At 44.7% G+C, this 72,089-nt stretch overlaps 2 non-coding genes and 3 pseudogenes across 2 annotated transcripts; all 5 read left to right on the top strand.

The window, feature by feature from the left end:
• The first annotated feature begins 29,861 nt into the window (after positions 1-29,861).
• On the top strand, positions 29,862-30,037 carry LOC139531073 (U2 spliceosomal RNA; annotated as a pseudogene).
• Positions 30,038-36,932: 6,895 nt separating this feature from the next.
• Positions 36,933-37,109, top strand: LOC139531068 (U2 spliceosomal RNA; annotated as a pseudogene).
• A 311-nt stretch (positions 37,110-37,420) lies between these two features.
• Positions 37,421-37,537, top strand: LOC139531091 (U5 spliceosomal RNA). The gene has a single exon (XR_011666200.1). It is a non-coding gene; the product is annotated as a U5 spliceosomal RNA (small nuclear RNA).
• A 6,023-nt stretch (positions 37,538-43,560) lies between these two features.
• LOC139531066 (U2 spliceosomal RNA) lies at positions 43,561-43,762 on the top strand (annotated as a pseudogene).
• Positions 43,763-44,098: 336 nt separating this feature from the next.
• Positions 44,099-44,215, top strand: LOC139531160 (U5 spliceosomal RNA). The gene has a single exon (XR_011666267.1). It is a non-coding gene; the product is annotated as a U5 spliceosomal RNA (small nuclear RNA).
• Positions 44,216-72,089: the final 27,874 nt, after the last annotated feature.

Here is a 72,089-nt window from a genome sequence, read left to right on the forward strand (position 1 = left end):
TTGTTCTGTAAAACACATCAACACATTTTCCAAATTGTTAGTAATACAATGGTTGTTCACTGTTTTTAATTTCATTGAATTTAAGTGTGTACCTCAGCTTTGTTAACCCATCTGTGCAGAGTTGGATCCCAGACAATCTGAGGAAGAAGATATTAGCAATGTGAAGCAAGCCACAATTATTATTTTTTTATCCACTCAATTGTCTCTACATAGAATATAGTGTTGAAAACCAACAATATAGGAAAGCATCTGGTGGCAAAATAGCCAAAAACATAAAATTATGAATTCATTCAAGGTTTACAAATATGCCCAATCAATAGAACCTTATGTCAGAAAACAATAGTCTAAACCCAATGTCTTTACCATATATGGTTGAAAAGTTACCGACGATTTACTCTGAGAATTTAACCTCACAACACCAAATATGGAACACATACAACCAAGTGCGGTGCAGTCTAAACTAGTAATGGTCACAGCAAATGATCGTTATTACTTCATCAACACTGTCAAGTACAAGTATAGGAATGTTAAAATATTGTAGAGAAAAAGCTAATGATTAATTCTATGTAATTTCTAATGACATCAGGCAAAGAAAACAGCGTTTGGACAGGAATTTCGTAGCTCCCTTTTGAATTGACCCTTTTTCTCTCTACATTGTATAGCAAGTAAGTGAATATATAAAATACATATGTCATTCATCAGACGCTTTTATCCAAACCGACTTACAATAAAACCTGCTGTCGTTTATGTATGGGTGGTGACGGGAATCGAACCCACTACCCTTGCGTTGCAAGCGTCATGCTCTATCATGGTCATGGGTGCACGTCAGCCACGCTCAAGGTCCTAAACGATATCTTAACCGCCATCGATAAGAAACAATACTGTGCAGCCGTATTCATTGACCTGGCCAAGGCTTTCGACTCTGTCAATCACCACATCCTTATCGACAGACTCAACAGCCTTGGTTTCTCAAATGATTGCCTCGCCTGGTTCACCAACTACTTCTCCGATAGTTCAGTATGTAAAATCGTCTTCCTGTAGTCCGGGCCTCTGGCAGTCTCTATGGGGGTGCCACAGGGTTCAAATCTTGGGCCGACTCTCTTCTCTGTATACATCAATGATGTTGCTCTTGCTGCTGGTGAGTCTCTGATCCACCTCTACGCAGATGACACCATTCTGTATACTTCTGGCCCTTCTTTGGACACTGTGTTAACTACCCTCCAAACGAGTTTCAATGCCATACAACTCTCCTTCCGTGGCCTCCAACTGCTCTTAAATACAAGTAAAACTAAATGCATGCTCTTCAACCGATCACTGCCTGCACCTGCCCTCACTTTCAGCATCACTACTCTGGTGTCACGCCCAGACCATAGAGAGCTGTTTATTCTCTATGTTGGTTGGGGCGTGATAGTGACTAGGGCGGGTCATCTAGGTGATTAATGATTTATGTTGGCCTGGTATGGTTCCCAATCAGAGACAGCTGTTTATCGTTGTCTCTGATTGGGGATCATATTTAGTCAGCCATTTCCTCATTGTGCTTTGTGGGATCTTGACTATGGATAGTTGCCTGTTAACTATTGTTAGCTTCCCGTTTAGTTTTTCTTCTGTTTTTTTGGGGGTGAGTTTATTATTTATTAAACATGTGGAATTCTATACACGCTGCGCCTTGGTCCAATCATTATGACGAACGTGACATCTGGACGGTTCTGACTTAGAATATGTGGACAAATACCTAGGTGTCTGGTTAGACTGTAAACTGTCTTTCCAGACTCACATCAAACATCTCCAATCCAAAGTTAAATCTAGAATTGGCTTCCTATTTCGCAACAAAGCTCCCTTTACTCATGCTGCCAAACATACCCTCGTAAAACTGACCATCCTACCGATCCTCAACTTCGACGATGTAATTTACAAAATTGCCTCCAACACCCTACTTAACAAATTAAATGTCACAGGGCCATCCGTTTTGTCACCAAAGCCCCATATACTACCCACCACTGCGATCTGTACGCTCTCGTTGGCTGGCCCTCGCTTCATACTCGTCGACAAACCCACTGGATCCAGGTCATCTACAAGACCCTGCTAGGTAAAGTCCCGCCTTATCTCAGCTCGCTGGTCACCATAGCAGCACTCACCCGTAGCACACGCTCCAGCAGGTATATCTCACTGGTCACCCCCGAAGCCAATTTCTCCTTTGGCCGCCTCTCCTTCCAGTTCTCTGCTGCCAATGACTGGAACGAACTACAAAAATCTCTGAATTTGGAGACACTTATCTCCCTCACTAGCTTTAAGCACCAGCTGTCAGAGCAGCTCACAGATCACTGCACCTGTACATACACCATCTATAAATAGCCCAAACAACTACCTCATCCCCTACTGTATTTTATTTATTTATTTATCTTGCTCCTTTGCACCCCAGTATTTCTACTTTGCACATTCATCAACTGCAAATCTACCATTCCAGTGTTTTTAATTGCTATACTGTATTTACTTCGCCACCATGGCCTATTTATTGCCCTACCTCCCTTATCTCACCTAATTTGCTCACATTGTATATAGACTTGTTTTTCTACTGTATTATTGACTGTATGTTTGTTTACTCCATGTGTAACTCTGTGTTGTTGTATGTGTCGAACTGCTTTGCTTAGTCTTGGCCAGGTCGCAGTTGTAAATGAGAGCTTGTTCTCAACTTGCCTACCTGGTTAAAAACTTCTTGTCAATAGGGGGGCGCTATTTCCACTTTGTAAAAAATCGTGCACAATTTAAACGGCCTCGTACTCTATTCTAGATCGTACAATATGCATATTATGATCCAGTTTGGTGAACTCCAAGGCAGCGGAATTCATTTAAACAATATTTCTTTATTTCCCATGGGCTTCACCAGAGTCCCCCCTAGTGGCTAGAATACAACTGTATTAAGCCCCTTACAACATCCCACTTCAAAAACGAAATGTTGTCCCAGTTGCAGTCTAGTATCCAAACTGATATACCATTTTTAATTTAAAAATAAACAGCGTTTATAATTTGCGATTCCTGGCTACTGTAGTGCTGTGGTTTCTTGCAGGTAACCTGCTGTTCCTGGCTGTGGTCAGCCATTTTGGGGTGAAGCTGCACCAGCCCAGGCTCATTGCTATGGGCTGTTTGATCCTTCCTCACAGGCCTGCCACACTTCTTCATGGGACAGTAAAACAACTGAAATACTGGTTAAACTTGTGCTTGTAGAGATACTCCAATACGGAGGATAGTTTCACTTTAGAAATAAAGAAATGTATCCAGTTGTTGATTCATCTCAGTTAACTTAGAACTAAAGTCTTGCGTAATTGGTCAGCTGCTTGATTATGTTTTTGGGCCATACATGTTAATAGAAGGGATTGAGAGATGCTATAACTGTGATGTGGTAAAGTTGGACCCAGGTGCAGAGAAGAGACCAGAAGATGAAGCAGTGGTTCCAACCAGTGTCTGCACCCCTCAAGGGCCTACTTAACTGCCAAGAGCTCCCGGTTGCCTACTTCGTAGTTGCCTTCCGCTGGCGAGAACCGCTTGGAGAGAAAGGTGTATTGGTTGAAGTTTCTTGTCCTCCTCATTCCGCTGTGAAAGTACCGCACCAGCTTCGGTGTCCGAGGCGTCCACCTTTACCACAAAGGGGCGAGTAGGATCAAGATAAACGGGGATGGGTCGGGAGTTGAAACGTCCCTTGAGCTCTATGAATGCCCTGTCATGCCCTGTCGGGATTCCTGCAAAAACCTGCTTCAGTGAGGTGGGACAGGGCTGTATGTGTTCCGGAAGGGTTTTTGGAGAAGATCAGGATGTCGTCAAGGTAAACAAAGACGAACCAATTCAACAAAACCCGAAGAGTGTCATTGATCAATGCTTGAAAGACTGCCGGTGAGTTCGATATTCCGAAGGTCATGACTAAATACTCAGTGACCACTAGGGGTGTTAAAGGCAGTTTGCCACTCATCTCCCTCCCTGATTCTCACCAGATGTTAAGCGTTGCGGAGATCCAGTTTGGTGAAGAATTGGGCTCCTAGGGCCAACTCCAAGGCAGCGGACTTTGGGTAGGGGGTAACGATTCTGGATCATAATCCTTTTTAGCCCTCTGTAATCGAGGACTGAAGGACTGAAGTTTGAGTCAGACACAGAGAGACAAGGGATGCGTTTAGACAGGCAGCCCAATTCTGATATTTTTTCCTCTAATTGGTCTTTTGATACAAATTACTCAAAAAAATTACTGAATTGGGCTGCCTGTCTTAATGAAGCCATAGAAACCTGGACATGCTCCAACTGAAATGTTCCATCCTGTCAGTATTGATGTTGAATGGCATTAAATACAATTTTTTTGTTCTCTCCCATCCCCTATAGGTTTGTTGAACATGAGTGGAAATGAATCTCCAGCACACTGGTAGCACTAAAGACGTGTGAGTATACCTTTTCCAGGTGAGTTGAACCTGCCTGTGGGTGCGGTGGGGATATTCCTGCGGGGTCTACTGATGAAGAGGTATAAGCTTGGCTACCTCCTCCTCCCTCTGCAGTCTGGCACTAAGTGTGACAGTGTTCAGGTGGCTGGTCTGACCATGTCCTACAACGAGTAAAAATGACATCTGATTGGTTGGTTGGTGGGTTGATAAAAACAAAAGTTTTGATCAGTGGAATATGAGGGAGAGTTAGACCAAAACCCACATGTGCTTGTGCCGGGGCTCCCTCTTGTGGGAATATACAGTATGCTTGTTACTGAGCCAGGATTCCTGGCTGTTTTGTCCCTGTGCCTATGTCAATGATAGTTCAGCAACAATTATTTAAACATTATTTCCAGCCATTTTCTCTGTCCCCCAGGTCCCCTGGTGTACGATGGCTATTGTCAGAGAGTAACAGAGACTGCTCCTGCTTGGCTGGGAAGTGGGACCCTGTGTGTTCAGACAACGGCATCACCTACACCTCCCCTTGCCTCGCAGGCTGCTCCAGCTTTACAGGTTACGGCAAGAACACGGTACCAATACTATTAATGTACTGAGTCTACAAAACATTCACAGGGATGCTGGCCCATGACTCCAATGCTTCCCACAGTTGTGTCAAGTTGGCTGTATGCCTTTTGAGTGGTGGACCATTCTTGATAAACACGGGAAACTGTTGAGCGTAAAAAACCCAGCAGCGTTGCAGTTCTTGACACAAACTGGTACCCCTGGCACCTACTACAATGCCCCGTTGAAAGGCACGTAAATATTTTGTTTTGCCCATTCACCCTCTGAATGGCACCCATACACAATCCATGTTTCAATTGTCTCAAGCCGTACAATATCTTTTTTAAACCTGATTCCTCCTCTTTATCTACACTGATTTAAGTGGATTTAACTAGTGACATCCATAAGGGATTATAGCTTTAACCTGGATTCACCTGGTCAGCATATGTCATGGAAAGAGCAGGTGTTCTTAATATTTATGCACTCAGTGTAACTCATTGGCACTGAAATACGTTATTTTCAACCATTAACTGGGGCCTTGTTGAGGCCTTATCTAAGTAAGTAATTGCTGATTGACAATAAAGTATTTTTTTGACATATGGAAAAAATATGGTATGCAATTCCTATGTAGAGGAGGTTCTCTCTGGTAGTTGTTCAATATGACTTCAAGTTTTACAGGGCACTCTTGTAAAATAGATGTTTAAATAAAATAGAAATAAAATGTAAAAAACATCAACACAAACACAGGATATGGGGTACACATTACATAGTAGGCCTTACTGCACCTGCATTCCAGCACCATTCCAGCATCTAGAATTGACTCAACATTTTTGAGGTGGGGGATCAATACATGTGGGGGAAGAGGTGGCTGTCGAATGTATGATTCTGATATATACAGGTAAGTTCATTGTGTGTGTGGGGGGGGTGTCCATGTTTGTGTCCGTACTCTGAGGTGTGTTTGAATATGAATGAGCAGCAGTGATGTGTCCTATCCCGTCCTTGCAGAGTGATCTTCCTTGGCCTCATCACATGTCTCAGTGGCTCCTCCTTAAGAGGGAGGGGGACACCACCACGGGACAGCCCCCACACTCATCGCTAGAGATCGAAGTTCAGACTCCCTCCAAAACCACTGAACCCCTTAACACACCATTCAAAAGGCACTCGCACATCTGAGCAATCTTATTTGCAGGTGCATGGCAACAATTGAACAAGATGAAGGAAAAAGGAAACCGCACACTGCTCTTGGTAGTATCACCGATATTTAATAAGCTTACGAATCGGCCTCACGGCCTTCGTCAGAGCTTTTGTGATTTAAAAAAATGTTGCACCCTTATGTAGACCTGGCCCCATCCACATCTGTTCTACACATCGAAGGGGGTTGGAGGCAAAGGAAAAACAAATAAGTGCTACCAAATATAACAATATGCATTTCATAAATATTACAAATGTGTATCAATAAGGCGTATTGAACACGTCTGTAAAACCTCAATGAGGACATTAAACATTTTCATTAGTCATTGGGTACATCGTACGAAAAACGTCAGAGTAATCTACAATAGGCACATATTTCATGTTCAAATTCACAACATAACATACATAGGCATTTCATCATTAAGTCCTTTCGGAAATAATGTGTGTGAAAATCCCAAAACATTCTCTTTTACTCAGAGTATTATTAATATCTCCTCCCCTGTCTGATATCTTAACTTTCTCTATGCCACAAAATCTAAAAGTGGAAATGTCACGCTTCAGGTGATTGAAATGTACAGCGACTGGATAATCCCTGTCGTTTCTCCTGATTTAACTTTTATGTTCACTAATTCTCTGTTTGAGAGAGCCGGTGGTTTTACCGACATAAGAGCTCACATGAACATTTAATAATGTAAATTACATGGGTGGTGGAACACGTAATAATGTCATTTATTTGGAACCGTTTTCCTGTGTGTGGGTGGCAGAAATATTCACACTTCATCATATTGTTGCACTGTGCGCATCCTCTGCATTTATAGCTACCATTTGGTAGAGGGCGTAAGAGAGCTTGGCTGAATCTGTTGTGGCTGGCAGTTGGCATGAACCAATTTATCGAGCAAATTGCGACCTCTCCTATACACAATAAGTGGTGGATATTTAAATTCAGCCGGCAAAGCTGGGTCCGATGATAAAATATGCCACTGTTTCTTGACCACACCTCCCACTTTTCGCGAATTCAAAGTATATGTAGTTGTGAACATTACGGAGTGTTCTTTAGCGGGTCTTTTTTGTAGCAGTTCATCTAGTGTTTTTTCCAATGCCAAATTATGAGCTTCATCCACACATTGTGACGAATAGCCTCTTCTTAGAAACCTCATGCGCATCTCCGCTGCTTTTTCTAGATAATCCTCTGTGGAGTGGCATATACGGCGCTGTCTAAAAAATTGGCTTCTTGGAAGTCCTCTTTTTAATGGCTCAGGTTGGAAGCTGTCACCCTGTAATAGAGTATTTCTGTCCGTTTCTTTTCTATACAGAGTTGTAAACAGGGTTCCATTTGATTTCTCAATCCACATATCGAGATAATGAACACGTTGAGTGTCATGTTCAATTGTGAATTTGAGATTAGGGTCAATGTCATTGAGTATTGCCATAAAATCTGACAGTTCTTCTTCAGTTTCTTCCCATATACAAAAAATGTCGTCAATATATTGATACCACTTAAGGACTTTATTCAAAAATGGATTCTCGTTTTCATTATTAACAAAACGTTCTTCAAAAAGACCCATATAGAGGTTAGCAAAGCTCGGAGCAAATGTAGAGCCCTTCGATGTTCCATTCGTTTGGAGGTAGTATTCATCATCAAACCTGAAATAGTTATACGTGAAAACCTATTCAGCCAGCTCTAGAATTAAGTTTGTTGGTGGATATTCATTAGTACCTCTGGCTGAAGCCACAGGGCCAGGAGGAGCCTGGGCACCACCTCCACCACCACCTGAGATGGGCTAAGCAGGTTGCTACGGGGCTCATTGGACTGCTCACCCAGAATGCTCCTCACAGCTCTCCACGGTGCTGTGGACTGAAATCAACAAAAAGACAAAGCTAAACAATGTGCAATGTGCTCACAGAGAACACTGTCTTAGTCTGTTTCTGCGTAGTTACAGATGTGTAGATAAATGGATAAAGTAATATGCAGGGCAGTACATGGAACTCACATGTCAGCTGGCGAGGTGGAGTGCATGGAGCTTGCATGAAGCCTCGTGCTCTATGTCCATCATTTTTAGGCAAGTGTTTACTTCCCAGGCCTGTAGTATGAAACAGGAAGTCCCATTAGTGTAATTTCACAACAGCTTCTTCTGCAAGATGAGGTAAGGTGTGAGACCGTGCCACGAAATACCATATCATGTGCTTTCAGAAGGGACTCACGCAACATTTCTTCACTGCTCATGCCTCACAATTTGCAAGTGATATTAAGAACTCTTATGACCACGTTCTCTAAACTGTCTTGAAATACAACTCTCTTTCTGTTGTTTATGTTTTTGTGGGATGAATCTTACCTGTTTATTGTAATATGTTTCCTCCCAGCAGGCCTGCAGAGTCTGAAAATAAAGGCTGCTTCTACAGAATTCCTTTGAAGATAATGAAAATAATTATGCTTTGTTATGCACATTATGTACAGGCATTTACAGTATGCTAAAATTAATTTCTCCTAAGAATACCTTTGTGGGACCATAAGTGAACTCCGGAATGCACAAAGCCCTATCCGTGATAAGTTGGTGAAGAAATGCAGCGCTATAGATATACGGGATGCTCTAGAGATAACAGGAATGACTTAAAGTCACGAATGATCAATGACTGTGGAGTCGTCCAATATGCTGCACTTAGAATTGAGTTGTAGGCGATGTTTGGCGCAAAATAGAATGTTTACATTCTATTGCCATGGAGAAATGGAATGTGTAGAACCTGTATAAATGGGTATGCTTCTATGTCTTTATTTCATGAAAGATTAAGCTCTTTATTATGTCATAATGTGTTTATGAGGACGTAGGAGCCCGTCCCGAATCATGACGCGATTATCCAGGTGCATGTTGCTTAAACCTACTAATCCAACCTTGGTTTACAAGTTAAATACATTGTTTATATATGCCTATACAAATCTATCGACCACATCCATTTAAAGCAATGATTGTCAATTGAAAATGTGGTTGTTGTGTTATCCTGTTGTGCGCCTTGAGTGTCAGTCCCCTTAAGCACATTATTCCAATATTTCCAAGCTCTGAATTGACACAATGAACACTTTTGCAAAGATATTCGGTTGAGAATAAGAGTATGAATGACAATAAACGTATGACTTGGATTGTATGCATAATAGTGTAGTAAACAATGTCGCTCAGCGTCGGAACTTTTGGTGTTAGGAAAGTATCCGTTATAAGTCTCCATGGCACATATCACTTTGTTGTCTTGTTGGAAATAGTAAAAATGCATGACAGTCCGCATTGTATTGGTCTAACAGGTGTTTTTCATTTAGTTTCTCACATTAAACAGACATTTGAGAACTGAATTGCTTACAGTTGTACCTATGACGCACAGACACACTAAAGCTGTACAGTGTAGTTTGAATAGTCAGTTTCAATTATTTGCTGATGTATTCCCTATTATTTACAAATCAAAACATGTAACATTTGAAATGAATGTGGCAGAACAGTTTAGCATAGAGTTCCTGTGGGAGTCTTCTCCTTCAGTCTTTTTGCCTCCTAGGCCTCGTTTCTCATTACATGGGATTTCCCCAGTGACAACTTCACATGAGATGGCCGCTGTCTACTGTCATGTGGGGCTGGATGACAGATATCGCTATGCCGATATCGCTGCTGTCCACGGTCCTGAAATATACAATCTTGGCTATTTGCATATGTACGACCGTCCAAACTTGACCCCCCACACATACACACACATTAATGCTAATCTCTCACACACTTTTGAACATTGCACAACCTGCAACAAGACACAGAAAGAGTATTTTATTCCAAGTGTGTTTGTGTTTGAATAAAGACCAGAAGAATGAAATCAATGTGTGGATGTTGATTGGATAATGTTTGTGCTTTGCTACCCCCGCCTTTGTGCAAGGAGGAACACTGCCAGAGCCCTGCAAAATGACCTCCAGCAGGCCACAAATGTGCATAAACTGTGTTTCCTGGCCCGTCTAACCTCCATTTAAAGGGGTATCAACCAGATTCCTTTTCCAATGGCTTCCTCAGGCTGTGACCAGGCTTTAGACATAGTTTCAGGCTTTTATTTTGGAAAATGAGCGAGTTTTTTCAAAAGTAGTCAGGGTCCTCTGAATATTTCCTGCGTGCGAGAGAGGGACACCCCATTTTCCTTTTGTCTCTTAATGAATAGGTTATAGTCCGGGTGAAATATTATTATTGATGTTTTTTAAAAACAACCTGAGGATTGATTATAAAAAACAGTTGACATGTTTCTACGACCATTACGGATACTTTTTGGAATTTGTCGAACGGAACACGGCTTTGGTTTTCTAAACATACTGCGCAACCCAAATCGCGTTTTTTTGTGATAAAAGTTATATTTATCGAACAAAAATAAAATTTGTTGTGTAACTGGGAGTCTCGTGAGTGGAAACATCCGAAGATTATCAAAGGTAATCGATTAATTTGATTGCTTTTCTGACTTTCGTGACCAAGCTAACCAAGCTAATATAAGGCTAACTGTTGTAGCATTTATTGCTACACTCACAAAAGTATATTTTCAAAATCTGACACGATAGGTGGATTAACAACAAGCTAAGCTGTGTTTTGGTACATTTCACTTGTGATTGCATGATTATAAATACTTTTAGTAATATTTTTTAATCTGATACGTTTGGGATTTTTCATCTTCCTTTCAGGACCGGAACGAGTCTGTAGTTTTCTCAGCATAACGCGCAACCCAAATGGCATTTTTTTGTGATATTAATATTTATCGAACAAAATTAACATTTGTGTGTAACTGGGAGTCTCGTGAGTGCAAACATTCGAAGATGATCTAAGGTAATCGATTAATTTTATTGCTTTTCTGACTTTCGTGACCATGCTAATTTGGGGCTAACTGTTGTAGCATTGAAAGCTACACTCACAAAAGCTTGGATTTCTTTCGCTGTAAAATATTATTTTCATAATCTGACACGATAGGTGGATTAACAACAAGCTAAGCTGTGTTTTGGTATATTTCACTTGTGATTGCATGATTATAAATATTTGTAGTAATATTTGGCGCCCTGCAATTCTAGCGGTGGTTTAGGAAAGTGATCCCGTAAAAGGGATCCGTAGCGCAGATAAGTTAAGGCAAGGGCTGATTTCAAGGTTTTACTGCTAACATACAAAGCATTACATGGCCTTGCTCCTACCTATCTTTCCGATTTGGTCCTGCCGTACATACCTACACGTACGCTACGGTCACAAGACGCAGGCCTCCTAATATTCCCTAGAATTTCTAAGCAAACAGCAGGAGGCAGGGCTTTCTCCTATAGAGCTCCATTTTTATGGAATGGTCTGCCTACCCATGTGAGAGACACAGACTCGGTCTCATCCTTTAAGTCTTTATTGAAGACTCATCTCTTCAGTAGGTACTATGATTGAGTCTAGTCTGGCCCAGGAGTGTGAAGGTGAACGGAAAGGCACTGGAGCAACGAACCGCCTTTGCTGTCTCTGCCTGGCCGGTTCCCCTCTCTCCACTGGGATTTTCTGCCTCTAACCCTATTACAGGGGCTGAGTCACTGGCTTACTGGTGCTCTTCCATGCCATTCCTAGGAGAGGTGTGTCACTTGAGTGGGTTGAGTCACTGACGTGGTCTTCCTGTCTGGGTTGGCGCCCCATCTTGGGTTGTGCCGTGGCGGAGATCTTCGTGGGCTATACTCGGCCTTGTCTCAGGGTAGTAAGTTGGTGTTTGAAGATATCCCTCTCGTGGCGTGGAGGCTGTGCTTTGGCAAAGTGGTTGGGCTTATATCCTGCCTGGTTGGCCCTGTCCTGGGGTATCGTCGGACGGGATCACAGTGTCTCCCGACCCCTCCTCTCTCAGCCTCCAGTAATTATGCTGCAATAGTTTGTGTTGGGGGGCTAGGGTCAGTCTGTTATATCTAGAATATTTCTCCTGTCTTATTCGGTGTCCTTTGTGAATTTAATAATAAAAAATTGGATGTAATAAATGTATCACTAGTCATTTTAAACAAAGACACTTTATTAAATGTTTACATACCCTACATTACTCATCTCATATGTATATACTGTACTCTCTATACCATCTACTGCCTATGCCGTTTGGCCATCGCTCATCCATATATGTATATGTACATATTCTTATTCATTCCTTTACACGTGTGTGTATAAGGTAGTTGTTATGAAATTGTTAGATATTACAGCATGGTCGGAACGAGAAGCACAAGCATTTCGCTACACTTGCATTAACATCTGCTAACTATGTGTATGTGACCAATACAATTTGATTTGAGCTTTGATGCACCTGTACTGCCTTGTAGGTGGTAGCGAGTGAACAGGCCATGGTTCGGGTGGCTGTGGTTTTTGATGATCTTCTTTGCCTCCCTGTGACACTGGGTGCTGTAGATGTCAGGCAGTGTATTGCGTTGGGCTGACCGCACCACCCTCTGAGAACCCTGAGGTTGCAGGCAGTGCAGTTGCCATACCAGGTGGTGACACAGCCAGACAGAATGCTCTGTCGGGGTCTTAAGGGCCAAGCAGTATTTATTTAGCCTACTGACGTTGAAGGGGCACTGTTGCGCCTTTTTTACCACACTGTAGGTATGGAGGGACCGTTTCCGGTGCCTAGTGATGTGCACGTCGAGGAACTTTTGACCCTCTCAACTGCGGCCAGGTCAATATGGATGGGGGCATGCTCTCTCTGCTGTCTCTTGTAGTCCACGATCAGCTTCTTTTTTTGTTGACGTTGAGGGAAAGGTTGTTTTCCTGGAACCACTCCACCAGGACCGTCAAATTACAGCACACAACCATATAATGGTGGCATACATGTTTGAAGTGGACAAAACTAGGAAGATGACACAACCTCATTTAAAAACCTCATATATTCAAGTCATGTTAAACAAATGCAATTCAGCCCATCTCCAGCAGAGGGTGATGGTTGACAGCTGTACATGTAGGCCTACTCCATGAGCTGTTAGTCAAGCTGAAGAAAGCAGAGGGAGATTCAGATGTAATTTTTAAACTAAAATCAGGGCCAGCGTGAGCGATTTATTAATAAGAGGCCTGCCACTTCGGCAAAATGAATAGCAGCAAATAGGACTGGACTTTGAATCGCAGAGTGATGCTTGAGATTGTGTAAATGTGCTCCTCGCAGTCATAGCCTTTGACGTCTGTCTGTCACTCGTCGTGTCCTTGGCTTGTGTTCTTATCAGCGTGGCAGGACAGACGATGCTGCTCGGATGGCTGCGACACAGACAAAACATCATGTTCTCTGCTGTTGTACACCAAAGGGCTGCTTACTGCCACTGGCAGCCCATTGGAAGCCATTCTGTTTACCGCCACTGGAAGAAGTATAAAAAGAGACCTTGAGACAATGATACAAGCATGTGAAAGCAGTGCAAAATCAGCAGTCAGGAAACAGATTTAGTGTGTGTGGGAGACTGTACATAGCTGTGTGTGTGTGTGGGACTGTACATAGCTGTGGGTGGTGTGTGTGGGACTGTACAACATTCTGTGGGTGTGTGTGGGACTGTACATAGCTGTTGGTGTGTGTGCCTGTCTTTGTATGCCTTTGTATCTTTGTATGCCAACATAGCTGTTGGTGTCTGTGTTTGCATGCACCTTTGTGTAGGCTTGTCTTTGTGAATGTGCGCACACACACACACACACACACACACACACACACACACACACACACACACACACACACACACACACACAGAGACCTGCACGTGTGCACGTCTATGTGTGGGTGCATGCCATGCGTTCCTAGAGAGTTTACAAAGGAGCTGATGGGCTAACAGGCTGCCGAGATCAAACACCAGAGACGGGGAGGCAAATTAGTTGACTTTTTCCCCTGACGAGAATGACTGATGACATTTGCTCAGAGCCCAAGCCCCCACAACACACACAAATACATAAACACTAACACAATACCCTAAATTAAGTGAAGTTGTACATGGTTTGCCTCAAACATTTGAGTACAGTATACAGTACTGCCATCCACATCGTATAAGTCTATAGTGAATCCTATTCCCAAATCTTTAAAAATAGACTGCAGGAAAATAAGCTTACTTTTGCATGTTTCATTGATTTCCTGAAAGCTTTTGATTTTGTAAATAGGAATCTTTAGGCTATAGTTTCATAAAGAGGGATTGATGGGAAATTGTATCACGCAATCGGGTCTCTCTGCAAAGCACCAACTACCTATGTGCGTGTTAATGAATATTGTAAAGATTGTTTTACACACAAGGGTGTGGGAAACCAATGAGACCTTATCACCTACTATTTATGTTTATTAATGATTTGACAAAATAAATTAAACAGTTAAATATTGGAGAAAGATATGATGATGAAATGCTAAGTATACTATTATAGGCTGATGATATTATTTTGATGGCAGAAACTGAACAAGACCTGCAGAAAATGTTATGCACAATCAATTGGTGCAAAAGATGTAGACTCATGGTAAATCAGAAAAAAAACATATAACATATTTTAGAAAACCAGGTACTAAGAGTTTCCTTGCAATTACAAATATTTGGGTCATTATGTTGTTGAAGATATGGCCTTTCTAGAAGGCACATCTGCCCTGGCCGACTCAGCAAGTAGAGCTCTTGGGGGAGTTACAGGAAAAAACAGAACACGCAAAGATATTAGTTATGCCACATATTCCAAACTGTATCAGACATGGGTTTGTGAAAGTCAGTTCGTGAAATTTCTGGACTGCTAGAGCTGCCCCGGTCAACTGTAAGTGCTGTTATTGTGAAGCAAAAATGTCTAGGAGCAACAACGGCTCAGCCACGAAGTGGTAGGCCATACCCGTTCTGTGAGCTTGACGACCAAGTGCTGAAGCTCGTAGCGCCTAGAAATGGTCTTTCCTCGGTTGCAACACTCACTACCGAGTTCCAAACTGCTTCTGGAAGCAACGTCAGAACCTGGGTTTGACGGATGCCAGGAGAACGCTACCTAACCCAAAGCATAGTGCCAACTGTAAAGTTTGGTGGAGGAGGAATAATGGTCTGGGGCTATTCATAGTTCGGACTGTGCCCCTTAGTTTCAGTGAAGGGAAATCTTAACGCTACAGCAAACAATGACATTCTAGATGATTCTTGAAACAGGTCGGTATTGTGGTGAAATGGAAGAGGTAAGTGTATGTAACTATTGGGATCTCGAAGAGAGAGAGAATTCAATACATTTCATACTCTAAAAACACTCCTTACCTCAGGATACTTCAACTGGTGACAATCCGTGAGAATAAAAAAAAAGAAGCACTCTGTTGCTAATCGATTTGATGGGACAAGCAAACAATAGGCTTACGTTTCAGCATGGATTGCCTTCATCACAGCATTGAGGATGAAGAAATGTGTGCTATCTACATTACCAGGCCAAAGTTTGGACACCTACTCATTCAATGGTTTTTCTTTATTTGTACTATTTTCTACATTGTAGAATAATAGAGAAGACATCAAAACTATGAAATAACACATATGGAATCATGTAGTAACCAAAAAAGTGTTAAACAAATTAACATATATTTTATATTTGAGATTCTACAAAGTAGCAATCCTTCTCCTTGCCAAGAGTGTGCAAAGCTGTCATCAATCTCGTCACCAGCATCACGAGGAAGTCACCTGGAATGCATTTCAATTAACAGGTGTGCCTTGATAAAGGTTAATTTGTGGAATTTCTTTCCTTCTTAATGCGTTTGAGCCTATCAGTTGTAATGTGACAAGGTAGGGGTGGTATACAGAACATAGCCCTATTTGGTAAAAGACCAAGTCCATGTTATGGCAAGAAGAGCTCAAATAAGCAAAGAGAAAAGACAGTACATCATTACGTTAAGACATGAATGTCATTCAATTTGGAAAATTGAACTTCTTCAAGTGCAGTTGCAAAAACCATCACGCCCTATGATGAAACTGGCTCTCACGAGGACCGTCACAGGAACGGAAAACCCAGAGTTTCATCTGCTGTAGAGGATAAGTTCATTTGAATTACCAGCCTCAGAAATTGCAGCCCAAATAAATGCTTCGGAGTTCAGTAACAGACACATCTCAAAATCAACTGTTCAGAGGAGACTGTGTGAATCAGGCCTTCATGGTCGAATTGCTGCAGAGAAACCACTAGTGAAGGACACCAATAAGAATAAGATACTTGCTTGGGCCAAGAAACCCAAGCAATGGACATTAGACCAGGGGAAATCTGTCCTTTGGTCTTTTAAGTCCAAATTTGAGATTTTTGTTCCAACCGCCGTGTCTTTTAGAGATGCAGAGTAGGTGAACGGATGATCTCTGCATGTGTGGTTCCCACCATGAAGCATGGAGGAGGTGTGCTTTGGTAGTATTTTGTATTTGTATTTATTATGGATCCCCATTAGCTGCTGCCAAAGCAGCAGCTACTCGTCCAGCAAAATTATGGCAGTTTTAAAACATTCCAATACATTTACAGATTTCACAACACAGTTTATCCCCAAGCCCCTACTCCACCACTACCACATATCTAGAGTACTAAATCCATGTGTATGTATAGTGCATATGTTATCGTGTGTGTATGCATGTTTCTGTGCCAATGTTTGTGTTGCTTCACAGTCCCCGTTGTTCCAAAAGTTATTTTTTTAATCTGTTTTTTAAATCAAATTTTACTGCTTGCGTCAGTTACTTGATGTGGAAAATAGTTCCATGTAGTCATGGTTCTATGTAGTACTGTGTGTCTCCCATAGTCTATTCTGGGGTCTGTGAAGAGACCTCTTGTGGCATGTCTTGTGGGTTATGCATGGGTGTCCGAGCTGTGTGCCAGTAGTTTAGACAGACAGCTCGGTGCATTCAACATTATTTACCTCTCATAAATAAAAGTAGTGATAAAGTCAATCTCTCCTCCACTTTCAGCCAGGAGAGATTGACATGCATTTTATTAATATTAGCTCTCTGTGTACATCCAAGGGCCAGCTGTGGTGCCCTGTTCTGAGCCAAATGCAATTTTCCTAAGTTATTTTTTGTTGCACCTGACCACACGACGGAACAGTAGTCAAGGTGCGACAACTAGGGCCTGTAGGTCCTGCCTTGTTGATAGTGTTGTTAAGAAGGCAGAGCATCGCTTTATTATAGACATACTTCTCCCCGTCTTAGCTACTACTGCATCAATATGTTATGACCATGACAGTTTACAATCTAGTGTTAATCCAAGCAGTTTAGTCAACTAATTTTGCTCAATTTCCACAATATTTATTACAACGCTTAGGATTTAGTGAGTGCTTTGTTCCAAATACAATGCTTTTAGTTTTAGAAATATTTAGGGCTAACTTATTCCTTGCCACCCACTCTGAAACTAACTTCAGCTCTTTGTTGAGTATTGCAGTCATTTCAGTCGCTGTAGTAGCTGACGTGTATAGTGTTGAGTCGTCTGCATAAATAGAAACTCTGGCTTTACTCAAAGTCAGTGGCATGTCGTTAGTAAAAATGTATAAATTCAAGGGGCCTAAACAGCTACCCTGGGGAATTCCTGATTCTAACTGGATTATATTTGATAGGCTTCCATTAAATTGAAGATGTGGGAAATAGGAGTGGCAATATCGTCTGCTATTATCCTCAGTAAAAAACATCTTGTCAGACCCTGATTGTCAGACCCCGGTGGCTTGTCATTGTTGACTCTTCCACACTGACTTTACGGAATTCAAAAGTATAATTCTTATCTTTCATCATTTGGGCCGATATACTTGGATGTATGGTGTCAGCGTTTGTTGCTGGCATGTCATCCCTAAGTGTGCTTATCTTGCCAATGAAAAAGTAAGTTAAAGTAGTTTACAACATCAGTGGGCTTTGATGAATGAGCCATCTGGTTCAATAAATGAAGGAGACGAGTTGGCTTTTTTCCCCAATATTTCATTTAAGGTGCCCCAAAGCTTTTCACTATTATTCCTTATAGAATTTATTTTTGTTTCAGTGTAGTTTCATGAATTTTTAGTTTGCAGGACATTTGCCAATCAGTTGGGCTGTCAGACTTAATTGCCATACCTTTTACCTCATCCCTCTCAACCATACCATTTTTCAATTCCTCATCAATCCAAGGGGATTTAACAGTTTTTACAGTCATTTAATGGGTGCATGCTTATTAGTAACTGGAATAAGTAGTTTCATAAATGTGTCAAGTGCAGCGCCTGGTGCTCCTCATTACACACCACAGACCAGCAAATATTCTTTACATCATCAACATATGAATCACTACAAAACTTCTTGTATGACCTCTTATACACCTATATTAGGCCCAGCTTTTGGAACTTTGGTTTTCCCAGATATGGCTATTATACTGTGATCACTACATCCTATGGATTTGGATACAGTTTTAAAGGAAATATCTGCAGCTTTAGTAAAAATGTGATCAATACATGTTGATTTTAATTCCTGTGCTTTTTGTAACTACCCTGGTAGGTTGACTGATAACCTGATCCAGGTTGCAGGCACTGGTTACAGTTTGAAGTGTTGTCCTGAGTGGGCAGCTTGATGATAGCCAGCCAATATTTAAATCACCCAGAAAATATACTTCTCTGTTGATATCACATACATTATCAAGAATTTCACACATATTTTCCAGGTACCGACTGTTAGCACTTGGTGGTCTATAGCAGCTTCCCACAAGAATGGGCTTTAGGTGAGGCAGATTAACCTGTAACCATATTACTTCAACAGTATTTAACATTAGTTAGTCTCTAAGTTTTACAGGAATGTGGTTCTGAATATTGAATTGCTGTTTCTGGTCTGTCAGTTCCGGGCTCAACATCTCCATGGTGACCCCCATTGCCAGAGGACGCCTTCTTCGACTTCCACGGCGAGTGACATACCTCCATGGCCGGTTGGTTGGGTCAAGATCAGCTCCGTTCTCCAGGGGTGTGGGAGACCCCTTACGGGGATGGAACCCTGCCTAGCACCGGCCAGTCGGCTGTGGAGAGCCGACACGGCGGTGAAACTTCCACCAGACCAGAGCGATGTCTGGCTACTGGGGTGGAAGAAAAAAAAAGTAGGTGGGCGTGGGTTCACCAGTAGCTTATGTAGGTTTGCAACTTGCATGCTAAGAGTAGTTTTTTCGTTCCCGTAGTCCTCCGCAAGCATGCAGGTGCTACATTGAAAGTCAACGCGGTCCACAATGTCCCGGAACAAAGCAAAGTAAACGCAGCTCCTGTAACTTTGGAAACGTTCAATAGCGGCCTCCATTTGAGGCCGTCGAGCCGGTTAGGCTTTAGCGTCTATCCCCCTTTACGGAATCTGGCAGGATCCCAGGACAGATAGCAGCGCTCAAAGCAGAGCCGCAGGATTCAAAATAAAATAAGTATATAAAACACTGTCAGCTTTTAAACCAAGGTCTTTAATTCAGGTTTCAGCCGTCGACAGGTTTCAGTTTCGGCGTTCGACAGCGTTCAACAGCAACAAACATGCCTCGCGCTCTGATGACATCAGTATTAAATGGTGACACTGTCTGTGATTTATTTAGAATTCAAGGCTCACTTTACCAGCATGGCTACTACAGCATTCTGCAGTGATACGCCATCCCATCTGGTTTGCACTTAGTCCCACTATCATTGGTTTTTCAACAGGACAATGACACAACACACCTCCAGGCTGTGTAAGGGCTATTTGACCAAGAAGGAGAGTGATGGAGTGCTGCATCAGATGACCTGGCCTCCACAATCACCCAACCTCAACCCAATTGAGATGGTTTGGGATGAGTTGGACTGCAGAGTGAAGGAAAATCAGCCAACATGTGCTCAGCAAATGTGGGAACTCCTTCAAGACTGTTGGAAAAGCATTCCAGCTGAATCTGGTTGAGAGAATGTCAAGAGTGTGCAAAGCTTTCATCAAGGCAAAGGATGGCTACTTTGCAGAATCTTTTTTTGGTTACTACATGATTCCATATGTGTGATTTCATAGTTTTGATGTCTTCACTATTATTCTACAATGTAGAAAATAGTAAAAATGTAGAAAAAACCTTGAATGAGTAGGTGTGTCCAAACTTTTGACTGCTACTGTCTATACCCTCTCTGGGGAGAGGGACTCATCATGTCAATCAAACATATCAATCACGTCAGTAGTAGTAGAAACTACACAGGTTATTCAAGCAATAGTATGATCACCATTCAAGATTCCTACAGATACATTCCACTTGAATAGCAAAATACAGAACATATTTACAAAAAAATATGAGCAAGAGAGCTGTTCATTCAGACCCTTTGGCTCGACACCATCTAAGCAGTCGAACCAAAGTGCCTCTCTCTGTTATTTCCTCACTATATTGCCACCTCTGGAGGAAACATTCTCAATTCCCCAGAATTTCAAGGTAGAGACTGAGTCAGGATTCACATATTGCTACGTGATCGCATAGTCCATATTTTTGGTGCGGATAGCTGTTTGGTGTTCAGCTATTATTAATTTGAGCGCATGTTTAGTCTGACCAATGTTAACAAGCCCACATGGGCATTTGAGCATATAAACAACATGTGTTGTACTACAATTGATTAAGTTAAAAACTTTCTTTTCTTTACCTGAAAGTGTGTGATAGAATACTTTTGTGTTACATAAGTTGGAACAATGTGTACAATGACTGCGAAGGTAGACACCATTATGGGGACCTGGGAGCCAGGTAAACGGCACAGGGGCAGGATTTGGCAGCACACTGCACAACGCTGTCTCTGATGTTGCGACCCCTCCTAAAGCATACCAGGGGAGCGAAGACTTTATAATTTGTTGCCCTTTCTACCACGATACGGTTGTCCATATTTCAGAAAGCCCACCAGATATACCCTAGCATTCTGTGGCTGAGGAGAGGAGAAACTGAACGTTTTTTTTGTCCATTGTGGATTTCCATTAGCAGAATTTTTTGATAAAGAATAAAAGAAAATGGGCGAGGTCTAACTAAATTAAACAAATATTTAGCTTCGGATATATAGCAAAGGACACATACAGTGTCTTCTGAAAGTATTCAGACCCCTTGACTTTTCCTACATTTTGTTACGTTACAGCCTTATTCTGAAATTGATTATTTTTTTTTCCCTTCGTCGATCCACACACTAACCCATAATGACAAAGCAAAAACAGGGTTTTAGATTTTTTAGCAAAAAAAACCTAAGTATTCAGACCCTTTACTAGTATTTTGTTATTAAGTGACTTGCCTAGTGAAATAACATTTCAAATTAAAAATACATCCCAACAGCATAATGCTGCCACAACCATGCTTCACCATAGGGAGAGTGCCAGGGTTCCTCCAGATGTGATGTTTGGCATTCAGGACAAAGAGTTCAATCTCGGCTTCATCAGACCAGAAAATCTTGTTTTTCATGATCTGAGAGTCCTTTGGGTGCCTTTTGGCAAACTCCAAGCTGGCTGTTGTGCTTTTTACTGAGTGTTTTCCATCTGGCCACTCTACCATAAAGGCCTGATTGGTGGAGCGCTGCATAGATGGTTGTCCTTCTGGAAGGTTCTCCCATCTCAACAGAGGAACTCTAGAGCTCTGTCCGAGTGACCATCGGTTTCTTGGTCACCTCCCTGATCAAGGCCCTTAATTCCCCGATTTGTTCAGGTTGGCCGGGCGGCCAGCTCTAGGAAGAGTCTTAGTGGTTCCAAACTTCTTCCATTTAAGAATGTTTTATTTTTATTTCACCTTTATTTAACCAGGTAGGCTAGTTGAGAACAAGTTCTCATTTGCAACTGCGACCTGGCCAAGATAAAGCATAGCAGTGTGAACAGACAACACAGAGTTACACATGGAGTAAACAATAAACAAGTCAATAACATGGTAGAAAAAAAGAGAATCTATATACAATGTGTGCAAAAGGCATGAGGTAGGCAATAAATCGAATAATTACAATTTAGCAGATTAACACTGGAGTGATAAATCATCAGATGATCATGTGCAAGAAGAGATACTGGTGTGCAAAAGAGCAGAAAAGTAAATAAATAAAAGCAGTATGGGGGGTGAGGTAGGTAAATTGGGTGGGTAGTTTACAGATGGACTATGTACAGCTGCAGCGATCGGTTAGCTGCTCGGATAGCAGATTTTTAAAGTTGTTGAGGGAGATAAAAGTCTCCAACTTCATTGGGGACATTCAATGCTGCAGACATTTTTGGTACCCTTCCCCAAAGCTGTGCCTCGACACAATCCTGTCTCGGAGCTTCTCGGAAAATTCCTTCGACCTCATGGCTTGGTTTTTTCTCTGACATGCACTGTCAACTGTGGGACCTTATATAGACAGGTGTGTGCCTTTCCAAATCATGTCCAATCAATTAAATTGACCACAAGTGAACTCCAATCATGTTGTAGAAACATCTCAAGGATAATCAATGGAAACAGGATGCACCTGAGCTCAATTTCGAGTTTCATAGCAAAGGGTCTGAATGCTTATGTAAATAAGGCATTGCTGTTTATTTTTAATACATTCATAAACATTTCTAAAAACCTGTTTTCACTTTGTCATTATGGGGTATTGTGTGTAGATTGCTGAGAATAAATACATATTTAATCCATTTTAAAATAAGGCTGTAACATAAAGGTCAAGGGGTCTGAATACTTTCCGTATGCACTGCATGTACATTATATAGATTGTGTGTAGGCCTGTCTCACACTTGAATCTTCTCTTTGTGCAAGACTGGTTTGAAAAAATAAATAAAAAAACCTTTATTAAACCAGGTATGCCAGTTGAGAACAAGTTCTCATGTACAACTGTGACCTGGCCAAGATAAAGCAAAGCAGCGCGACACAAATAACAACAGAGTTACACATGGAATAAACAAACGTACAGTCAATAACACGATATAAATAATCTATATACTGTGTGTGCAAATGAGGTAAGGCAATAAATAGGCTGTTGGCGAAGTAATTACAATGGAGCATTTTCAACACCTTCCATAAACATTTTCTGTATGTATTTATTTGTATTGTTGTTACTGCTCTAGGGTTATTATTATTGCTTGGAAAACCTTATTTACTATTATATATGGATTTACTTTAAAAAATGAATTAAGAATTATCACTGAATTATCACTGTGAATTATTATATTTGTTTTTGTGTCAATTAATCCTGTAAGGGATGGGTTGCAAACTGGGAATTTGCCAAGAAATAACAAATTACATTCATTCACAGGAAACCCTGACACCGTTCATATCGTCCACTAATTGAGGCCCTGATGAAGTAACGCATGCCCAGCATATCTCAAGATGAGAGAAGTCAAAAGGGTGGCTGTGGATATCGCTTGTAACCTACAAACCACGACAGAAGAAAGTTCTCCATACATGAATAAGCCCCACAGATACAGTCTCGCTACATCCCCCATTACACACCTCCAAAGGAGCCTCTGCCACTCCACCCACATATTGTCTTCAGGCACCTATACGGACAACACGAAGGGGACCTAATTAAGGGTCCTCTCCGTAGGGACCGAGGTAGACTGGCTGCATGGACTGCTTAGTCCATATTTCTCATTTTTATATGCCTGAAGCATACTCTAGCCCCAATTCCGTTTCTCTGGCTTAAGTGGGGTGGACAGAGGGCAGTATAAACATCCAGGAAACCTTTCGAACCATCTGATGGCTGGAGGTGGCACTTTTAGGCTTTTGGTCTTGTAGTCTAAGTGTAGTAGTCATTTACCTTTGTAGTCATTTTTGTAGTCATTTACCTCAACACTGAATGATATATTTAGTTTAAATACTTGATCGATGTATATATCATAGAGTGTAATTGTTTTTAGGCCAGCTGTTTTTAGTCAAGATGTTTGTGTTTTTAATGTAACATGTAATTGTTGGACTGTATGTGTGTTTATAGTTTTGTTTAATGTTGTGTTAGTGTATCTAAGTTGTTTTGTCTGAAACATTGTTCCCCCTGCTGCTATTGGACCAGGTCTCTCTTGGAAAATACATATTATCTCAATGAGAAAAAACCTGTATAAATAAAGGTTAAAATAAATATATATATAATAAATCCTAAGTAAGAGAAAATAACAGCACAAAGATCATTTTAGTGGCTCCAACGGGGCTGCATCGATTTTATCTTTTTCCTTCTATACTGTGTGGGCCCGATTTATGAACAATACCCTCTTGTTATTTACAAAGGGGAACAGCACCTAAAATTCAAAAGAAAGAAAAGAAAAATAAGGGTTAAGAATAAGAAATTCGGCGTAAGTAGACCTATAAATAACTATTTAATTTGTGCTCCCATCTGGAAATAACAATACATTTGGGGCCAATGTGGGACCACTACTTGTTAAGATGAATACAAAACCTACCTTTTGGAGCTTAATCTTCTCAGTTGGTAAAGTGAGAAGGTAAAGAGTAAATTCAGCCACTCTTGGAGGACAGTGGAAGTTGATAGTTGAACGAGTTTTTGCCCTTGGCCTTCATCTTGTTTTTACTTTTAACAATAAAGAAGCTATTTTATCAACTTCCACTGTCCTCCAAGAGTCGTTGAATTTCTTCTTCACTTCTTTCCCCAATACATTCACCTTTGTTGGAGAGTGAGGGAGTGGCAGTGTTCCCTTCCTTTTACAAGGTACCCAGCTTTAGGCCTTATGAAGAACTAGCTTTGACAATTAACATTATGATGCAACCTCTTCGTTACTACCCATCACAGGAGGTTGGTGGCATCTTAATTGGGGAGGAAGGAATCGTGGTAACGGCTGGAGCGGAATTAATGGAATGGTATCAAACACATGGTTTCCATGTGTTTGATGCCATTCCATTTTCTCCGTTCCAGCCATTATTATGAGGCAGCCTCCACTGCTACCCACACTGCACCAGAGATTAACCTGACTCAACACATCCTCAAATGAACAAATGTAAAAAAATAAATGTACACCGTCTGGAGGGAAAAAAATCCATTATCTTTTAAGTGTGGCATCAACTGTTGAGGAAATAAGAGGCAAACAGAATTTCCAGCCTTGCATTCTCCCCATACTCCATTTTCTAAACACAAAGCTAATATGGATCAGTGTTGACAGAGGGCTAGTGCATGAGAATGCATTTACATAAGCCAGTGTATGGGCATTGTGATTATAATAGGCGTTTGATCTCCAGTGTCAAACAGCGTACTAAACATTCCATCCATTAAAATAGGCATGTCACCCGGCGTATTAGCTTAATCTGTAATTGGCCACAGAGGTCACCTCCCAAAGACAAGAGGCGTCATTTACTCTGGCACTAGAATTTGTTGTGCTCGGTCATTCCCCACTGACAGACAAAAACGCCTGTTGAAATGTGGCACTTTGTCCACTCTGTGCCAGCCGATATGACAACAGCCAGTGAAAGTGCAGGGCGCCAAATTCAAACAACAGAAATCTCATAATTATAATACCTCAAACATACAAGTATCTTATACCATTTTAAAGGTAATCTTGTTGTTAATCCCACCACAGTGTCCGATTTCAAAAAGGCTTTACACCGAAAGCACCACAAACGATTATGTTAGGTCACCGCCAAATCACAGAAAAACACAGCCATTTTTCCAGCCAAAGACAGGAGTCACAAAAAGCAGAAATAGAGAAAAAATGAATCACTAACCGTTGATGATCTTCATCAGATGACACTCATAGGACTTCATGTTACACAGTAAAGTTCATATTTATATAAAAAAATCTCAGTATACATTGACGCGTTATGTTCAGCAGTTCCAAAAACATCCGGTGATTTTGCGGAGAGCCACATCAATTTCCAGAAATGCTCATAATAAACGTTGATCAAAGATACAAGTGTTATACATGGAATTTTAGATCCACTTCTCCTTAATGCAACCGCTGTGTCAGATTTCAAAAAAGCTTTACGGAAAAAGCAAACCATGCAATAATCTGAGGTCGGCGATCAGAGCCCAATCAAGAAAAAATGATATCCGCCATATTGTGCAGTCAACAAAAGTCAGAAATACCATTATAAATTTTTCTTACCTTTGATGATCTTCATCAGAATGCACTCCCAGGAATCCCAGTTCCACAATAAATGTTTGATTTGTTCGATAATGTCCATCATTTATGTCCAAATAGCTACTTTCGTTAGCGCGTTTGGTAAACAAATCAAAACTCACGAAGCGCATTCACTGGTTGCAGAAGTAATGTCAAAAAATTGTTACAGTCCGTAGAAACATGTCAAACGATGTATAGAATCAATCTTTAGGATGTTTTAACATAAATCTTCAATAATGTTCCAACCAGAGAATTCCTTTGTCTTCAGAAAAAGCAAATGGAATGGGAGCTACCTCTCATGTGAATGCGCATGACCAGCTCCTGGCACTCTGCCAGACCTCTGACTCAATCCCCTCTCATTCAGCCGCCCTTTACAGTAGAAGCCTCAAACAAGTTTCTAAAGACGGTTGACATCTAATGGAAGCCTTAGGAAGTGCAACATGACCAATATCCCACTGTATCTTCAATAGGGGCTGAGTTGAAAATCGACCAACCTCAAATTTCCCACTTCCTGGTTGGATTTTTGTCTCAGGTTTTTGCCTGCCATATGAGTTCTGTTATACTCACAGACATCATTCAAACTGTTTTAGAAACTTCAGAGTGTTTTCTATCCAAATATACTAATAATATTCATATATTAGCAACTGGGACTGAGGAGCAGGCAGTTTACTCTGGGCACCTTATTCATCCAAGCTACTCAATACTTCCCCCAGCCATAATAAGTTAATAACTCTCTGTTCCCTTCTCTTAATTAATGGGTTTACTGTTCCCTTATTTGTGTGCTCCTTGAAAAATCATCACCTCAAAGTTCTTAGAACACAACAACTTAACATTGTAGTTCTCAGAATGCTTAGGTCAATGTAACAAGCTGTCTTCCATCCTAGTCCTTAATTGGTGTGGTGTCTACTACTTTATTTATTAATCAAAGCCATTGATTGGCCAGAGTCCATGCACCTGTTGACAATGTATGTAAGTCCCAGTCCTAGATGTGAGGACCTAAGCCAAGTAGAGCAGGGTTCTCCAACTTCTGGAGTTGTATAGCCTATTTAGGATTTTGTTCCAGCACAGCCCTCACACACTTGATTTATGACTAATCAAGGTTAACTTCTCTAGGATAGGGGGCAGCATTTTCACGTTTGGATAAAAAGCATACCCAAATTCAACTGCCAGCTACCCATCCCCAGAAGATAAGATATGCATATTGTATTATTAGTAGATTTGGATAGAAAACACTCTGGAGTTCCTAAAACTGTTTGAATCATGTCTGTGTGTATAACATAACTTATTTAACAGGCGAAACCCAGAGGACAAACAATTCAGATATTATTTTGTTTGCGGTCACTCTCTTTTCAATTAATTTTCATTGGGAATCCAGATTTCTAATTGACCTTCTTGCAGTTCCTACCGCTTCCACTGGATGTCAACAGTCTTTAGAAATTGGTTGAGCGTTTTTCCTTTGTGTAATGAAGAAGTACGGCCATTTTGAATCAGGGTCACTTGTTGTGTCCTGTTTGTTAGAGGCGCATGACCAAAAGGCAGTTTGTTTTAATCCTGGATTGAACACAGATCATCCCGTCTTCAATTTTATCGATTATTTACGTTAAAAAATACCTAACTTTGTATTACAAAAGTAGTTTGGAATGTTTTGGCAAAGTTTACAGGTATCTTTTGAGATATTTTGTAGTCACGTTTCACAATTTGGAACCGGTGTTTTTCTGGATCAAACGCGCCAAATAAAGTGACATTTTGGATATATATCGACGGAATTAATCGAACAAAAGGACCATTTGTGATGTTTATGGGACATATTGGAGTGCCAACAACAGAAGCTCGTCAAAGGTAAGGCATGAATTATATTTTTATTTCTGCGTTTTGTGTCGTGCCTGCAGGGTTGAAATATGCTTCTCTCTCTTTGTTTACTATGGTGCTACCCTCAGATAGGCTTTTCGGCGAAAGCAAACGATCCTGCTATTTGAATTCTGACATGTTGGCTGGATTCACAACCAGTGTAGCTTTAATTTTGTATCTTTCATGTGTGATTTAATGAAAGTTTGATTTTATAGTAATTTATATGAATATGGCGCTCTGCATTTTATCTGGCTTTTGGCCAAGTGAGGCAGCCTAAACTCAGATTTTTGGATATAAATATGAACTTTACCGAACAAAACATACATGTATTGTGTAACATGAAGTCCTATGAGTGTCATCTGATGAAGATCATCAAAGGTTAGTGATTCATTTTATCTCTATTTCTGCTTTTTGTTACTCCTCTCTTTGGCTGGAAAAATGGCTGTGTACTGACCTAACAATCGTTTGGTGTGCTTTCGCTGTAAATCCTTTTTGAAATCAGACATGTTGGCTGGATTAACAACAAGTGTAGCTTTAATTTGGTGTCTTTCATGTGTGATTTCATGAAAGTTTGATTTTTATAGTAATTTATTTGAATTTGGTGCTCTGCATTTTTACTGGTTTTGGCCAAGTGGGACGTTAACGTCCCACATATCCCAGAGAAGTTAAAGAAGTTTTTTGTCTTCAGGAGAACCCATTGGAGGTAGCATATGAGGTTTCCTTCTATACGGAGGAAAAACACGAGGAGATAATGCAGAAGGCGAGAGAGGTGGAGAAGGAAAGGCCTATGAGTCACTATTTGGTGACAAGTTTGGCGAAGAGGAACTTTAGAGTTGTGACTTAACATGTACAACCCACATGTAAAGGACGAGGATGTGAGGGCCTTCCTGGGGAGATTTATGGATAACATCTCCTCAGCAAGGTTCCTCAGGGACTCTCTCGGGTTTTGGACGGGGAGAAGAAGCTACCAGGCGCTCCTTAGGGAAGACCCAAAGGGCGTGGGAAGTTACCTCCATCCTCCAGCGATGTTCTCCCTGGGGGCTGACAGGGGGACGTTGTATTATGCACGTCAGCCCCCGTATTGCAGGCATTGTATGGCCTATGGCCATATCCAAGCCTCGTGCAAAGCTCAGAAATGCAGATACTGTGGATCTGGTGAGCACGAGGCGAGGAGCTGTGTGGGTGTGGCTCAGTAGCACACCTGTGGCGGGACTGCCCCGCTAGGCAGAGGTCATACGCGTCTGCAGCTGGGGGGGGGAGCGAGAGCAGGGGATGGGGGTAGAAGAGGAGAGGAGCAGGAAGAAGGTGGTGGCAGAGGGGAAGGAACTGCACCAAAGGAGCCAGAGAGAGAAGAGGGCCGGGACAGAAGGAGAGGTGGCCGGGACAGAAGGAGAGGTGGCTGGGACAGAAGGACTGCTGGTCGAGATGGAAGGGGAGGTGGTCGGGACAGAGGGAGAGAAGGGGAAGGAAGTAGAAGTGGAGGAATTGGACATGGGACAGAAAAAGGAACTCCTTGGAATGTTGAGGAAGAGGATAGAGGTGAAGGGGCCGGTGAAGGAGGGGGGGGGAGGGAGAGAAGTGGCAGGACCTTCGTGGGCTCCCTCTCCTTCTTCTTCTTCTTTCACACCTCTGGAGGAGCTGGAACGCCAGGTGATGGCACTGGGTAGGGCATTAGAGGGAGGTACAGGCTATTTGTTGGGGGACGTGGGGTCCCCGGTCAGTAGTCTGGGTGAGGAGATGAACATGAGTGTGGGGCAGGCGCCGGGAGATGGACTTGTGTGATTTTTTTGGGGAATGGGGTGGTTGTGTAGTTTGTAGGTGAGATGGGGAGGGAAGATACTCCCCGGATTTTTGGTTTTGGAGATTGTTTAGTAGGTTGAGGAATTTTTTGTTGATGGTTAGAGAAGATATGTAAGATTGGAATTTTTGTTTGGTTTTGAAGGTAATAAATATATTTTATAAAAAAAAAAAATATGTTCTTATCAGTTTAATATCTGATACGGCCCCCATCGGGGGACTACATATTAAATGGATTTTTCGAACAGGGAGTCGGAAATGGGGCTTGCTCCGTCCGCTCCACGCATCGACCCGGTATTGCAGTACCTCCGGGAACGGTGCAACACATTTCTCCCGTTGTCAAGGAAAGAAAATACACAAAGCTGTGTAAACAGCTGGCAGAGGAAGAAAAGGAAATAAAAAACATTCAAAGTGAAAGTAGGGCGAAGCGCTCTTCGTGGGTTCCCCCGTTTCCTGCCATTTTACAAAAAAAAAAAAAAAGGGTGTCTCACCCTTGTCTTTTCTTTTGTCCTGGGTTTGGTGGTGGACTACTACGACTGTAGGGTGAGTTTAAAGGCCCTCTGGTCTTTTTTCTTTCTTATTTAATTTAATTTAATTTTCCCCCTTGTTTGTCCTGTTTTGTATCTCTCCACCCCCTTGTATCCTACCCTCCCCCCCTTTAGCTCTTCCTACTGTTTTGAGTTTTGTGTTGTCTGCTAGCCGGAGTGGCTTTTGGGCTTGTGGGCCTGCTAGCTTTAGCTTGGCTTGGCCTGCTAGCTCCTGGCCCTTTTAGGCGTGGCAGGCTTTGTTTGTTGTTTGTTTGACTGTGGTTTCCTTGTTCCCCTTGTCCCTATCCACCTTGTATCTTTAGTTTATCCCCCAAATTGCCTTTTGTCTCAGTTCCTTGTTTGTTTTGTGTTGTCAACTGGGGGACCTTTGCTGGCCGGCCTGCTAGCTAGTTAGCTTAGCCTGGTCTGCTGGTGAGGCCTGCTAGCTTCTTCGTCCCTCAAGTTTGGCAGGTGTTGTTAGTCAGTGTGTGTTTTCATTTTTCCTTTCCACCCTCATTCCCTTTTACCTTAAGTATTTTGTTTGTTTTTTAGTCTTACCCCCTAGCCTGTCTTCCCTTTTTGGTTTGTGTGCTTTGTTTGTCTTGTGGTAAGGCTTCTTGGCTCGTGGGCCCGCTAGCTGGTAAGCTTAGTCTGGCCTGCTGGCGTGGCCTGCTAGCCTTCTAGCCTTTGTTTACTTTGTCTTTCCCCTCCTTGTGCCCTTCCCTTTGTGAAAAAATAAAAATAAAAATAAAAAATTCCCCTCCTTGTGTCCTTTCCCAGTGTTGACAAGTTTAGTTTGGTGCTGTGCTAGATAGGTTGTTGTGTGTCCCGTGGTGCTGGTAGGCCCTGGTTAACACAGCCTAGCAGAGCCTGCTAGTCTCCTCGGTTGTCTCACACCCCTCCCCCCTTCCTCCCAACCCCCTCTCCCTTCCCTCGCCCCCTCTTCCTTCCCCCTCCCCTTTTTCCCCTTCCCCTCCCCCTCTTTTCACTGGTGTTGGGTTTTAAAGGGAGTGGGCCTCCATCATGTCAGCAGCACAGGCTGGCATGAGGAGGCACCATGCAGTGCGCCTCCTGTTAAAGGAGAAGGGAGGGAAAATAATGGAGTTATCCCGATTGGATTTCTCCACAAAATTCCTCCAAAAGGAACTCGGTTTCCATCCCGCGCAGGTAAACTGCATCCTAGCCCTCCCTTATGGGAAAGGCTTTGATGTCAGTTTTGCCAGCGGAAGCTTCCTGAGGGAGTTCTGAACACCCAGGGGTCCCTCACAGCAATGTTTGAGGTGACCAAGCTGACGGATAATAGCATTAAAACCGTTATTATCCGTATGTACAATGAAACCGTACAGCCGAGGACGTTGCAGTATGGCTGGGCAGGTACTGCAACGTGAAGGGGCCTCTGGTCCAGGTGAAGGATCCCGATGGGATCTGGACAGGGGCCTGGAGGGTCACTGGCCAGCAGTGGGAGGCCCCTTGGGGCTATGGTGGGTTGAAAGCCATCCCATCCACCATAGTCCTCGGAGAGAACAGGGGCCATGTTCACTACCAGGACCAGCCCAAGCTGTGCCGTAAGTGTGGTGAACATGGCCACCTTGCAGACGCCTGTAAAAAGGTCGTCTGCATGAAGTGCCGGGAGGTGGGCCACCGCTACGAGGATTGCACGAACGGAAGGTCGTGCAACTTCTGTGGCGAGCGGTCCCACCTCATCCGCGGCTGCCCCTTCTCCTGGGCCAACAAGGTCAGGGCCGAAAGGAGGGAGGTGGCTTCCGAGCGTCAGGTGGTGGTCACCGAGGCAGTTGCCGAGGAGGTGGTTGTAGAGCAGGTGGTGGTGGTGGAGGAGACAGTGGTGGAGGCGGTGGCCGTAGTAGAGGGCGCGGAAGGTGCAGTGGTGGAAGAAGTGGGAGGAGAGGACAAAACCCTCCCCACCCCAATCCCCCTGCCCCAGACTAAGGTGACCCCTGAAGGAGAAAGGGCCGAGAAAGACGGTTCTGGAGAGATTTTTAGCCAAAACTCCCCAAGTGGGTCAGACATTATAGGGACGGTGTCGGAAAGCACCATGGAGACGGTGTCAGGAGATACGGGAGAGGGGGGGGAGCTTCTGGAGGAACACCTCCCTCCACGTAAAAGAAATGCTGAGGAGCTCTCTGACCCCGAACAGGGTGAAGGAAAAAAGGGAAAGGTGGAGTGGGAGAGCTCCCAGGGGGAGGAAGAACCCAGAACCTTCCCCTCCAACTCCCTTTACCCCGGAGGGAGAGAGAGAAATCACAAGAAAAGTAACCCTCTTTTAACTGTTCAATGCCTATTCTTTTAGCACTGTTTTTACTCACCCCTTTTATGGCTTTTAAAATCACCACTATAAACGTTAGGAGTGTAAAAACAGCAACAAGAGCACAGTCGGTTTAATCCTTTTTAGAAAGGTTTAACTCTGATGTGTTTTTATTACAGGAGTGTGGTCTACCCTTTTTATCTTCTTACAGGAAATGGGAGGAAAAGTGGCAGCACGGACCCTCCATTTGGAGTGGTTCCAATTTTAACAAGAATGACGGTGTTGCCATTTTAATCAAGACCCCACAGGTGGTGGTGAGGGGGAGCACGGTGGTGGTAGGCGGGCGTGCTCTTTTAGCCAATTGTACTTTTATGGGGAGGGATTTTAATGTGCTAAATGTGTATGGTTTTAATGATAAACATGACCGGTGCGCACTTTTAGAAGACCTGCAGTCCCACATGCTAGGGAGGGATCCTCTAGTGGTGGGTGGGGATTTTAATTGTGTTTTAAGTAGAGCAGACAGGAGAGGGGCAGGAGAGGATTTTAAGGTAGACAGGTCAAGTGTTTTATTGCAAGGGCTGTGCAGGGATTTTAAACTGTAAAACACTTAAAAAATCGGAAATATTGGCTGTATTCACAAGATCTTTGTCTTTCATTTGCTATACACCATATATTTTTCAGAAATGTTTTTGATGAGTATTTAGGTATTTGACGTTGGTGTCTGTAATTACTCTGGTTGCTTCGGTGCTATATCTGACGGTAGCTGTGATGGTAGCATCAATGTAAAACTGATTTATACCTCAAATATGCACATTTTTCGAACAAAACATAGATTTATTGTGTAACATGTTATAGGACTGTCATCTGATGAAGTTGTTTCTTGGTTAGTTAGGTTGGCTTTGTGCATGCTACCTGTGCTGTGAAAAATGTCTGTCCTTGTTTCTATTTGGTGGTGAGCTAACATAAATATACGTGGTGTTTTCGCTGTAAAACATTTAAAAAATCGGACATGTTGGCTGGATTCACAAGATGTTTATCTTTCAAATGCTGTATTGGACTTGTTAATGTGTGAAAGTTAAATATTTATAAAAAATACATTTTGAATATCGCGCCCTGCACTTGAGCTGGATGTTGACATAAGTGTACCGGCACCGCCCTGCAGCCTGAAGAAGTTAAACTGACTGTTTTAAAACCCTGCATCCAAGAGAGGAGGGCTTCACCTGGACCAGTGGTGACGGCACCAGAGCCTCTCGCATTGATTATCTGTTTACCCGGGACTGTCCCCCAACTGATGCTAGAATAACCCCTGCTTTCTTCTCAGATCACGTAATGCTGACGTGCACCATTTCACTAACTTCGGGTGTGACTGTGGGAAGAGGGCCCTGGAAATTGAACTGCTCCCTTTTAGAAGATGATAGAGTAGTTAGTCAGTACCGGGAGCAGTTCAGCCAGTGGCAGACGCTACAGGACTTCTTTGACACACGAGCACAGTGGTGGGAAATGGTGAAGGGAAAGACAAGGACCTTCTTTAGAGAGATAGGAAAGAAAAAAAGTAGAAAAAGATTGACGCATGGTGGGACTGCAAAAGCGACTGGAAATGTATTTTAATTTATGCCAACAGGGCCTTGATTTTAACCAAGAAGTAAAGAAGGAAATGGTATTTTTAGCAGAACAGAAAAGCAAGGGGGTTATTTTAAGAAGTAAAGAAAGGGAGAAGTGCACTAGGTACTTTTTTAAGAAAATAGTTAGTAAGGGTAGGATAATGACGGGTTTAAAAGATAAAGATGGGGTTTTAAAAACAGATACAGAGGGAATAAAAGAAGTAGTCGAGGATTTTTATGGGGAACTGTTTGGGGTAAAAGAGGTATGCGAAGAGACGATGGGGGACATTTTAACCTACATCGACAAGACCCTACCCAACACAGACGACCTGACAAAAGACCTGACGAGGACAGAAATCGACAAAGGACTGAAGCATTTTAAGAGGGGTAAATCACCGGGGGAGGACGGCCTCCCTTTGGAGTTTTATCTGACCTTTTGGGATGTTTTAGCCGACGAACTTCTGACTGTTTTTACGGACTTTGAACACCTTGACAGACTACCTGACAGTTTTAGAGTGGGGATTGTGACTCTTTTATATAAGAAAAACGACAGGACGGACCTGAAGAACTGGAGACCGATTACCCTTTTAAACTTTGATTGTAAACTTTTTACCAAAGTTTTAACACTCAGAATGTCTTCTGTTTTAGGGGAGGTGATCCACCCGGACCAAACCTGTGCCATTCCCGGAAGGAAGATCACGGACAGCCTGATACTGATCCGAGATGCCATCTGTTATGTGAGAGACAGAAACATGCGGCTTGTAGTCCTAAATTTAGATTTTGAAAAAGCCTTTGATTGGGTCTCGCACCAGTACCTCTTTAAGGTACTGCAAAAAATGGGTTTCCCGGACAGGTTTTTAGCTTGGGTGGGACTGCTGTACGGGGACATCACCAGCAAAATCCTCGTAAATGGGCATCTGTCAAAAGCAGTGGGAGTACACTGCGGCGTCCGTCAGGGCTGTCCATTATCTCCCCTTCTGTTTGTGGCCTGCATTGAACCACTGGCACAGGTCTTGAGAAGGGACCAACGGATCAGTGGGGTGGGTATCCCGGGGAGTGGGGGGATGACCGCCAAGTGCGTTTTTTACATGGACGACGTCAACATTTTATGTACCGACCTTTTATCCGTCGACAGGACCCTGGACAGGACCGACTGGTATGGACGAGCCTCTGGGGCGAGACTGAACAGAGACAAGACCGAGGCCCAATTCTTCGGACCATGGGCAGACCCAGACTTGACCAGACTACCACTGACGGTCAAAACGACAGACATAAGGGTATTGGGGGTAAAATTTGACAGGGAGGGAGGAGGGAGCGGAAACTGGAATGGGATCCTGGGGACAGTAAGACAGAGACTGGGTTTTTGGGGACTACGACAGCTGACTTTTGAGGGCAAGGTTTTAATCATTAAAGCTGTGATTTTACCTGTGCTTTTATTAATCAGTTCTGTTTTTATCCCCCCACGAAGGAGTCTTTTAGCCCTGGAGCGGATGCTTTTTTACTTCCTGTGGGGAAGCAAGTGGGAGAGGCTGAGGAGGGAGGTGGTCAAGAGGCCCAGGTCCAAGGGGGGGAAAGGCTTGCCTGACCTCTACTTGTTCCTGGGCAGCCGCTACACAGCGCTACATCTGACTCTTGCCACCTCCCCGGTCAACAACAAGACCCAGGCCCTCGCACGGTTCTGGCTGGGATCTTACCTCAGGACTCTGGGGCTGATCCCAGTCGACCTGCGAGCCCCAGTCTCTTTCCTGCTCCCCACTCACTATGCCCAGCTCCAGAAATTTTTAAGACATTTTAAACTGGAAAAAGAAGCAGTCACGGTTTTAACAAAACACCGCTCTCTTCTCTCTCTTGTGCAGGATCGGGAACCAGTGTGTCCAGTACGCGGGCTTGCTATAGGCGAGCCCACAACGGTTTGGCGTAACGTGGCCCATCCTGCTCTCCTGAATCGGCACCGGGACCTGTCCTGGATGGTCGCCCACGAGATCCTCCCGGTCAGGGCCGTTATGCACTCACGGGGCATGGCGAGAACATCCGCGTGCCCCCGACCAGGCTGCGGCCAAGAGGAGTCGGTGAGGCACCTGCTCTGTGAGTGCAGAGCCGCCAGGGACCTGTGGAAGGAAGCAGGCCCCCTGATCACTCCGTGTCTGCCAGCAGGGGAGGACCTAACGCCTCAGCTCGTACTGTACGGGGTGGGCCGAAAGCCTATTCCATCGAAGGCCTTCACCAAGCTCTGGCCCACCCTCACGTTTCTGAAGGACGCCCTGTGGTCCTCCCGTAACCTGCTGGTAGCTAAAAGTGTAGAGACCACACCCCAGGCAGTGGCCATTGTAGCCACGGAAGCCCTGGGGTGGTACAGAAGGAAGGGGGCCTCGACCCCAAGTGAAGGGTCCCCCACAACACCCTAGGTCCCGGCGGCCACGGCCTGACAGCGCTGCGGCGCCTAGGGCAGGGATCTCCTCTGGGCCCCGAAGGATGGGACGGTGGCTTATTCAGAGGAGCAGGATGAGGCGAGTTTGATAAGGACTCACCCCGCTCCTGTACAAGGGACCGAAGACAGCTTTTTAACATGTTTTTAACATGTTTCTCATGTCTTAAAACTTTTTACCTTTGTTAAATCATTAGTACACATTTTAAATGGCTTTTACAGATTTGATGTTTTTACAAGAAAAGTACTTTTATTCATGGTTGTTTTCATTGGTTTTAACATGTACTTTTTAACAAATTTAAATGTAATGTTCAAATGCTGTGTTTTACGCCTGATTGCCGTTTTTATGTGTATGAAATGATGTAAAAAAAAAAAATTATGAGCCGTTTTAAAGGAAATGTGCTAATAAAACTTTTCCAAAAGAAAAAAAATCTGTTCTTATCAGTTTAATATCTGATACGTCCCCCATCGGGGGACTACATATTAAATAGATTTTTCGAACAGGGAGTCGGAAATGGGGCTTGCTCCGTCCGCTCCACACATCGACCCGGTATTGCAGTTCCTCCGGGAACGGTGCAACACATTTCTCCCGTTGTCAAGGAAAGAAAATACACAAAGATGTGTAAACAGCTGGCAGAAGAAGAAAAGGAAAGGAAAAAAGAAAAAACATCCAAAGTGAAAGTAGGGCGAAGCGCTCTTCGTGGGTTCCCCCGTTTCCCGCCATTTTACTTAATAAAAAAAACGTTGGTCAGGATAGTGAGTGAGTGTGTCTGTCTGTCTGTGTCTGTGACTTTTTACCCTGGCAGAGTGGGTTGGGTGACCGACCACCCACCCGCGAGGTCCCAGCCTAGTAGTGCACAGAGTGTGTCTCGGGCCCCGACCTCTGACTTCCATACGACTCTGGTTTCTCTTCATTACGCACAAGCCTTTCGCCTTTTACTAAAGACTTCCGTGGAGAGGAACACTTATGAGTTCAAAGTATTTTTGGAAGGGCTTTGCTTCTGGCAGAGCCCGGTATATCTTGTTTCAAGAGAAATTGACAGAGATGATGATGCCCACCCACCGACGAGACTTTTTGCTCATGCGTTTGACTTCAATCGGACTGACCGGTGTATTTTTCCACTCCAAGTTGTCGCTAAGGGCAATTGAGCTCAAAGAGCTAGTGACTTAAAGACGCATTGGCGACTTAAAAAAAAAAAAAAACACCCGCATGTCTGTCTGTCTGTCTGTCGCCAGGGAAAGGTTGGTTGGGTGGGTGGGTGGGTGAGTGAGTGGGTGGGGAGGAGCCACCTTTTGCCAAACCGCCAAAGTCTGCCGAGACCCCCGGGTGCCCGGCGGGTGCAGGGGTCCATTTGTGGGTTATCGCTTCTCGGCCTTTTGGCTCAGTTTCAAGCTCGGTACTGCGGTGCCTCAAAGCTCACTGGGTCAAGGGTCGAAGGTAGGAGGGCGTAAAGGGCAGGTTTTGTTTTCTTTTTGGGAAAGTTTGGAACCTGCAGGTTTTTCTCCGTGAGGCGATGGCAAACACTAAAAGTGGAGCTGGGTCGGTCCCTAGGACTGGACTTAAAAATACGATACGATTTGCCTGGAAGGAAAATGAGGGACGGATGCCGAGGGACACCTTCGCAAGAACAGTGCTGATGGGGGCCCTGAAGCTTCGAGTTCAGGAGGTGATGTGTCTCCAGGGAAATGCGATGGAGGAGGTGTACGACGTGACCTTCCACACTGAAGGTATGTGTGATGCGACGATAGACCGAGCTAAGGCTGGGGCTGGGGAAAGGCCGCTGTTGTTATTCAACGTGACGTGCCTGGCGAAGACGAATTTCAGGGTAATCAATGTACATATGTACAACCCCCATGTGGCAGGCCATAAGAGAATACCTGAGTCGTTTCTGCGAAGTAACATCGGGGGCAAGGTATGTAAAGGATTCCCTGGGGTTCTGGACTGGCCGACGTCAAATCCAGGTGCTCCTTAGGCCGGATCAGGGAGGGTTTGATGGGTTCCTCCATCCCCCGGCAAGTTTCTCGCTGGGTTCGGATAGAGGGATACTGTTTTACACCCGCCAACCTCCGTACTGCAAAAAATGCAGAGAATATGGGCACTTAACAGCTGCATGTAATGCACAGAAGTGCCGGTTTTGCCAATCGGTGGAACACGAGGGCAAGGATTGCACAGCGCCAAAAGAGTGCCATGGGGGTGGTAGCAGACAACACCTGTACAGGGAGTGCCCGAAGAGGCAAGACTCGTACGCGGCAGCAGCAACCTGGGGAAGGATGAAAGGAGGAAAAGGCATGGAGGAGGAGAAGGGAAGGGCAGGTGAAGGTGGCCTAGGCCACAGTCGAGATGAGGAAGCAAGGAGGAGGGCAAGGGGAGAAAAAGAGGAGCCACCCGTGTCTTTGCCAGCGACACAAGGCAGGGGCCAGCCCGATGTGGGAGAGGGGACCTCTGTGGGTTTGGGGGTGGTCCCGGAGACACAGATGGAAGAGGGTACATCACCCAAAAGCAAGCTACAAGTAGAGGGGGGAGCGACAGGTGAGATGGGCTCGTCCCTTGACACAGTTTCCATAGAGGGAGGGTTAGGGGTCATTTCGGGGGTGGTAAAGAAGATGGAGGACGAGCTCGATGGCACGCAAACAAGGAACGAGGAATGGGGGTCCATATTGCCCTTACCGGCAACCCCAGGACAAAAGAGGGTAGCCTCCACAGCACAGAAGACCCGGGAGGAAGAAGGGGTGTTTTCTGACTTAGGGGAAACACGGCGGAGGAAGAAGAAGAGCTCGGTTGAGCTGGGAGAGGGCCAGAGCGGGATGGAAGAAAGTGCCACTGAGGTGGTTCCCCCGGCGTTGACAGAATCATCCATCCCACTCATCCAGATGGAGGTAGAGCTGGAGACAAATGTGCTGGGGAAGCCTGCGGAAAGGGGTGTCTCAGGACATGTCTGGGTCTCCGGGACCCCAAATCCCCGTCCTCTTCCCCTTGACCTGGGGTCCCCGGGAAGAGAGGGGAGTGGGGGGGAGACCTCGGAGAGTGAGGATCAAGATTTTTCGTACGAGGGTGTACAAGTGTGCGGGGGGATGATCGGTGACGTAAAGGGGGACCCACTGTCAGCACTGGAATCAGCTCTCCCGTTGCTCACCAGGGAGGGGATGCAGTCGTCAGATGCACTGTTGATGTCATCAGGGGATGGGGTGTCTCAGGCTATTTCTGGGACGCCGGGACCCCCTATCCCCCCCCCCCTTCCCCAGCAGTTTGGGGTTGTCAGGGTGGGGATGCGGGGAGTGGGAGAGTTGGGGGAGCCTCCGAAGCTGCTGGAGTAGGATCCCTGTCGGATGACAACCTGTACTAACGGGGCAGTGTAAATGTTGGTTTTCTGCATAGAGGTTTCGGTTTCTCCTTTATTTAGGGTAAATGGCGAACATCAAAATAATGACAATGAATGTTCGAGGTCTGAGGGACCCGATAAAAAGAAGGGCAGTTTTTAGTTGTTTATCCAACATAGGTTTTACCTTTTGTTTTTTGCAGGAGGTGCATTTGAGAGATGGGGGGGGATGTGGAGCGTTTCAAAAAAGAGTTGGATAAAGGGAAGTCAGTGTGGAGTGTGGGGGGAGTCCACTCAGCAGGGGTTGGGATTTAGTTTGGCACAAGGGAGGTGAAGGTAGAGGGAACACACGTAGCAATGCAGGGGAGGGTTTTGGGGGCAGATATAGTATTAGGGGATTTTAGGCTAAGGGTTATAGGGGTATACGGGCCACAGACAGTGCCAGAGAGAAGGGAGATGGTGGAGCTTCTGGCACCGCTGTGTGCCACAAACAGGGTTTTGGTAGTGGGAGGGGACTTTAATGTAGATTTAGGAGGGGTAGCAGATGGTAGCGTAGGGGCCATCACCGGACTTATGGCAAGTCATGGTCTGGTGGATGGCGGCCTTAACACTGCTCCGGCGTTGGCGGGCCCCACGTGGCGTAATTCCCGGGGGGTTGTGCGGAGGCTGGACTACGTCTTTCTACCTAAATCCCTGGGGCTTTTGTCTGGGCGTTTGCTGCCTGTGTTTTTCTCGGATCACGACGGGGTCCTCTTTAGGGTCAAAGCGCCTGTCAGTCTTTTTGGTAGGGGGTACTGGAAGCTCGACCGGGATATCCTGGAAGAGCGAGTTTTGGTCAACAATTTCTCTGTTTTTTTTCGAGGGCTTGAGGGTCTCCGACCTATGTGCGGAGGGGTGTTGGAGTGGTGGGAGATAGCCAAAGTCAGGATTAGGGTTTTTATTTGTGGTTTTTGTAACAGGAAGGTAAGAGAGGAGAGAAGGGAGGTGGGGCAGCTCCAACGGTTACTTGAGCTCGGGTACGAGGCTGGCAACCTCGGAGGTTCAATGGACGTGGAGCGTGCAACCAGCCTCAAGGCTCAAATCAGGGAGGTGCATGAGAGGAAGGCCCGTGCTTTACTGCAGCGTGCACACTCTGATTTCATAGAGCAGAATGAGACCTGCTCAGCAGTGTTTTTTAAATCAGTTAGGGAAAAGCAGGCAAGACAGGTTTTTTATGGGGTGAGAGATAGACAGGGTAGGATAGTCAGGGAGCCGGCTCAGATGGTCAGGGTGGCAACTGACCATTTCCGGTGTTTTTTCCAGGAGAGGGTAGTAGAGGAAGGGCAGAGCACCATGTTCTTAGAACATTTGTCCCGGCGTGTGCCGGAGGACATCAGAAAGGTGATGGAGGCCCCGATAACACTAGAGGAGGTGGAGAACGCCCTCAAGAGGATGGGGAAAGGGAAGGTGCCTGGGATGGATGGGCTGCCGGCGGAGTTTTACCTCAAATTTTGGGGTATGCTTGGACCGGTGGTCCTCGAAGTCCTGACGGCGGTTCTCGAGACTGGTGTCCCGGGCAGGTCAATGGCTGTAGGTGTGCTGTCCCTCCTCTACAAGAAGGGAGACGCCGCCGACCTTAGCAACTGGCGGCCTTTGACCATGCTGTGCGTAGATTATAAGATACTAGCTAAGGTCATGGCAGACCGTTTACGCAAAGCCCTTCCCTACGTTGTCCATGAGGATCAAACGTGTGGGGTGGAGGGCCGCTCCATTAGGTGGAACCTCCAATTGATCAGGGACTCCATCGCCTGGGTTGAGGATAGAAGTCTACCTTTAATGGTAGCGGCACCTGATCAGGCAAAGGCTTTTGATCGCGTCAGTAGGGTTTTTCTTTTCAGAGTACTAGGTAGGTTAGGGTTTGGCGATCGCTTTATAAAGTGGATCAAGATTTTGTATGTGGGAGCGGGGTGCCGGGTGAGCATTAACAGCCATCTGGGTGATGTGTTCGGCCTCTCCTCAGGGGTTAGACAGGGATGCCCGCTCTCGGCACTCCTTTTCGTGCTCTATATGGAGCCCCTAGCGGCTGCCATTAGGGCTGACGTAGGGGTGGAGGGTCTGTTGGTCCCTGGGAGCGGCGGTTTGCGTGTTAAGGTGACACAGTACGCAGATGACACCACTTTGCTTTTGTGCAAGGACTCGTGCCTGCTAAGGTCTCTGGACATAATTGGAGACTTTACCCGCGCGTCGGGAGCGGTCCTTAACCTCGCCAAGTCGTCTGTTAAGTATTTCGGCAGATGGCGGGGCAGGGCTCTCTCTCTGTAATGGGGCCCATTTTGAGACCTTCGGCTCCGCGACACTGAACTGGAACATGAGAGTTGCTGTGGTTCAGAGGAAGCTGGCAATGTGGAAGGCCAGATCATTGTCCTTTTTGGGCAAGGTCCTGGTACTGAAGGTGGATGTACTGCCTTCCCTCCTATACTTGGCATACGTCTATCCATTGCCAGCGAGCATGAGGAGGGGGCTAGTAAGGCTCGTGTTTCAGTTCATGTGGGGGGGCAGGTATGAGTATGTCGCCAGGGCTCGCATGCTCTCATCCATCGGGGAGGGTGGGAGGGGGGTTCCACACTTTCCACTCAAGCTGGACTCGATTTTTGTTTCGTTTTTGTTGAATGAACTCGCTAATCCGGTGATTCATCCCTCCGGATACTTCCTGCGGGTGTTTTTCTCGTACCAGGCGAGGAGCATAATGGTGTGGTCCAACACGGGTCCTCGGGCGGAACAGCTGCCGTGGCACTTCAGCCATGCGGCGAAGTGGCTGCGTGCGCACCCCGAGGTTGAAGTCGCCCGAGTAGGCTTGGATCACAGACACCTGTACGAGGAGGTTAGACGGAGCGTTTGTGCGGCCCCAGTGGTGGGGACCCCTGCTGTGGTCTGGGAGAACATACAGGTGCGGGGTCTAGACAATCGCCTCAAGGATCTAAACTGGTTAAGCCTCCACAAGTGCTTACCGGTAAGATCAATCATGTACCGGCATAGCTTGGCACGATCCCCTCAGTGTCCGAGACCAACTTGCGTTGGGGAGGAGACGATACGTCACATGTACTGGGACTGTGCCTTCGCTAGAGTAGTGTGGGCCAGGGCACAGTGTATACTAAGTAGAGTTAAGGGGGATTTTGTTTTAACATGGGCTAGGGTGGAGAGAGGAATAGGGAGAGCAGGAGGGGTGAGGAGGGAACGGTTTTTGTTGTGGCTGATCATCAGCCTGTTTAAACAAGGGCTGTGGGATGCCAGGCAAGTGTTGGTTAAGTCGGGGGCAAACTGTGGGGTGGAGGGAATAGTGAGGCGAGTGGAAGGAGACTTGAGAGGAAGGATAAGGAGGGAGGAGAGGAAGTGGGGTCAACATGCCGCCCTAGAGAGGTGGAAAGGGGGGCTAGGGCTGGCCAAGATAGGTGGACCATAGAAGGTAGTTTTAGTTGGCTGTTGGTGGATTTTGAGGGTTTTGTGAGGTATAGTGTGGTTTTTGTTTGGCTGGGGTCCCATGCAAAAGAACGAGGGTCAAGCGCATGTTGGACCATAGAATGTCAGCCGGTGGCAAAATGGTTTTTTTTGACGAGCGGCCATTCAACTGTAAAATAGACTTTGGTGAATGTGATGAAGTGGGGTGTACAACGGCTGGAGAAAAAGTGTTTTGTTGGGTTGAAAATAGGCCGAAGGGGCATGTTATAAATGAGTGAATGTGATCACTGTTTAGAACGTATGAAAAGAAGAATAAAAACTTTGAATCATCATCTGTTTTTATCAGTTTAATATCTGATACGTCCCCCATCGGGGGACTACATATTAAATGGATTTTTCGAACAGGGAGTCGGAAATGGGGCTTGCTCCGTCCGCTCCACGCATCGACCCGGTATTGCAGTACCTCCGGGAACGGTGCAACACATTTCTCCCGTTGTCATGGAAAGAAAGTACACAAAGCCAGTGTAAACAGCTGGCAGAAGAAGAAAAGGAAAGAAAAAAGAAAAAACATTCAAAGTGAAAGTAGGGCGAAGCGCTCTTCGTGGGTTCCCCCGTTTCCCGCCATTTTACTTTAAAAAAAAGTTGGTCAGGATAGTGAGTGAAGTGAGTGAAGTGAGTGTGTGAGTGAGTGAGAGAGTTAGTCTGTCGGTCTGTCTGACTTTTTACCCACACACAGCCCTGGAAAAGTTGGCAGAGTGGGTTGGGTGACCACCCACCCGCGAGCTCCCGGCCTAGAGTGCACAGAGTGTGTCTCGGGCCCCGACCTCTGGTTTCTCTTCATTACGCACAAGCCTTTCGCCTTTTACTAAAGACTTCCGTGGAGAGGAACACTCACAAGTTCAACGTATTTTTGGAAGGGCTTTGCTTCTGGCAGAGCCCGGTATATCTTGTTTCAAGAGAAATTGACAGAGATGATGACGCCCACCCACCGCCGAGACTTTTTGCTCATGCGTTTGACTTCAATCGGACTGACCGGTGTATTTTTCCACTCCGAGTAGTCGCTAAGGGCAATTGAGTTCAAAGAGCTAGTGACTTAGACGCATTGGCGACTTAAAAAAAAAAAAAACACCAGCATGTCTGTCGCCAGGGAAAGGTTGGGTGGGTGGGGAGGAGGAGCCACCTTTTGCCAAACCGCCAAAGTCTGCCGAGACCCCCGGATGCCCGGCGGGTGCAGGGGTCCATTTGTGGGTTATCGCTTCTCGGCCTTTTGGCTCAGATCAAACTTGGTACTGAGGTGCCCCAGAGCCCGCTGAGTCAAAAGCCGAAGGCCGGAGGGCGTAAGAGGGCGTAAGAGGGATATCCAGTTCTTTTCCCCAGTAAGAACGTGGATTACGGGTTTTTCCTTGAGATGGCCAACAACAGCAGCGCAGGGTCGGTCCCCACGACTGGACTAAAGAATACTATTCGTTTCGCTTGGAAGAAGGAAGAAGATACACGATTGCCAAGAGATACCTTTGGAAGAACTGTTTTGATGGGTGCCCTGAAAGTCAAAGTCCCGGAGGTGATGTGTCTGCAGGGAAATGCTATGGAGGAAGCATATGACGTGACTTTTCATACAGAAGGTATGTGCGATATTATAATGGACAGAGCCAAAGCGGCTGCTGGAGAGAGGCCCTTGTCTTTTTTTAATGTTACGTGTCTGTCTAAGACCAATTTCAGGACCATTAATGTACATTTGTACAATCTTCACGTAACGGATATTGCCATAAGGGGACCGTTTTTGTGATGTAACGTCGGGGGCAAGATATGTGAAGGACTCTTTGGGGTTCTGGAATGGTCGCCGTCAGTTCCAGGTACTCCTTAGGCCAGATCAGGGAGGTTTTGACAGTTTCCTCCATCCCCCGGCGTTTTTTTCACTGGGCTCAGACAGGGGGATGCTGTTCTACACCCGTCAACCCCCTTTTTGCAAGAAGTGCAGGGAGCATGGGCATGTCACGGCAGCCTGCAGTGCGGGGAGGTGCCGTTTTTGTAAATCGGGAGAGCATGAGGCAAAGGACTGTAGAGAGCCGAAGGAGTGCCACGGGTGTGGCAGTAAGCTGCACCTGTTCCGGGACTGCCCGTCACGTCGGCAGTCATATGCCGAGGCAGCGGCAGGAAGGAACGAGGGAGGAGTTTCGGTGGGGGAACAACGGGAGAGAAAGGACCCTGGTTCTAAGGAGAAGGACCCAGAGAGGAAGGAGCAGGAGAGACCATCCTCACCAACGCCCACTACAAGTGCCAGGGCCGGGAAGGAGGTGGAATCGGGGCCGTCGGTGAAAGGAGGTGAGGGGTCAGATGTCCAGCAGCCGGAGGAGAGGACAGGTGGCGGATTGGAGGAGATGGGCTCATCGCTTGATAAGGCGGAGGGGCTTGGGGCCCTGGCAGAGATGGTGGATAACCTTCCAGGGTTGGGGTTAAGGGCAGGGGAGTGGGCCTCGGAATCCGAAGCGCTGCGAAGCTAAGTTAGGATTTGGGGAGAAGTTTATAGGTTGGATCCGTACTTTATATGTCGGAGCGGGGTGCCGAGTTAGTGTAAACAGTCACTTGGGTGACGTTTTTGACCTCTCGTCTGGGGTCAGGCAGGGGTGCCCGCTCTCGGCTCTCCTCTTCGTTCTGTACATGGAGCCTCTGGGGGCTGCCATTAGGGCAGACACAGGGGTGGAGGGCTTGTTGATCCCTGGAAGTGGCGGGCTGCGTGTTAAGATGACGCAGTACGCCGACGACACTTCCTTGCTGCTTTGCAAGGACTCGTGCCTGACAAGGTCCCTTGCCATAATTGGGGACTTCACCCGAGCGTCGGGAGCGGTTCTGAATCACGCAAAGTCTTCCGTCAAGTTTTTCGGAAGATGGCGCGGTAGGACGGATGTGCCCGGGGGGTTATCTCTCTGTAACGGGGCTCTGAGGATTCTCGGGTCCATTTTGAGACCTCCGGCTCAGCGACGCTGAACTGGAACATGGGTATCGCAGTGGTACAGAGGAAGCTAGCGATGTGGAGGGCTAGGTCTTTGTCCTTTATAGGCAAAGTCCTGGTTCTCAAGGTGGATGTATTGCCGTCTCTTTTGTATTTGGCGTACATCTACCCATTGCCGGCTTGTCTGAGGAGGCCTTTAGTGAGGCTTGTGTTTCAGTTCATGTGGGGTGGCAGGTACGAGTGGGTCGCCAGGGCACGCAAGCTCTGTCCCATCGGGGAGGGAGGTAGGGGGGTACCACATCTCCCCCTCAAGCTGGACGCAATTTTTGTTTCTTTCTTGTTGACGGAGCTTGCTCATCCAGTGATACACCCGTCCGGTTACCTCCTGCGGGTGTTCTTCTCGTATCAGGCGAGAAGCGTAATGGTGTGGTCTAACACGGGTCCTCGGGCGGAACAGCTGCCGTGGCACTTTGGTCATGCGGCCAAGTGGTTGCGTGCGCACCCCGAGGTTGAAGTTGCCCGAGTAGGTTTAGACCACAGGCACCTGTACGAGGAGGTCAAACAGGCAGGGAGTCCGGCTCCTGTGGTGGGCATCCCGGCGGGGGTCTGGGAGGGGGTGCAGGCGCGGGGTCTGGACAACAGGCTCAAGGACCTGAATTGGTTGAGCCTCCACAAGTGCTTGCCGGTACGTTCCATTATGTACCGGCATAGCTTGGCGCGATCCCCCACCTGTCCAAGACCATCTTGTGGCAGGGAGAAGACTGTGCGTCATGCCTTTTGGGACTGTGCCTTTGCCGGAGTAGTATGGGCTAGGGCACGGGTGTTGTTAGGAAAGGTAAGACGGGATTTTGTTTTGACATGGGCTCGGTGTAGAAGGGCACGCAACTCAGCAACCAAAATGGCAGGTATTGGATTAGCGAACACGGTGCGATTCGCTTGGAGGAACAAGGAGGTTGAGCCGTTCGGGAGGGTAGACTTTTGGGAGAATGAAGTTGGAAGTGAAATATGTTCTGTGCCTCCAAGCGAATCCAATGGAGGCCTACGATGTGACTTTCCACAAGGAGGAAAAACACGAAGTGCTGAAGAGGGCAAGAGAGGTGGGAAAGGAAAAGCCGATGTGCCATTATGAGGTGACCAGCCTGGCTAAAAACAATTTCAGGGTGGTCACCATGAATATGTATAACCCCCATGTGAAGGATGAAGAGGTGAGGGCCTTTCTGGGGAGGTACATGGACAATATCTCCTCAGCGAGGCTCCTCAGGGACTCCCTGGGTTTCTGCAACGGGAGGAGAGGGTTCCAGGCGTTACTCAGGGAGGACCCAAAGGGTGTGGGTGGCTACCTTCATCCTCCTGCGATGTTCTCCCTAGGGGCTGACAGGGGAACGTTGTATTATGCCCGTCAGCCTCCTTTCTGCAGGCGGTGTATGGCCTACGGTCATGTCTTGTGCAATACAAGGAAGTGCAGATTCTGCGGGTCGGGTGAGCACGAGGCCAAGGACTGTGACGAGGCCAAGGCATGCCACGGGTGTGGTTCGTCAGCGCACCTGTGGCGGGATTGCGCGGTCGTACGCGTCTGCAGCTGGAGGGGGAGCAGGGGATGGGGGAAGAAGAGGATGTGTTTTTAGAACACCTGTCCCGGCGATTGCCGGAGGACGTTAGAGAAGCGATGGAGGCTCAGATCTCCCTCAAAGAGGTTGAGAGCGCCCTCAACAGGATGGGAAAAGGGAAGGTGCCTGGGATGGATGGGCAACCGGCCGAGTTTTACCTCAAGTTTTGGGGTATACTTGGACCGGTGGTACTCGAAGTCTTGACGGGTGTCCCGGGGGGATCAATGGTAGTTGGTTTGTTGTCACTTCAATGGCCGCATCAGACGTGCGGGGTAGAGGGACGCTCTATTAGATGGAACCTACAGTTGATCAGGGACTCCATCGCTTGGGTTGAAGATAGAGGTCTGCCTGTCTCTCGGACATTCGTTTTCCGTTTGATAAAATGTAAAAATGTTGGTAATTTTTCCGCTGTCCCGGTAAATTCCACCAGATGGCTAATGGGATCTTATTGCAAATATACAAAACATCAATCACAACATGGCCATTTCTCCAAAACGGAAAAGACTTTGAAGATGAAACTTGGTGAGCATAGGATTGGACTAATGGGCTGTTAGCCCAGAAACAAGATGGCGTCGAGAACTCATCGCTTTTTGAGTTTTGGGCGGCCAGTTTTCTGGGATCAAAGGTCAAAAATGAAAATAGAGCGCTAATTTGACTGCTTCACGTCAAAGTACATGAACCTACGGTGTCAGGAAAAAAAGAACCAGCCCTTTATTTATCGTAATTTAAGAGAAATCGTACAATTGGTGATGCTCAAAGAAATGTGTTTTTTCCCCAAAAAAGTTAGATCCAATTGCGACGTGTTCTGACGAATCCGTTAAGGTGGGTTTCAGAGCTCTGCGAGATTTCTGTGATTTTCTGAAATAACACACTCATTCAACCCTCTGTAAATCAGTAATTTCGTCACAAAGACTTAACTCAATATTCTGTAAGAATCTACCCCAAGGAGGATATGTATTCACTTTCAGCTTCCTGTGTCAACCGGAAGTGCCTTAAATTGGGGTCATAGGGGCTGTTTCGAAGGGTTAAAGTCTAAAATGTTTTTTTTTTTTTTGATAAGGTGTGTTTATCGGGGGATCAGGAAGACCTGTGAGGGCCCCAATTCAAATTATAAGCTGAGGGAAAATTGTGCTTCAAAGGTCAAGAGGGTGATGCAATTTTTGAACTCCATGGCGAAGAATGAGACCTACCAGTCCTCTCTCATTTTTCTGACAGACCATGACAAAATAAGGAAGTAAGCAGAGTTCTTTCTTCTCTTTAGTCTCACAAGCATTAATTAACAATACAGTATTTGATTGTGTGTGTGTTTTAGATGGGTTCAATTCCATCACCACAGTCAACCACTACACCTTGACTATTGGCGCATTTCTTAAATATACCGAGGAGACCCCTCCACCTGCCTGCCGGCTGACCGTAAACCAATGGAAGGGGATCAACCGGTTTCAAAACGTGACCAGTCTGGGGTGTATCTGATCAATGTCAGTCAATAAAATACAGCTGGCTGTGTTTATTGGTTGGTTATTTTTGGAAACAATTGCAGTCGCCGGAGCGTAATGTGTATTTTTGTGTTTTTTTTTCTGTTCAATTTCTATTAGGTGGGGGAACACACAACTAATCGAGAGTATGGCATGGTCCAGATGTCGCTGACGAAGGAGGAGTACAGTTGGTTTTCAGACTTCCTGAAATTCAAGCACTGTCTCTCAGGGGGAAAGAAGGCCCAGCACTTGTTTTTCAATTCCACAAACACTCAGCTGAAGAACCTGCCTGCCTACCTGAGGGAGGTGTGGAAGGAGATGGGTCTGTCCGAAAGTCCTTCCTTCGCGGACCTCCATTGTCACTCATGTAGGTCAGATTAGATAGGAATCTAATTATTGTAAGGTCCTATTCTACTGTTGTCTGAAGTAATATCAATAAAATGATATGTGTGTGTGTGTGTGTGTGTGTGGGTCTTACAGGTAAAAAAACATGCTCCCGAAGATTGACAGGGAAAGGGTGGCCAACTTCATGTGCTACAACATCCAGACGGCAGACTAATTTTATGCCATCAATTTAAATCCATCCTAAGCCAATGAAACCAGGGCACTCTTTGAGGCTGCACTGAATGTGGAAGAAACCACAGTCGCCGCAGAGAACCAGCCCTCCACCTCAGGAAAAAGAAAGCGGAAGGTGAGAGGACGCCTCCCTCTCCGAGAGGAGCACCACCCCTGAAGAGACCAAGGTGATGTACCAGGAGCCTGGCACGTCCGCCGGGGACTCGGAGGAGGAAGGTGAGGAACAGACGGCCAGACAACCTCCAGTAAGATCAGCTATTCTGACAGGACACATTCAATTATCAAAATGTACTTGTAAACTATGTAACAGTCAAGTGTGAATTTTGAGATATCTAATTTCTTGTTTGCTCTGTCAGAAGACACCCCTCCAAGGTGACCAATCCTCAGGTGGAGATGGAACTTGCCCCAAAGAGGAAGCAGACGATCTTCAGGCACCGCATGGTGGTCGCCATCAGCCCCATGCTAGTCTCACCCCTCAAAGTGAAGATCAAGTCGCACCACCACTCCCCCATTGAAAGGTATGCACCAACTTAACTCAAATATAGTCAGACTAAAAAATGCCATTGCCTCAAGGAGGTTAAAGTTGCAGGAGAAGGTGCAAAAGGAAGGAGGGTAGCCCTGATGCAGCTCGAAGGAAGGGGAGCCGACCAACAACAGGACTTCCTCGTCTGAATACTCACATTTACGCTGTTCTGATTTTGTTTGGTGTGCTTGTTTAGATTTTTGTTAAATTTTCTATTTTGGTGTTCTTGTTCAGATTTTAGAAGAGTAACGTGTTCAATTTTCTATTTTGCTGTGATTCTTTATAATGTAAAGGTTTGTTCTGTTTTATTAAATAACTATTTGAGTAATTATTTGTGTTGTGCTTTTTTAAGGTTTGTATTTAGTTTGTCACTTAATTTGTAAGTGTTGAACTTTCACTGCCTTGTGTTATTGTCTGTGAAGGTTGGAAAAAATATTTTGGCTTTATTGGCATGGGAATCATATGTTAACATTGCCAAAGCAAATGAAGTAGATAATAAACAAAAGTGAAATAAACAATAAAGTCCTGCTGTAGACTGTACTACTGCTGTTCAGGAAGCACAATTTGTACTAGAAACTTAGACACACTGAAAAATAACTAATGGCATCACCGTAATCTCTAGGCCGTGCAGAGTTCAACAAGACGCCCCTCTTGACCGTAGCTTGCTCTGAGCGCAGCGACCGTGAAAAAAAGCAGGCCCAAAATGAAGCCTGTCCCTAATTTCAGGTGCTTTTGGGGGACAGCGGTGTAACCGTTAGAGTTAGAAGGACAATTCAACCACAGGAATGTTCCTAAGGTCCTCCCGATTTGCAAGCCTAACCTTGACCGTGTGGCATTAACCCTTAATCGGAAGGTCGACGACATCCGATCCTCTAGAAAGAGGAGGAAGGGAAGCGCTACTAAGGTACACTATAGTATATTTTGGTAGATAGAAGGTGCTCTTTGGTAAAAGGTGTAAATTGGTCATCAAAAAGAAAGGAGGACCAAGGCACTCTTCATATAATTAATTAAAATGCCTTTATTAGTATGGCATGTTCAATAGAAACAAAGTTGTTTAAAAACCGACGCGTTTCGGCTGCATGGCCTTCGTCAGGGATCCTCGTTTGCTAAGTCAAACGACACCGCTGGTTCTGCTCACACTGCCCTACCCTGTGCTTTGACCTCTTTCTCCCCTCTCTCTCCAGATGAAATCTCGCGTCTTGTGACGGCCGGCCGCCCAACAACCTGCCCGCTTGACCCTATCCCCTCCTCTCTTCTCCAGACCATTTCCGGAGACCTTCTCCCTTACCTCACCTCGCTCATCAACTCATCCTTGACCGCTGGCTACGTTCCTTCCGTCTTCAAGAGAGCGAGAGTTGCACCCCTTCTGAAAAAACCTACACTCGATCCCTCCGATGTCAACAACTACAGACCAGTATCCCTTCTTTCTTTTCTCTCCAAAACTCTTTAACGTGCCGTCCTTGGCCAGCTCTCCTGCTATCTCTCTCAGAATGACCTTCTTGATCCAAATCAGTCAGGTTTCAAGACTAGTCATTCAACTGAGACTGCTCTTCTCTGTGTCACGGAGGCGCTCCGCACTGCTAAAGCTAACTCTCGCTCCTCTGCTCTCATCCTTCTAGACCTATCGGCTGCCTTTGATACTGTGAACCATCAGATCCTCCTCTCCACCCTCTCCGAGCTGGGCATCTCCGGCGCGGCCCACGCTTGGATTGCGTCCTACCTGACAGGTCGCTCCTACCAGGTGGCGTGGCGAGAATCTGTCTCCGCACCACGTGCTCTCACCACTGGTGTCCCCCAGGGCTCTGTTCTAGGCCCTCTCCTATTCTCGCTATACACCAAGTCACTTGGCTCTGTCATATCCTCACATGGTCTCTCCTATCATTGCTATGCAGACGACACACAATTAATCTTCTCCTTTCCCCCTTCTGATAATCAGGTGGCGAATCGCATCTCTGCATGTGTGGATGACGGATCACCACCTCAAGCTGAACCTCGGCAAGACAGAGCTGCTCTTCCTCCCGGGGAAGGACTGCCCGTTCCATGATCTCGCCATCACGGTTGACAACTCCATTGTGTCCTCCTCCCAGAGTGCTAAGAACCTTGGCGTGATCCTGGACAACACCCTGTCGTTCTCAACTAACATCAAGGCGGTGACCCGTTCCTGTAGGTTCATGCTCTACAACATTCGCAGAGTACGACCCTGCCTCACACAAGAAGCGGCGCAGGTCCTAATCCAGGCACTTGTCATCTCCCGTCTGGATTACTGCAACTCGCTGTTGGCTGGGCTCCCTGCCTGTGCCATTAAACCCCTACAACTCATCCAGAACGCCGCAGCCCGTCTGGTGTTCAACCTTCCCAGGTTCTCTCACGTCACACCGCTCCTCCGCTCTCTCCACTGGCTTCCAGTTGAGGCTCGCATCCGCTACAAGACCATGGTGCTTGCCTACGGAGCTGTGAGGGGAACGGCACCTCCGTACCTTCAGGCTCTGATCAGGCCCTACACCCAAACAAGGGCACTGCGTTCATCCACCTCTGGCCTGCTCGCCTCCCTACCTCTGAGGAAGTACAGTTCCCGCTCAGCCCAGTCAAAACTGTTCGCTGCTCTGGCACCCCAATGGGTGGAACAAACTCCCTCACGACGCCAGGTCAGTGGAGTCAATCACCACCTCCGGAGACACCTGAAACCCCACCTCTTTAAGGAATACCTAGGACAGTATAAAGTAATCCCTCTAACCCCCCCCCCCCCTTAAAATAGTTAGATGCACTATTGTAAAGTGGTTGTTCCACTGGATATCATAAGGTGAATGCACCAATTTGTAAGTCGCTCTGGATAAGAGCGTCTGCTAAATGACGTAAATGTAAATGTTAACAGTGAAAACAGGGTTTTTTCATCTCACAATGACATATCTCCCCCTAAATTCAACCTGAAGCCTTTGTGGGTTATGAATGCCATATCAAACTGTCTTCGATGACAACCCATCCGGCCACCTGTGTTGATTCTAAGCTTCCGGGAGCAACCGGAAGTGGTTAAAATCACCCTAAAAGTGTTTTGCCATACTCAACCTGCAGTTTGTGAGAAGGAGTGCATTCAACCCTGTGTAAATAAGTCAGTTATTAAGGTAAAGACTTAAAACTCAGGATTCTGTAAAATCCTTCCCCAGTGAGGATATGTGTTTACTTTCAACTTCCTGTGCCAACCGGAAGTGCCTTAAATTGGGGTCATAGGGGCTGTTTCGAAGGGTTAAAAAGGTCAGATCTTTCCAAAACTTCATGTGTGTGATTAGGAAACCCTCATGAACTGTAAATCAGTAATTTCTCCCCCAAAAATGTAAAAGAATAAAGTTACACAGGGCAGGGCTTAAAGACACACAGAGCCTGCAATGGAATTACCAGAATCTCAAGGCCGTGCTGAGTTCAACGAGATGCCCCGTTTGACCGTAGCTCGCCCGTAAAAAAAGTAGGCCCAAAATTAAGCCTGGCCCTAAATTTCAGGTGCTTTTGGGTGACAGCGGGGGAACCATTAAGGTTAGAAGCACAATTCAACCTCAGGAACGTTCCTGAGGTCCTCCCGATCTATGCAAGCCTAACCCTTAACAGTTAAAATAAGGTGTTTACATCAAACAGTTTTCAATGACTTCTCTCCCCATAGGAATACATTGCCTTCTCCCCTAAATTCAACCTGAAGCCTATGTGGGTTATGAATGCCTTATGAACCTGTCTTCAATGACAATCCATCAGGCCACTATGGGGTCTACCTGTGTCGATTCTAAGCTTCTCGGAGCAACCGGAAGTGGTTAAATATAACCAACCTGCAGTTTGTGAAAATCACTGCATTCAACCATGTGTAAATCAGTAAGTTCTTAACGTAAAGACGTTAAGAACTGGATTCTGTAAAAGCCTACCCCAATGAGGATATGTGTTTACTTTAAGCTTCCTGTGCTAACAGGAAGTGCCTTTAAAATTGGGGTCACAGGGCCTGTTTTGAAGGGTAAAAAAGTCACATCTTTCCAAAACGGTGAGTTATGTAGCTCTAGAAGGTTCTCAGAACGAGAAACAGCCTCGTACATTTGCAATAACTAGAATTCATTTTGACCATCACGAAAATTATGACATTTAGAAAAGTCCCATTGAAACCGCCTCCGCCCATAGAGACGGACCCCAACTTTTGCCCCTGTTTTTTTTAGACGTTTAAAAAAAAAAATGTAATAAAAACAACCGTCCCACTTCTCCCTCATCATACATGACAAATAGACAATCTAGGTTGATTCATGGCTTAACATAGTGATATATTTAATTTGAGCAGTATAAATGCCATTTGGACATGGTTCACTGACTTTTGGGTTCGGAAACCAACTTCCTATGATCGTACATGGTAAATGGACATAACATCCTGAATTGGGCACTTTCAATACTTTCATATTGCATTTGGCAATGGTTCACTGACTTTTGACTTCCTTTGAAATCATATTGCAAATGGACAAAACATATGCCTTATGGACAAGTTAAAAAAAATATGACAAAAGTATGTTCATACAGTTCTTATACATGTATAATTGACTAAATAATTTTGAAAAACGGTCCAGAAAGCACTATAACTTCTTTGGGGTAGGGGGCAGTATTTTCTCGTCCGGATGAAAAGCATGCCCAGAGTAAACGGCCTGCTACAAACCCATAAAAGCTAGAAAATGCATATTATTAGTAGATTTGGATAGAAAACACTGAAGTTTCTAAAACTGTTTGAATGATATCTGAGTATAACAGAACTCATCAGGCAGACGACAACCTGAGAAAAAAATCCAACCAGGAAGTGGGAAATCTGAGGTTGGTCAAATGTCAACTCAGCTCCTATTGAAGATACAGTGGGATATTGGTGATGTTGCACTTCCTAAGGCTTCCACTAGATGTCAACAGTCGTTAGAACCTTGTCTGATGCCTCGACTGTTTAGTAGGGCCGAAGGAGAGAGGAATGAGTAAGGTCTATCATGCCCTGACCATGCGCGTTCACGTGAGAGCGAGCTCTGTTCCATCGCACTTCTGAAGACACAGGAATACTCCGGTTGGAACATTATTGAAGAATTATGTTAAAAACATCCTAAAGATTGATTCAATACTTCGTTTGTCATGTTTTTACGGACTGTAATATAACTTTTTAAACTTTTCGTCCGTACTTTCCGCTGGACCTGCCCGCGCGACGTGAGTTTGGAAAGTGTACTGAATGCTAGAACAACAAGGAGGAATTTGGACATAAATGATGGACATTATCGAACAAAACAAACATTTATTGTGGAACTGGGATTCCTGGGAGTGCATTCTGATGAAGATCATCAAAGGTAAGTGAATGTTTATAATGTTACTTCTGACTTCTGTTAACTGCATAATTTGGCGGCTATATTTGTGTCTTGATTGGGCGCCGACCTCAAGATTATTGCACGGTTTGCTTTTTTGAATTCTTACAGAGTGGTTGCAGTAAGGAGAAGTGCATCAAATTCCATGTATAACACTTGTATTTTTTAGCAATGTTTATTATGAGTATTTCTGGAAATTCATGTGGCTCTCTGCAAAATCACCGGATGTTTTGTAACTACTGAACATAACGCGCCAACGTAGATTTTTGAATATATATATGAACTTTAATGAAAAAAACATACATGTATTATGTAATATGAAGTACTATGAGTGTCATCTGATGGAGTTCATCAAAGGTTAGTGATTAAATTAATCTATATTTCTGCATTTTGTGACTCCTCTCTTTGGCTGAAAAATGGCTTACTTTTTCTGTGACTTGGCTCTGACCTAACAATCGCTTGGTTTGCTTTCGTCGTAAAGCCTTTTTGAAATCGGACACTGTGGCTGGATTTACAACAAGTGTATCTTTAAAATGGTGTAAAATACATGTATGTTTGAGGAATTTTAATTATGGGATTTCTGTTGTTTTGAATTTGGCGCCCTGCAGTTTCACTGGCTGTTGACGAGGTGGGACGCTACCGCCCCACATACCCTAGTGAGGTTAAAGTGTGCCGAATTTGTATTCAGCCTGGCCACGTAGTCCGGGACTGCCATGATTTTTTTATGTTGGCGATGCAGAATACAAGGGCATTATGCGGGAGTGCGTCGCGGAAGCAGGAAGATCTTGCAATGGCTATGGTGAGAGTGGCATCCACTGCACGTGTACTGGGCCGACAAATTGTGATGACATGGAACAACAGGAGGAGGTGGTAGAAGAGAGTGTAACGGAGAGGACGGGATGGAGAAAAAGGAGGCCAGGATGGTAAAGGAAAAGAGGGTGATGATTCTACTGTGGCAGATGGGGATGGAATCGTGTCTAGCATGGACGGAGAGTTCTTGGACGGCGTCATCAAAGATGGAAAGGAGCCTGAGGGTGGAGGAGGAGTATCGACCACGGATCGTCTGAAGGTGTAGGGGGTGCTGATCATGAAGGTTTTATATCTGACACTAATCCGGAAAATATGGAGGTGAAGGGTGTATCCTCGAAGAAGGACTCTGTGGGTGACGTGTCCTTGGATGAAGTCCAAAGGTCGAGAAAAGAAGCGAAGGAAAGGAGGCAGGTCAAGAAGAAGAAAAAGACTGGGTCTTGATGATGGAAATAATAAACATCATACTCCTACTCATGGTGAGTCATATGTCTGTCAATATTAATGGACTAAGACATATGGAAAAGTTAGACCAGACAGGAAGCCTACTTCAGGCTGATATTTTATGCCTTCAAGAGACACTGGACTGACAGTATGATGGATAGAATAAGAAAGCGGTGGATGGATTTGCTTTATTTTAATAATGGTAGTGAGAGAACATGTGGGGTTGCAATTTGAATTGAGCGGGATAGTGTACAGAATATTAGGGAAGTGCACAGTTGAGTGTAAGCTTTTAAGTGTTACATTTTTAGAACGTTTATGCACCCAATAATGAGATTGACCGAGCCGTTTGTTCAGTCACTTGAGCAAAATTGTGTGGCTAACTATATACGTTGGGGGTTTTTAACGTTCGTTTGACTAAACATGCATTGTTGCAGTGCATTGTTGCGCTCTGATCCGTCTAAGCTAGTCTTGCTGGGGGTAATGAGGGATCATTGAGTGATGTATGTCGGGGTATGCATCCAGGTGAGAGCTTTCTCGAGGAGGCATGTTGTTTTAAACGGTCTCAGGCAAAGCCACATTGATTAATGTTTAGCGGCTATAAATGTGGTGCAATATGTTCACAAGATTAGGTATGATTTAAATGTAAGTGATCATGCCTCTCTTGGGTTCCTGCTGGGTCATGGTGTGCCTACTAGAGGGCGTGGTGTATGGTGTTTGAATGCTGAGCTACTAAAAGAAGAAAAATAAAATGTATTGATATGATTGCCGATTGTATTAAACAGAGAAATGTTGAGTGATTTTAAATGTGTTAATATTGGATTGCGGTGGGAGGGTCTAAAAGAGAAGATTAGAGGGTTGAGTGTTGACTATGCAAGACAGAGGATTTTTCTTTGAAAGAGGGAGCATATAGCTTTGAATAAACGACTTAACATTGAGCTGGAAAAAGTTGATGAGGGTTAGGATGAGGCAGGCTTTATGGAAGCTCATGCTGCTGTACATAACTTTGAAAAGAGTGCATGTATGGGGCAATGGGGGGTGGTGATCAAGGCTGTAGTGAGGTGAGGTTTTATTGATGCTAAAATATCTGATGCTGAACGAAAAATGTATGACATAGATATGACAGTTAAGGAGATACGGGAGGCTATCTTGGCCAGTAATAGGGAAAAAAGTCCGGGATCAGAAGGGCTGAATAGTGAGTTTTATCATCAATGTGGATATTTTACCACCTGCATTGTTGAAACAGGCACATGTAGTTCAAGAAAATATGGAGCAGGGAGAAGCTGGAACATTTTAGGCCTTTAAGTTTACGGAATACTGGTAAGATTTTGGCAAGGGTTTTTGCTAACCGTGTTAATAAAGTGATGGGGAGTATCATATCTGAGTCAGACGTACAGTGTTTCTGGGAGGGATATTATGGATTTTACTTGTACAATAAGGAATGTTGTTCGACATACAGTGGGGAGAACAAGTATTTGATACACTGACGATTTTGCAGGTTTTCCTACTTACAAAGCATGTAGAGGTCTGTAATTTTTATCATAGGTACACTTCAACTGTGAGAGACGGAATCTAAAACAAAAATCCAGAAAATCACATTGTATGATTTTTAAGTAATTCATTTGCATTTTATTGCATGACATAAGTATTTGATCACCTACCAACCAGTAAGAATTCCGGCTCTCACAGACCTGTTAGTTTTTCTTTAAGAAGCCCTCCTGTTCTCCACTCATTACCTGTATTAACTGCACCTGTTTGAACTCGTTACCTGTATAAAAGACACCTGTCCACACACTCAATCAAACAGACTCCAACCTCTCCACAATGGCCATGACCAGAGAGCTGTGTAAGGACATCAGGGATAAAATTGTAGACCTGCACAAGGCTGGGATGGGCTACAGGACAATAGGCAAGCAGCTTGGTGAGAAGGCAACAACTGTTGGCGCAATTATTAGAAAATAGAAGAAAATAGAAGAAGTTCAAGATGATGGTCAATCACCCTCGGTCTGGGGCTCCATGCAAGATCTCACCTCGTGGGGCATCAATGATCATGAGGAAGGTGAGGGATCAGCCCAGAACTACACGGCAGGACCTGGTCAATGACCTGAAGAGAGCTGGGACCACAGTCTCAAAGAAAACCATTAGTAACACACTACGCCGTCATGGATTAAAATCCTGCAGCGCACACAAGGTCCCCCTGCTCAAGCAGGCGCATGTCCAGGCCCGTCTGAAGTTTGCCAATGACCATCTGGATGATCCAGAGGAGGAATGGGAGAAGGTCATGTGGTCTGATGATTCAAAAATAGAGCTTTTTGGTCTAAACTCCACTCGCCGTGTTTGGAGGAAGAAGAAGGATGAGTACAACCCCAAGAACACCATCCCAACCGTGAAGCATGGAGGTGGAAACATCATTCTTTGGGGATGCTTTTCTGCAAAGGGGACAGGACGACTGCACCGTATTGAGGGGAGGATGGATGGGGCCATGTATTGCGAGATCTTAGCCAACAACCTCCTTCCCTCAGTAAGAGCATTGATGATGGGTCGTGGCTGGGTCTTCCAGCATGACAACGACCCGAAACACACAGCCAGGGCAACTAAGGAGTGGCTCCGTAAGAAGTATCTCAAGGTCCTGGAGTGGCCTAGCCAGTCTCCAGACCTGAACCCAATAGAAAATCTTTGGAGGGAGCTGAAAGTCCGTATTGCCCAGCGACAGCCCCGAAACCTGAAGGATCTGGAGAAGGTCTGTATGGAGGAGTGGGCCAAAATCCCTGCTGCAGTGTGTGCAAACCTGGTCAAGAACTACAGGAAACGTATGATCTCTGTAATTGCAAACAAAGGATTCTGTACCAAATATTAAGTTCTGCTTTTCTGATGTATCAAATACTTATGTCATGCAATAAAATGCGAATTAATTACTTAAAAATCATACAATGTGATTTTCGGGATTTTTGTTTTAGATTCCGTCTCTCACAGTTGAAGTGTACCTATGATAAAAATTACAGACCTCTACATGCTTTGTAAGTAGGAAAATCGGCAAAATCGGCAGTGTATCAAATACTTGTTCTCCCCACTGTATGACTGTTGAGGGAGGCATAGTGCTTAGCCTAGATTTGAACAAGATAACTATCTTGTGAAGTGTGAAAGTAGGCACGTGAGGGATGTAATGGAGATGCATGGATGAAGGTAAAATGTGTGTAAGTGTTAAAGGTGCACCTAATCAAAAACAATCAACCAGATCATAAAACAAAATAGTGCTTGTGGAGAGAGAAAGAGGCAGGACTGGGCACCAGGACCTTTTATCACCTAGTTGATCCCAAACCCAGGTGCAACTTGTCACCTTAACGACCCAATCAGCTCCACCTGTCCCCAATCTGCAAATATAAACAGAGGCAGGGAAACCGAGGGAGTGTAACAACCCAATGAAAATCAGGAACTAACAAAGACCTGAAAACAAAACCCACAACCACACAAATACGCCAATACAACTGATCAAAAACCCTAACTAATAATGGTTCAGACACAAAATATTATACAAACCATAAAGGTAAGATGCCCGCCGGATGCCCATGATACCAACCCAACCAAATCACCAGACCCCATCCAACCTCAGCAACCGTGGTGCCTGGAAGCAATTTAAAACAATTTAACCTCTTTGGGGCACCCCCCCCTTCTCAATTTCCACCTTAAAGACATACCCTAATCTAAATGCCTGTAGCTCTGGCTCAGAAGCAAGGATATGCATATTCTTGGTATAATTTGAAAGGAAACACTCTGAATTTTGTGGAAATGTGAATTGAATGTAGGAGAATATAACACAATAGATCTGGTAGAAGACAATACAAGGAATTAAGCATATGTTTTCTGTTTTTTATTGTTGCTGAATCATTCTTTCAAATGACCAAGAACAGCCAAACATACAGATAGGATGCTGTGGATGATTTGAATGAAGAACATAAGATGGCAACAATAGCTGAGCAAAGTTTTAGACAGATAACTTCAAAAATGAGCGAGCTACATGACATTGAACATGAAGTCACCCAGGTGTCCCACATAAATGTACCGAAATGTACCCAAGTGGCCGAATTGGTACAGTGATACATTTTGAAGGTAAGAACTATAAACAAAATACATAAATGCTATTCTAACACACCCCCAAAAAATAAATATATATGAAAAAAGTAATAAAAAAATAAATAAACAAACAACAAGGGTAACTATTTACACATTTTCTATTTTCAATATTGTGAAGACCCTCAGTCCTCTACACAATATTGTGCTGCTGGTGCCATGGCCCATAGCAGTCTCTTTCTGCTGTAAAGCAGAGGCTTACTTAACAGGTGGTGCAGGTGATGGGGCATTTCCTGTGACAAAGCGCACAACGACGTCTCCCTACTGTGCCCTTTTTGACCCTGAGGCACATTCATGCCTGCAGAGATGAATCTGGGCAGGTGAACACCACTGGTTGTGGTGTTCACAGACTCTAGACTTTGTTTTTGATTTTCCTCATTTATTCGCCATAATTGAAATATATAAACTTGTTGAAAATGCTATTGAATATGTACTGCTATGCGTTACACTCGTGGCTCCGTCAAGTAGGATTTGCAATGGCGAATGAACCTCTTTTACGCCAGAGTTTACGACAAAAGCTGGTCTTCAAACGTATAACCATTACATATTTCCGTTTACCTCAGCTCATTGGCTATCTTCCAAGCTAGATTTCAAGATGATCAGTGGTCATTGAGCCAAAATACAGTCAATCAACGATAGACCGGTCCTACCATTGGTGCGCAATGAGGTCATTGATTGGTGTCTTCCAATCGGTTTGTTTCGGTCAATACGTCCCGGGAGAAGAGCCATCATGTATGGTTGTGTTAGTAACAACCAGAGGATTGCAATGAAACCAACCATGACTGGATAAACATTTGTTTAGTGTGTGTAATTACCACGAACGCTTCGTCCAAAGTTGAATGAGACGGAAATCACGACGCAACCGGTTTACAAATGTTTCGTTTTAGGCTATAGAAATTGATTTTCTCAAACAAAACGAACATTCACTGTGTAGTTAGGACACTTGGCATTGCCACCAGAGGAAGATATTCAATGGTAAGCGATCAATGGTAAGCGCCGTCCTCAGAAAATTGCGTATTTGCTTTGCAGTTAACCTTTTTGAAATCTGACACAGCGGCTGGATTAATAAGACGTTCATCTTTTAAATGATGTAAGATACATGTATTTACAAGAATGTTTAATACAACGAATGGTGTATTTAAAATGTTAGCTCTCTGCAGATTCACCGGATGTTGGCCTGGTGGGACGTTAGTGTCTCACCTACCCTAGAGAAGTTAAGAGAAAGAAATGGAGACAAAGCGACAGGAGAGCAGAAGCCAGAGCAACAGGAAGGACAAAATAAACCCTGTACAAACCATCATCCGAAAATAAAAACAAACAACGAAGGCGTCCGAAGGTCGACTAATTTGGTGCATCAGCCACCACATTATTCAGACTTTTTACATGTCGTATATCGAAATGGAACACCTGCAGGAACAAACACCAGCACATAATCCTGCGATTTGGGCAAAGCATGGTGTGCAGGAAAGTAAGGGGGTTGTGGTCAGTGTAAACCACAATAGGGACCACACATATACCTCAATTCTGCAACCCCCCTTCTCCTCCACTGAATAATTCAACTGATAGCTGTTAAACTTTCGGGAGAAATAACAGGATGTTCAACACCCCCATCTGCTTGAAGCAACACTACACCTGGCCCTAAGTTACTGGCATCCACATATAGGCTGAAGGCAGTTCCAATCATGGGGCAGCCAATACAGGGTGAGAGCTAAAAAGTAGTTAAACATTTTCAAAAGCACTCTGACAGCAGGAAGACCAGATTAAATCAGCCCGAGGAGCTACAACCGTGGAGAAGTTGAAGCAAAACCCCCGATAATACCCAACCATACCTAGGAAGCTTTGCAGCTCCTTCTTGGTGGTGGGCGGTGGAAACAGATCGATGGCGGCCAATTTAGCCCGCACCGGGAGAACACGACCCTGCCCGACCACTCTGCCGAGGTAGGTCACTGTTGCCTGGGCAAACTCACATTTGGCTAAGTTCACAGTGAGACAGGCCTCTGTCAAACGTTCAAACAGAGTCCGTATCTGCACCAGATAGCACTCCCAAGTGTCACTATAAAACAGGCCAGAGATCACCCTATTCATAAGATGCTTTAACGTAGCAGGAGTGTTGCGTAGGCCTAAACTCCTGACCGTATAGGAGAAAAGACCTGAAGGAATAATAAAAGCAGATATTTCACGAGCTATTGATGACAAAGGCACCTGCTGAAAAACCGGGCAGCATCCGCCTGGTAAACACAATCTTCCATCCGTGGGAGTGTGTCACACTAACCTTCCGGTAGTCAGTGCAAAATCTAAGAGATCCATCTGGCTTGCCCAACTGGAGAATGATGGTACAGCGATAGCATTAACCAGCATGTAAACCTTCTTAAGGCTAGGCGTCCCGCTGAAACTGAAGGGCTCACAATTCAAATAATCTTAAAAAGTATGGATATGAAACATTTAGGTACATACAAGTGTTTTATATTGGTTGAAAGCTTAAATTCTTGTTAATCTAACTGCACTGTCCGATTGACAGTATGCTTTACAGCGAAAGCATGCCATGCGATTGTTTGAGGACGGTGTCCCACATCAACATATTTTTCCACCATCATAAAATCACATATAGCGATTAAATATTCACTTTTTGAAAATCTTCCTCTGATTTGTCATCCAAAGGGTCCCAGCTATAACATAATGTTGTGTCATTCTGTTAGATAATATCCTTCTTCATAAAGTCGATTTAGTTGGCGCCATCGATTTCACTAATCCACTCGTTCAACATGCAGAGAAAGGAATCCGAAAACCTACGCCTAAACAATTTTTCAACAAGTCAAAATATGTTTCAATTTAATCCTCAGGTACCCTACAATGTAATTAAACTATAATATTTCATACGGAAAGAAGAATGTTCAATAGGAAAGCAATATTAGCAGGTGCGCGTCCTCTTCATCGCACGTGCAAACACAGATTTCCAAACTGGTGTCATTGTACTAAAACTCAAATGTATTACTCGTTATTCACAAGTTACAAGCCTGAAGCCTTGAACAAAGACTGTTAATTCCTAGTGGAAGCCATAGAAATTGCAATATGGGAGCTGGAATTGGATATTCCCCAATGCTTTCCATTGTAAGAGCATTGGCTCTCAAAAAAAATATATATTCAGGTTTGTTTTGTGGGGGATTTTCTCCTACCATATCTATGTGTCAGCAAAACAAGACTGAAAATCAGTGATCAAATCAGTTAACTCTGCTTGACAATCAGACAGGTGAGCCAACAAACTCTCCAAGTTTGCAAGGGACTCTGAATTCAATCTACCCTGCAAAATACCACCATCAGGTCCCGGCACCCCCTGTTCACCACACTGCATGTGAAGGTGAAGTGGCTGACCTCAGATCAACGGATTCCACCAAAAGAACAGGACTAACCACGTCAGTTTTAGCACATAGTTCTGATTTAGCCAATTCAGAAGACAAACGAGCATAATAGGGCTTTAACAAATTGACATGGCAGAGCTGATTGGCCTTTCTGCGCTCAGGGGTAGCAATCAGATCAGACAATTGGTGAACCACAGTGTATGGGCTGCTGAATTTGGCCTGAAAAGGAGAACCAACAATGGGCAGCAGAGCCAGTACCTGGTCCCCTGGACTAAATTGTCGCGGCTGTCAAACAACCTTTTCATCCTCACCTGAGAGGAAGCTAGTTTTTCTTTAGCCATTTCACAAGCTACATACAACCGGTGTTAGAAACACTAACATATGACAACAAATTTAGGGGAGGCTCAACCACCTTCCAATCCTCCTTTAATACAGCAAGAGGACCATGCACACTATGACCAAAAACAAGGTCATTAGGACTGAAACCAGTGCTCTCGTGATACTTCTTTAACAGCGAGTAGCAACCAGCGTAACCTCTCTTCCCAGTCACATTTTAATTCAGTGCAGTACGCACGTAAAAGTGACTTCCAAGTCTGATAAATGCTCAAGGGCCCCTTGACTCTGCACATGATAAGCACTGGCCTGATTATGTTTTAAACACAATTGTCACGAGATTTGTACAAATATGTGCAAAGTGAAGTTGGAACCCTGATGGCTCTGAATCAACTGAGGTATTCCAAAAATGTAGAGAAAGGTGACAAAGCCTTCACAACAGATTTAGTGGTAATGTTGCGAATTGGATAGGCAGCAGGAGCTCGTAGCCTGACACATCACAGTTAACATGTAGGTGCTACCAGCTTTAGAACGGGGTAAGGGTCCAACACAATCAATAAGCAAATGCTCAAATGGCTGGCCTGTAACAGTAATAGGTTGTAGCGGGATGAGCCTTAACATCTGATTAGGCTTCCCAGTCAGCGGAAATGTCTTTAAACGAGGCCAATAAAAATGACGCACAATTCGATCATATGTTTTACTGACCCCTAAGTGATCAGAAACGTCATGATGTTTTCAAAACTAGATCACAAAGCTTAGAAGGAACCGCGATCTGAACAATAGCATCACCCACAACTTTTGCTGTGAGGCGTCCATTTCCTCATCAACAACTGATCTTGAACGTTGTAACCCTGGGCAGCACTACTTACCTCAACCGGAAGTACTTGATCAAATAAACTGCTCCGTCACAAGATCACTACAGGACATAGGCAAAGGTAAATCATTTAATGAATTATCTAACTGTTCGGATATGTGTTGTGTAAATTCCATTTTGACCGTAGTATCAGAATGCTCATAACACGATTCACAGTGCATGCAGAGAATACCTCCAGGAATCTCTGTACGTTTTCATCGATAATCCCTACATGGGATGGGGTATGAGAAACCACCAGAGGAGGAACATCACGCCAGACACGACTACAGGATAGGTTGTTATCAAAATCACATGAACACCATTAATGGTCAGAAAGGGACACACCCCAAGGGACACTTCACCTTGCACTAGGTCAGATATAAGTCTGACTTTGTGCAAGGGTACAGACAATGTATTCAAAACTATCCCTTGAATCAGGACACTGGTTCCTGTGTCTGTCTACAAAGAGAAAGCCAGAACAGACTCCAAAACAAACAATTCAGAGGCACCAGTGTCTCACAGAATATTTACTAGCAAATCACTTCCCAATAGTGAAACAACCTTCTGTGACAAATGGCGAATAATCAGTACTAAAAGGTTTGGACAATTTGAGTTTACGCAACAGGATAAACACGAGGAACAGGCCCAGCTAACGCAACAGGTTTTACATTTGTGCTGGCCAATCTGCTGACCTTTTACCAAGAACAGGACATTCATTCTTCCAGTGGCCTTTACCTTGACAATAATTACAGATTTTACTTACATCATTCTGTCCACATGAACCATGTTCGGATCTAGATGGAAATGCGTCATTACCAGAACCAAAGGAATTTGCTGACCGAAATCCACTTGAACAGTTCCTCTGCCCCCAATCTCGCATACGGGATCCTTCAAAACTGCCTTTGTGGGTCAATACGTACAGTCGGAACTTTACATTCACTTAGGTTGGAGTCATTGAACTCGTTTTTCAACCATTCCACAAATGTCTTGTTAGCAAACTATAGTTTTGGCTAGTCAGTTAGGACATCTACTTTGTCCATGACTCAAGTCATTTTTCCAACAATAGTTTACAGACAGATTATTTCACTGTATCACAATTCCAGTGGATCAGAAGTTTACATACACTACGTTGACTGTGCCTTTAAACGACTTGGAAAATTCCAGAAAATTATGTCATGGCTTTAGGAGCTTCTGATAGGCTAATTGACATCGTTTGAGTCAATTGGTGGTGTACCTGTGGATGTATTTCAATGCTTACCTTCAAACTCAGTGACTCCTTGCTTGACATCATGGGAAAATCAAAAGAAATCAGCCAAGACCTCAGAAAACAATTGTAGACCTCCACAAGTCTGGTTCATTCTTGGGAGCAATTTCCAAATGCCTGAAGGTACCACGTTCATCTGTATAAACACCATGGGACAACGCAGCCGTCATATCGCTCAGGAAGGAGACGCCTTCTGTCTCCTAGAGATGAACGTACTTTGGTGCGAAAAGTGCAAATCAATCCCAGAACATCAGCAAAGGTCCTTGTGAAGTTGCTGGAGGAAACAGGAACAAAATTATCTATATCCACAGTAAAACCAGTCCTATATCAACATAACCTGAAAGGCCGCTCAGCAAGGAAGAAGCTACCGCTCCAAAACCGGCATAAAAAAGCTAGACTACAGTTGGCAACTGCACATGGGGACAAAGATCATACTTTTTGGAGAATTGTCCTCTGGTCTGACGAAACAAAAATAGAACAGTTTGGCCATAATGACCATTGTTATGTTTGGAGGAAAATGGGGAGGCTTGCAAGCCGAAGAATACCATCCCAACCGTGATGCACGGGGGTGGCAGCATCATGTGGTGGGGGTGCTTTGCTGCTGGAGGAACTGGTGCACTTCACAAAATAGATGGCATCATGAGGCGGAAAATTATGTGGATATATTGAAGCAACATCTGAAGACATCAGTCAGGAAGTTAAAGCTTGGTCACAAATGGGTCTTCCAAATGGACAATGACCCCAAGTATACTTCCAAAGTTGTGGCAAAATGGCTTAACCCTCCCATTGTCCTCATATTCTGTATACACCCCGTGTGCTCCGATTCAAACTGACCGGCCTAAACCCCCAATTAGCACATGTGTGACAGTATGCATGTGCACAGCCTTTGCAGATACATTTCTTACACCTGCAGCACACAGTATGTGTTTTACAGTCCTTCTTTGGTCGGCAGATCTGACAACTCTTCCTCTTACTTGCCACAGCTGGTGCAGTGGCAGTGGCTGGGGCATGGCTGGGGCAGTGACTGAGGCAGTGACTAGTGGCTCCTCAGGTTGATCATGAGATCTAGCCCTCTTACAAACGTCTTACGGCTGCGGCCAGCCAGTGAAAGTGCAGGGCGCCAAATTCAAAACAACAGAAATCCCATAATTAAATTCCTCAAACATACAAGTATTTCACACCATTTTAAAGATACACTTCTTGTTAATCCCACCACAGTGTCCGATTTCAAATAGGCTTTACAGCGAAAGCACCACAAACGATTATGTTAGGTCAGAGCCAAATCACAGAAAAACACAGCCATTTTTCCAGCCAAAGAGAGGAGTCACAGAAATCAGAAATAGAGATAGAATTAATCACTAACCATTGATGATCTTCATCAGATGACATTCATTGGACTTCATGTTACACAATACATGTATGTTTTGTTCGATAAAGTTCATATTTATATAAAAAAAATTCAGTATACATTGGCGCATTATGTTCAGTAGTTCCAAAAACATCCCGTGATTTTGCAGAGAGCCACATCCATTTACAGAAATACTCATCATAAATGTTGATGAAAATACAAGTGTTATACATGGAACTTTAGATAAACTTCTCCTTAATGCAACTGCCGTGTCAAATTTCAGAAAAGCTTTACGGAAAAAGCAAACCTTGCAATAATCTGAGTACGTGCTCAGAGCCCAAACAAGCCAAAAAGATATCCGCCATATTGTGCAGTCAACTGAAGTCAGAAATAACATTATAAACATTCACTTTGATGGTCTTCATCAGAATGCACTCCCAGGAATCACAGTTCCACAATAACTGTTTGTTTTGTTCGATAATGTCCATAATTTATGTCCAAATAGCTCCTTTTGTGAGCGCATTTGGTAAATAGATCCAATCTCACGAAGCGCGTTCACTAGGAGCAGACAAAAAGTCAAAAATATTCCCGTTACAGTCCGTAGAAACATGTCAAACGAAGTATAGAATCCATCTTTAGGATGTTTTTAACATAAATCTTCAATAATGTTCCAACCGGAGAATTCCTTTGTCTTCAGAAATGCAATGGAACGCAAGCTAACTCTCTTACGTGAACGCGCCTGGTCAGCTCATGGCTCTCTGGCAGACCTCTGACTCATTCCCCTCTCATTCGGCCCCCCTTCACAGTAGAAGCATCAAACAAGGTTCTAAAGACTGTTGACATCTAGTGGAAGCCTTAGGAAGTGCAACATGACCAATATCCCACTGTATCTTCGATAGGGAATGAGTTGAAAAACGACCAACCTCAGATTTCCCACTTCCTGGATGGATTTCTTATCAGGTTTTTGCCTGCCATATGTGTTATGTTATACTCACAGACATCCTTCAAACAGTTTTAGAAACTTCAGAGTGTTTTCTATCCAAATATACTAATAATATGCATATATTAGCAACTGGGAATGAGTAGCAGGCAGTTTACTCTGGGAACCTCTGGGCACCTTATTCATCCAAGCTACTCAATACTGCCCCCAGCCATAAGAAGTTAACATCTTTCAAAACTGCTGCAGATACGTCTGTGCGGGGGGAGATGCTCCCTTCTTTCGATGTAAAATACAATTCCAACAACAACTTTCTGGACGACGACGAGATTTACGACGACGAGGTTCATGCTGAGGAGGATGCGAGACAAAAACAGCAGATGCAACACAAGCTTAATTGGTCACTATTGAACAGATCATGGCTTTCATTTTTGGAATGGCTGGGTGAGCGCTGGTGGGGCTCGGTCTCTGAAGAGCAGATTAGCTCTTTCATGGATACACCTAAGATTCGCGCTGGAGATATTGTCATCGCAGCACACTTTGGTGACACGCCCGGAGGAGTGTGTTCGGTTACGGTGAAGACCAATTACGCAGTCGTGACATTTGCTGTGTTCATCTGTCGAGGCAGTTACATATGTAACGACTTGGTACAAGGTGAATTTTCAAATCCTATTGACATTATAAGAGATCTCGTTTGTAAACTGGGAGAAGGGCACTTGCTGCCTAGACGGAGGAAAATACCTCATAACCCTGACTACTTTTCTGTGACACATATAGTGGAAGAGATGTGTTACATGATAAAGGTGCTGAAAGGTGCATGGTGTGGAGCTTCATACGGCAGTTCCGAAAGGTCACCCGAGCACCGTGAAGTGATACAGCATCTACGAATGAAGGAAAAACTGTACGCCAATCCGGGTGCAGCAATGTAGTCATCAATGTCCATATCAATATGTGGATAAAGACAAAGTATTTCTGAAACCGAATGATCATTCACGGTTAATGACAGAGTACATTACAAGCATTCACTTTGTCAATAAATCCATACCCAAACTGTCACTGTCCACATCCAGGGAAGCAGGGGAAGCATTCATTTCCAAAGAATATAAACTTTATTGAGCCCAGAAAGGAATAAAACGGGTTCTTCTCCTTAGTCCTCACTACATTGGAACATCGTCATCCCCCTGCCCTTCCTCATCATCGGCCATGTACTTGAGAGAAAGACAAATAATCACATTACCAAGAGGCCATACACACAGGCAAAGTGTCATCACCTTATACATTTCCAGATGTACTATGTCATCTTCTGCATTGTTCAGCTGGGGAAGAGGAGGCAATGCTGGTTGAGGTTGTGCATGGTTGAGGACCTCCGGGGGCAACAGTGGACACTCTTGTTGTACCACAGGGTTTTCAGGTCCCTCTCCGTCAGAGGATAGTATGTAATCACTCTCCTGAGATGTGTATTATATGCATGTGATCGAAATATCAAATAAACATGGTATAACAGTGCATGAAACGTAAGGGGAGGAATAGTCATGCACAGTCATGCACAATCTATCTGTGTACCTACACAGATAGGCTCAGGGTTATGGTATATGCCTGTGGAGTGGAGATTAGCGTCAGAACCGTACAAGATAAAAGATTACGATTAGCATGTTGTATAAACAAGGTGTGTGTAATGTACGATATAATCATGTGTATCCTACCGGGCTGAGCTTGCTGTTGGCAGTTTCTATACCACTCTCCTCATTACAAGTGTGAAATGAACAATGAGTTGAGTTCAAGAGATACAGGTCTACAATTGGCTGGTAGAATGTGACATTTTCACTAGGTGTCACGATCAAACTCCTTGACACGGTTAGTTTGTGTTAGTGTTAGGCACAGGGGGTGCAGGGCGTTTTTTTAAATTAATACCCAAACGCTCATGGGGCACATTTCATTTGCTATTCTCTTCTCTCTCAAACTCTCTCTGTAACTACACTTTATGCCACTGAATCACTCTCGCAATTGTTAGATTTATTGCATTCATCACATATCCCCGGTTTGCAGAGTGAATTGGGAAAGTTGCTTGGCAAGACTGACTATTTAAAGTCTATCTGTCAAGGGAGACGTTCTATATTTCCCTCCCAGTGTAAACACTAACTTCAGCTTGTCACTACAACTTGGAAATTAATGCAGATTGCGACTGCTCCTCTGTAACTCATGTGAGTGTAACAACTATCCTATGTGGTATATGAAACACTAGTAATGACGGAGGGATAGATACACATACTCATTAAAATGAGAGAAACCGCTGTGTCCAATAGACAGTTCAGTTATTTATTTTGTATTCATTTTCACTGTCATAGTAAATGCTGTACAGGCACGGTGTCATGATTCAAGAGATGAGGCTCAGCTGTTGATAGATCACGGTCAAGTCAATCTCGTGGGGTTGCTTGTTTCCAACGACGGCTGTTTGCCGTGTAACAGCATGAAGGCTCACTGAACGCGCCTATGGGTCCAAGGTCCAGGTCAAACATTTCCTTCCACTGGTGGATGTACTGTGATGACGATCATCTTGTTTACTTTTAGGCTTCTCTTGTCATGACATCTCTTTGCTTGTCTTTTCTTTCCCCTACTCTTGTGCTCTCCTCCCTGCAATTGACAGCTGATCATGATGCGTGGACGACTCGCTGCGCAGCTGCAAATTGCACGTGTCTCACAGGATAGTTGTACAAGCTTTTCACTGTCGGGTAGATGTAGCACGCGATCATGGCTAATAGGGCGTCGAGATGGTGGTAGCGCGTCAACTCCACGTACATGGGTCTGTCCTTGGGTCCTATCATTATATCAACTCTGTTGTGGATGACGGATCTCACGACGACACGGTCCA

The sequence above is a fragment of the Salvelinus alpinus genome, chromosome 9, assembly GCF_045679555.1.
Source record: "Salvelinus alpinus chromosome 9, SLU_Salpinus.1, whole genome shotgun sequence".
Classification (NCBI taxonomy): Eukaryota; Metazoa; Chordata; class Actinopteri; order Salmoniformes; family Salmonidae; genus Salvelinus; species Salvelinus alpinus.